Source organism: Vidua chalybeata, chromosome 3 (assembly GCF_026979565.1).
Source record: "Vidua chalybeata isolate OUT-0048 chromosome 3, bVidCha1 merged haplotype, whole genome shotgun sequence".
Lineage (NCBI taxonomy): Eukaryota > Metazoa > Chordata > Aves > Passeriformes > Viduidae > Vidua > Vidua chalybeata.
Genome location: NC_071532.1, coordinates 101219246 through 101291334, shown reverse-complemented (window position 1 = coordinate 101291334; position 72089 = coordinate 101219246). Strand labels below are relative to the sequence as shown.

The 72089-nt window shown below is 37.1% G+C and overlaps 1 long non-coding RNA gene across 1 annotated transcript; it reads left to right on the top strand.

The window, feature by feature from the left end:
• Window positions 1-38534: 38534 nt before the first annotated feature.
• On the top strand, window positions 38535-48024 carry LOC128784886 (uncharacterized). Its single transcript, XR_008429667.1, has 3 exons — window positions 38535-38736; window positions 45853-45954; window positions 47938-48024. It is a non-coding gene; the product is annotated as an uncharacterized LOC128784886 (long non-coding RNA).
• Window positions 48025-72089: the final 24065 nt, after the last annotated feature.

Below are 72089 nucleotides of genomic sequence, written 5' to 3'. Positions count from 1 at the left end.
AAACAAGTCTGTCAGTTCATGGATGTTTTATCTGTATTCCCTGCTAAAAAACCGTAAGACAGCTCCTACTTATTGCCAATACTTATAGAGAAATACCTCTGTGACCTTGTGGCTTAGTCTAGTTTTATGATTTTCAGCATCCTAAGGCTAGTGGTGGTCACACGCTATTTTTTTTTAAATTGTTCTACATTTTTAAGCTGCAGATTACTTTTGACCAAATGCACAGATGAAACTTTCTTATTTAGATGCCCAGACCAGAAAAAGACCTTAAACTAATCTGAATTTTTCCAGGCTTGCATATGAAAAAGAATGCTGATGATTTCCTAAGTTTCCAGAAAAGAGGAAGATCTAGACACAAATGTATATATCAATTTAATCTGGAGAACTTGCGTAGTGGAGCTATTGCTCCTGTTTCTTATTGAGAACAGACAAATGTCCTGTAAGGACATTGGTTGCAACATTATTTAGGTAGTCTCCTGGTGGGCAATATATATTCCTGATAGTTCAATATTGCTAAAAAAGAGCTATAACAAGGTCCATTATACAGATGAAAGCAATCATGACTAAGAAATTTAAGATGACGTCTGAGTAAATTTGTGGGAAATGCTGTATAGCTGCATTGGATGAAACAGTCGGAGCAACAAAACATTAGAGAGTACTGGGTCCCGTGATATGGAAATTATATTGTGCAACCTCATGAAGAGCTCATTGTGCAGTGTAACTGCAAAGCTGACAGAGGAAATTGAAGTTAGACAAGTACATCAAGACTTGGTGATCAACAAGGAGTGCAAACAAAGCTCTGATGGAATCACGGCTAAGTTGAACCTTAAGTCAGGCACAGGAAACTGAATAACTTTGAAATGTTCTTTCAAGCATACTTAGAAATTGACCTTCCAGTTAAAATAATCTCCCTCTTTTTTTTTTTTTTTCTTATAGAATTCGTTTGACCTGTATAAGAATTCAATAATTAATAAAAATTACAAATTTGTTTGAAGATTTTTTTTTAAAAGTCTTAGAACCTAGTTTTCAGGCAGAAGCATGTGCTCTCCATTACAAAGAAAACCCTTTAAATTTTTGCTACCTGAAGGATAAAATGATTTTTCTTGAAATGAAAGCTTGCTTGGTGGTATAGCAGAACAGAAATATTCTACTGTTTTCATGGAAGAAAAGTAATCCAAACAAGGCAAAAATCACAACTGATATTTTATTACAGAAAAAATAAAAGAAATTTAAATAATTCACTTCTATTTATTCAATTATAGAAAGCTATGAAAGCTCTTGGTAAATAAATTTATCAGAGAAATGTAATATCAGATTTAATCAGAATGTCTTAATTTCCAAGAAAAAGCCCCCCTGGGCCCAGCACACCAAATATGCAGCATGTTAGACACTGATATTTTAAAACTCCATTTATTTCAAAATCAAAAGTAGTGCCCAGCTCCAAATTTTTATGTGAATTAAAAAACCTAGAAAATTACTGGCACTGTGAAAGCTTCTGTTGCCATTCAAAAGAGCAGTGGTACATGTGGTTTGGTGCAGAGCACCCACTTCAGCCTCGAACATTTTCATCTGGTACAAAACCGTTGTCAGCCCATTGACGTCAGATCAGGAGTTTTGTTGTTCATTTTGCCAAAAGAAATGTCAGCTGTTTGCTGAAGCAAGGAAGTTGATAAAATTTATTTTGGTGGCATTAACAGTGAGGCTGTAAGTGAGCATAGCTTCAGCGTGGTGTGTTTTTGCAAAGCACGGCTTTGAACCACAATAGGACAATCAGGACTGAACTGGAGCATGATTTGACATGTACACAAGGAGAAAACAGATGCCTAACAGCTTACATATGGTGCAGAATTCTTTCAAGAAAATCAGAGTGTGGCTGTTGTTTGCAACTTTTCAGATTTAGAAAGTGAGTGTTTTAAATCAATTAGGAAAAAAAAAAAACACTTTCAGAATATTTTATGACTGAGATTTAATTTTCCACTTTAAAAATAAGACAAATGAAAGAGGCATTTGTTCATTTGATAGATTCATCACTCATGCTTTGAGAAGCAGGGAACTAAGACTGATAAATTTTATAGTTTATTCTTATATTTTCTCCCCTATAATAAAAGGTACTTAGCTGCCACATCTGAAAACAGAACATTTCAGTAATAAATTTATTTTTAGAAAATCTCACAGCATTAAGTTGTCCCATCTCTATTTGATAGCTGGAGAACACTGCATAATGTAAGTTTAAGAGCTTCCCACAAATGGAGCAGGAACTGAATATAAATTTCTCTTGCCACAGTTCTGTTCATGCCACAAGACCAAAACATCTAAAGTCCTTAGCCTTCATATTCCCTCTTCTTCAGTATTTTACTGACTTGCAAAAATGCCTGCTGAGCTCCACTGTGTAGTTTTACATGGTATCTATCAGGGATACATCCTGATCTCAGATTTCTTGCAGCTGTCACTCCTCTCCTGTGGGGTAAATGTTGTGGTCTCCCAGTAACAGGACCATCTCCCACACCTACACAGCCCATCCTACAGGTTTGCCTTCTGCATGATCCAAAAATAATTTTGATCAAGGTCCATCCTTGGCCATGGGCATCATTTGAGTCCCATGCAGTATCAACCTTCATATAGAAACAGATACTTCATTTTGGGGTTTTCTTTTTTGGGAGATATTAATTTCAAAGCTGTGTAGAAACTGGTAGTAGTAAGCTGATTGGCCATGTTGCTTTCTGAAAACCACAGTGTAAAGACCCTCAGATAGAAGAGAGCCCATGTGAAGTTAAAATAAACTTGTAGCAAGGGCACACATTGAGATTGAATGCTGGAGAAGAAGAAATCAGAAATTATAACAGTAGATTAATAATAGCTTTACTAACAGAAAACAGACTTGCTAAGCCTGATTTCAGTTTGGCATTATTGAGCCACTGTTACTAGGAATAATCCCTTTTCCTAAACAATTTTTACACTACACCAACTAACAAATCACTTACTCATCAACACTGAAAGCACTGTTTCCTTAGAAGTAATGTGATTTGCATACATACATCTTGCACACATTTTTGTTTGTTTAGCTAAATCTCTGTGGCCTGAGGATTCCCAACATATGATTTACCTCTTCGCTGATCACTGATTTATTACAATGGAAAGATGTCTACAGTGCCATTAATGCAGGACAATCCTGGCAAACCTCCTTCTGGACATATCAGAGTAACCAATATTATATCTATTATTACAGCCATGTGAGCAGCCTTTCTCAAGGCACACATCATGCTGATGTACCTCCCAGCAAACTGCAGGGAGAAGTTAATTTATGACATATTTAGAAAACCACTTCAGTTCTTGAACATCAGAAGATGTTCACTGGCTTACATATGGGATTTGGGTCTTTATTTATAAGTTAGAAGATTTCTCATAAACATAGCTACATAATCTTAATATGCTATGCTATAGTTCCCAGAATATGTGAAACTATGAATGAGAAGGAGACAGGAACTGGGTAGGCTAGACAACATCTTTAGTTTAGATGCATATTCCAGTTAAAATCAGTGAATCATTTTTTAAGTAACAGCTATTGGTACTATGCATTATTTATTACTGACCCCTTTGAAATCATCTCTCCAGAGTTTTATGCCATGTTAAATTATTTCCCTTTTTCAGAATCATCTAATAAGACATTAAAGATGTCTGGCTGGAAGCAAGGGCATGGAAAAGAGAACAGAACATATTTCATACGTTTTATGCAAAAACCAAAGCTCATTTTCTTTTCAGTGCATATCAGAAGCACAAAGTACATCTAGTTTCCCTGCATTTGATCATAATTTAGCCCTTACGGACTCTTTGCCTTATAAATTCATGTTTCTACAAATGCTTGTGGGAAAAGTCCTTATTCTTTCCATCTGCAGGCAAACGTTCTGCCATTTATATTAAGTTATTCCTATCAGGAAATTCTCATCTTGTACTACACAATCCATGTGAAGGCAATCCAATGTAAAATAAGGGAACATAGCAATAGCACCTTTGCTTTCAGTGAAGGAGAAACAATCCTCAGATTACTTTCCACAGTATACTGATGTCTTTACCTGTTGTCTTTCTAGTTCATTTTTACTGACAAGTGCTCAGCTATCAGGCTGCACCACTGCACCTCTTCACTTGCATTTAATTTTAACAAAATGTTCTTTATTTTCCTAAAAGCTTTAATTTGAAGTCTGATGTTTAAATTAATAGACTTTAAGATCAACAATCACTGGAAGCTTTACTAACAAGGCGTTCTAGTAAGTAAGAAATTTAACACATTTCTTAGTAAGTATTCTAATAATTAATTAATTATTATTAATTATTCTCATGGTTTAAAGGCTTGTTGATTGTCTCGTCAGGTTTTATCAGATTTTCCTAGTCCTGTATAGTTTTTGCCTTTAGCTGCCATTTCCCTCTCTTTCAGGCTTATAACAGAAGTAACTATTGAATTAATCTGTTAGGTGTACGTCACAATATGTGACCTACCAACTGTGGGCTTCTACATGTATTTATGAATTTGTGCACGTAAATACATACATGTATGCAGGGAAATCTGCACGTGTGTATTCAAAGTGTAGGGAAGAGACCAGCCTTATGTCAGTGCCAGCAGCTCCAAGAGTTAGAGACAAAAGGCCAAAGCATTGCCTCCAGGACTAAAAATTAATTAGGTGGGGATATGATTAAAACGAGTACCTCAATGATTGCAAATTGTATGACTACATGAATATAATATTTTTTCATTATATAGGTATAGACTACGGTATGTTCCCAAGAGTCTCTTGGATTTTTTTGGTGCTGACACATAATCTATTAGCATTGGTTTCAAACTGTTGAAGCTTTAGTCTTGTTTTGTTGTTCTGGAGAGGCCATGAAGAAAGCTCAATAATGCAGAAAATGTAGAACATATTGTCCTAAAATCTCCCTCATTATTAAAACTACAGAGAGAAACATAGGAAATCAGAGGCTGAAAACACAGCTGAAAGAACTGAAAGTTGAATTCAACCACCAGTGAATTGCACTCCCACACACATACAGCCCCAGACAATAGGTTGATTCAAGACAATGAATGCAGAAGAAAAAAGTCACTATTCTCCCTTTTCTCTTTGCAATGCTAATTCTTTTCCTCAAATTGAATGCCTTAGAAACAGATCCAGTGTTTAAATCCTTTCTTTCATAGTTGATAACATGAAATATGGTATGATATTCACTTTGATTCCATCTTGACTCTGAACAAAAACTTTTTCCTAAGAAACATGTACATGTTGGTGTCCTGAACATATCACCATACCAAGAGGAAACCTCCTGAGAGATAAGAAATACACCTTCCTGATGATACCACTAACATGTGAAGGATCTGTTACAAAGGAGTGTGGTGAGACACTAGCATTTATCATAAAAGATACCTAAAACCTTTTTATACACAAGGTAAAGGAGTCAGCTGTTGGTTCATTGTTTTTAAAAATGTATGTGCATAACAATTGAGGGCAGACAGTGCTACATTGGCAGTACAAGCAGCATCCAGTTTGGCCATGCAGTCTGATTTTTACCCTGCATCCATCAGCGCAAGGCATGCTAAATAATACACAATTTAAGCCACAGGTATTTTCTCAGTATACCTGCCAGATTGCTGCCTTTACATTTTGCCCTTATTTCTGACTAGCTGGGATCAAATTTTTATTCCTTCAGCCACCTGGAGTGTGGCCTATCTAACCATCAAAACTCCTTCTTGAGGCAACAGGGAGAGATGAGCACCCTGGCTGATGTCTCATCTCAGATCACCACATTAGGTGTGTAAAATATGTTGAGCAGTTTGCCTTTGGAGATGCTTATCTCTTCCCACTGACTAGAAAAGGAGCTTTGCTTGACAAAGCAGCCCTTTATCTGACAGAAGTTAGATGAAAGGAGTCTCAGGCATATGGGCCTAATTGGCCTCTCCCTGTTTATTATAAAGTGTCACATTGGCCAGGTCTCAGCCAATGTTCTTTGTCTGAAGCTCATCACACACATAGAGGTCCTTGTCCTCAGAGCTTGCATTAGGAGATTCCATCATGTGTGTGCAGTTCTGGTATGCAGAGAGTGATGTAAGCCTGGCTTGGCAGAATCTTCCTAGTTCTCCCCTTGGGAAGTTTAATTTAGTGTCATTTTACTTGGCTTCCTGACATAAAAGGGGACTCAAGAAAGACAGCAATACCTCTCAAGTAATTAAGCAAGAATTGCCTCCATTTTGATGAAGTGACAGCCTATTCTCTTCAGTTTCTCAGTTTAAGCATAAAACATGGGTACAATCTAGCAGCATGGGTACAATCTAGAAGCTCTAAATTAGAGAAGTGAAGGATAAATATGTAAAAATTTATGTAACTTACTCGTGTTTACATGTGTGTTTCCTTACTGTTATTATTTTTGAGATTATGAATGGGAACAGATTTGGAAACTGCTCAAATTAATAATGCAAGGACAAAATTTTAGTCCAGAAAGGGAAAATGATACAGTTTTCATGGAAAGTGATTATTGAGTGAACAATAATAAAAGCAAATGAAAATCAGCAATAAATTGATGCATTGTTGTGTTCCCCCTCCCCCAACTCAAAGAACAAATATAACATATGGTCTTTTCATAAATATTTCGGAAGTAAAGTGACTTCTGGAAAGGATTGTAGTCTGAGATATGTACAGTTATCAGCATTTACAGGATCCAATTTGAAACATCTGCTAACTCTTGAAAGAGTTATGTTGAAACAAAAAACAATCCTTATTTAGGAAGGTTGTATGCTCAGAGTTTTACATTCTCCCCTCTTTTCTGCAAGGGTAGCGGGAAAAGGAGAGAGCTGCACCAGCATTTTGCTTTCACATTTTCCAGGTCCAAGATTTAATGCTTTATGGTAAAGAAAATCAAGGTGACAGATGCAAAGAGACAGTAAATTACTGACACACTCTTCTTCAGTCATGCTTTGAAGTGCTAAAGAATTCAGACCAAATCTCAGGCATGAAAGCTTTGTGAGAGGCAAGCTGCAATTTACTAGGCCAGTGGAATGCCACAGATATATTTTAAAAGAATGTATTTTTTCAAATCTTGGGATTTGGGACAAGAGAGAAATTTTGAAAACAGTAAATGTTTTTGACCTCTGCAATGTTTATGGTTTTGGTTTTACTGTTGTTATCAGTATGCAGTTGCAATCCCTACAACTTGCACTTCTTCTAACCTTCCAGACAGACTATAAATATTTAACAGTTCTTGCAAGTTGATTTACATAGTACTTACTGGGTAAATAATTCCTCACTTTTGAAAAATGTGTGCACAAATATCATCCAGTGTAAATAATTAATCAAATATAATAACAGCAAAATAATAGTAGGAAGAAAATACTAGTTTTCAGAAGACATACTATCGTCTTTAGATAAATTTTTTGAAACACTTGTCTTTTACTTTCTATCATTATTTCCTTCTACCTTCCTTCCTGTATGCTTCCTCCAATGAATTTGTGATTGCTATCACCATAGCATCAATTTTCATCAGAATTATTTTTTTCTGAAATGTTTTGCACACTATAAGTAAAAATCAGATCCATTCAGGATATTTGCTGATGTTTCATATGTCAATCTGTTCATATTAAGTTCATATTAATTCTAATATGAACTTGGATCTTGCAATAGGATCACAGATGGAAGCAACTTCTTTCCTTTTTGGAGTGGCACTGAAGTCAGCGTAGATTGTTGCCAGTTCATGGTTCTGTACAATTTGATCCAGGTTGTGAAACCACCAGAAAATTTTTCAGAGGAGTCATCTAGCTCTGAGTCAAGCACAGAAATGCAAAATTAATTATTTACTTTTCCAAACAATATTAACACTTAGACAGAACTTCCAAAATGTCTGGGGCAGTCCATCTTGCAGGAGCTGCCACGTCCCTCTCTCTCCCACTATAAGCAGCATCATAGGAATACCTGTCTTTGCAGAGCTCCTGTTTGAAAGTCCAGCAAGTGGTGCCTGAGGTCTTCATCTGAACTGCAGAAGAATCATACAGTTTGATAGATAAGGGGAAAATAGAATAGTCATGAAAAGAAGATAATCAGCAGGAAAGGGAGAGTCACTAGAGCTCTGACAGGGCCCAGGCAATGTTCTGCTTAAAATGCCTTTCTAACAACCTTCTAACTGAATAGATGAGATAGACAACTTGTGTCCATCAAAGAAAGGACAAAGAGTAGCTCTCAAGACAGTAAAAACAGAATCTGACATATCTCAGCCACGTTGCTAGGTAAGAAAGAACACATTTTAAGGAAGTTATATAACTGCTTCTAGAGAAAAGATCACAGAAGTCTAAGCCAACTTAAATATTAATTCAGGAAGGAGCTTTCCAATAGCTCTGACAATGAGTGTGACTGTCTCTATATTTCAACATATAGTTTCTATGTTCATTAGTATTTTTTTCAGCTAGCTAATTATTTTCTTTTGCTCTTAGAAATCTATTTAGACTGTTTCCTGTGAAACTAGCTGAACAACTTGAATGAAGAAAAATATTTTTAAAATAGGACACTATCCTACACATCTTGGTAGAAGCTACTAAAAAATTAACAATTAGTTTTCCAAAATAAATTTCCAGGAATATGTAAAGGAATAGATTTCTCCTTTGTCTAGTTCACATCAGAGAATTTACCCTCATCTAAGTCAAGTTTCACATACTTCTCTTGAGGAAATGCATCAAATTCTGTGCTGTTCATGGGAAGTTCATAGGATAGAATCATTGAATATCCTGAATTGGAAGGGGCCCATAAGGATCACCAAAGTTCTTCTTTCATTTTGCTGTTTTCTATTTTCATGAAAAAAAGAATTAAACCCCCTTCTTTTTTTAGGCTTTTGTTTTCTTTCTGGTGCAAAACAAAGCAATTTGAAAAATCACATACAATTTTCTCTGTGATACCTTCTTTCCCATCTGATTATTACAATACTCCTAATAATGACCAAGTGAAAGTCATAACCTCACTGTTACCTCTGCTGGAAGGCGACACTTTCACAGCAGGACAGATCCATCTGACACAGTAGCGTGAATTGCAACTGCCCTACTATTTCTGTTCAGCAACTGACAGAACCAGAGGACACAGTCTTAAGCTCTGCCAAGGGAAATTTAGTTTGGATATTAGGAAAAAGTTTCTTACAGAAAGGGCGGTAAAGTACTGGAACTGTCTGCCCAGGGAGGTGGTGGAGTCGCCATTCCTGAATGTGTTTAAAAAAAGATTGGATGTTGCACTCAGTGCCGTGGTTTACTTGAGGTGTAAGGGGATGGGTTGGACTTGATGATCTTAAAGGTCTCTTCCAACCTAGTGGTTCTGTGTGATTCTGTGATTCATGTCTCTGCACAATTCTTCTGAATAGTGCATCTATTCCTTAAAGGATATCCTCTAACAACTGATGAAAATTTGCGAGTTTTATATTGTAAGAGGAAAGAGCGTTCGAACAACACTCAAAAGGTGTGTGATCTGGATCCACACTTTGCAATCAGAATTAAAACTCCCTTTCCTTCCTTCTTTCAGCGATTGCTATGGCCCAAGATAAGCTCTCTATCAGTTTCCTAAAAAATATTTTCAATAATGGGACATTGTGCTGTGCCTGCCATAGACCCACAAAATTTTCAGACAGAAAATTTTTCTGTGGAGTGGTGTTGGACAGCAAATATCTTAGGTACCAGTGTTCTACTAGTAAATTAAATAATGGCAGGTAACATTCTCATGCACTAACATTCAGTCATCCAAACTAGTAAATTGATAGAACAATCATTATTTTGATCCAGGTCAATTAGAAACAAATCAAAAAGCTCCTGAGCATTGGTAAGGACATAGTATAGGTAAACATATCACAGAAATGCATAGAGCTATTTCCAGGATTTCCAAGGCAGCCCAGAAATCTTTGTATCACACTTTCAAGCCTCCTTGAAAATCTTAGGAGGTTGTGTTTTGGTTTGGTTTTTTTTGTTTGTTTGTTTTTTTGGTGTTTTTGGTTGTTGTTGTTGCTTTGGTTGGTTGGTTCAGTTTTTTTGAAAGAATAATTTGGCGCAATAACATACCTCCTGGAGCTATGACACAGACATAGATTTACAAGTGCTATAAATTTCAGCCTCATCTTCTTAGCTTCCTGGTCTTGTGTTCTCAAAAAACTCTAGATACAGCCATGCCTAAACTTTGTACTTAAAATTTCTCTCCATAACAAGTCTTTCCATTTGCATCTGAACTTACATTAAAATGACCACACTCCTTATCTGCAGTATCAGCAGAAGGGAATAAGAAAATATGTTTACAGTTGACAATTAAAAGGGAAGGTTTCAAATCTCATTGCATTATAATGTCTTATGGCAATACCTGCATTCCACTAGCATGTGCTAAAAGCCAAGCCTAAATTGTTTCAGTGTATGGTTAGAGAATCTGAATTTTTCTGCTTAGAAGAAGGAAATCATATGGATTCAATCATAATCTGAAGCCAGGGTATTCATATCTGGGTTTGTATCAAAAACCTTTTCCTTATTTTTCATAGTATTTTTCACTACGTTGTTGCTATATAAAAGATCTAAACAAACAATAAGGAAACCAAGCAATAGTTGTAACTATGTACATATTACTCTAATATGAACAAAGTGATGACAGCTGAAAAAATGCGTTCCCATGGCCTTGCTTTTCATTTTTAGTAACATGGCACTTGTGCTCTTCATAGAAATATGGCACAGACAGCTATTGTCAGAGGGGCCTCCTTTCTAACCAGTGTTTTAAAGTGTACATATTAGGGGGTTTTCTGTTTTAATGAAATGTTTTCCCAAATATTACCTTATATGCTATGTTTTATGCTATGCCTTTGTAAAACATTTAGTTGCAAATCACTATAGAGAAAATGAAGCATTTCTATAATGTTAAAACCTCAGCACAGACACACCACTTAGTCTTTGAAGACTTGAGATCCAAAATGCGATGTTTTTGAAAAACTGATATTTCAGAGATAAGTGCTTAAGGCCTATAGACACACTAAATTTGTGGTGTTTTCACACCTGCAATGTTCTCACATGTCAGATAAGTCTTATCAAATAAGAGGTACTCGAGTGTAGCATGGATTGAGGTATCTGAGCAGTACAAGCTTTATCCTTATGCTTCCTCAGTGAAATACTAACACTTCTGAACTCAGCTTTTAATCAAGAATTTTGTCCTTGTTTTCAACAGAGTTTGAGCTTGAGTCACCCATTTTTACTCCCTTCGGAAAAAAAAAAAAAAAAGTGGAATAAAATGTTGATGAGGGAGAGGAAATTAGCTTGCTTAGCAAGGCGTGAGGTATTCTCTCCCCACACAGGAGTTTATTACAGGGTAGTGAACTAAGTCTGTGTGGAAGGTTCCAATGTGGTTCTGTAAGAGCTCCCATAAGGATGGTAATGTAACCCTGCACTGAATTGCACCATGTTTCAGATGAGCTGTGCTGCAGCTCCCAATGGGAAGGACCTCAATTACAAGGTCACACTGCAAAGCTGAGCCACCAAAAACTACACCAAACTCTGCGGCTCCCTGCCAGTCTTTAGAAATGAAAAAGAAAGCACACTTGTTTGATGTTCCAGAGATCATGATCCTGACCAATATAGGAATAAATTTATAACACATATAACAAATGCATGAATTTATAATGCTGTTTTAATTCAGCTAGTATATTCCACTTGAGTATCAGAGTTTTAAAGCTGACCATGATGAGAACAAAGACAATTCAAGAAAATAGACATATAAATTTAGCCCTGGTAAATAAACAAATTACTGGGCTTTCAGTTACTAATCAGTTTAACTGCACTTCTCTAATTCATTTGGCTGGATCAACTCTAGGGAATTGCCAAAGACTGAGAGAGGAAAATGTTATTTCACAGAGTGCCTTGTGATGTACCTAATAAATCCATTCCTGCAGCTTGACTGTTCACTGATGACAACAGGCCATGCCTTCGATGTCATGACCCCTGATGGGCTAAGGGGCATGACTCTCAAAGGGTTAATCTTTTCCACCTGTTGCTGACCACAGAGCAAGCTGTCTTGGCAGGTCTCCTACCAGGAGAATGCGGCCCCTGACCTTTGTGCGAGTGGGATGCTGAGTAGAGGCTCTCCCTAACAAGCACTGCAATCTGGCACACTCACCCCAGCTCTCCAGTGGCTGACTCCAGTGGTAAAACAAGCTGTGAACCAGCAATTTGTGAATTGAAAGGCAAGGGTAAAGATGGGGTAAAACCCCCAAATTATCTCAGTCAGCTCACTGTGAGGGTTACCATGAGCTGCATATACTCTGTTGCTGGTTTGGGCTCTTCCTTATGAAAATATTAGAACAATTCAATCTGAAACAGCAAATATAATAACTAGAAAAGTCAAGAGTATTGAAATTGAGATGGAATTTCAGTCAAAGGTAAGCTTTGGATGTCAAAGCTGTTGCTAAGTCAGTACAACTATTCTGTTCTATTAGATGCAAGCACAAAAAAGCAAAGGCATAAGACCATTCTCACAATGTAGCCACTATAAATATAGGGAATGTATTCTGAAGATTCAAGGCACATTTATGAAACCTAAACTCTTTTTCTTCCCTTGTGATTAATTTGAATCTGAATCCTACCCACCTGGGAAGGGAGTTCCTCAAACATCATGAATATTTTACTCATAGAGTAACTGATGCAAGAGCATCTCTGACATCTGCTAAGTTTTTCTGCTTATGCCCTTTGCTGCTTTTCTACTCAACTGCTTCACCTATTTGAGCTTTTTCTTCCTGTGAAGACATTTTTGTCAAGTTTTCTTGTTGGTCACAAGAATGATCTGCAGAAAAACCTCTGTAAAAGTCCTTTCATCAAACTGCCTACCTAGAGAAACATTGTACCTGTATTTATAGCACAAGCCTAGGACTTAAGTCTTCCAGACACTGCAGCTTGCAAGTGACCCTGACCAAAACACTCCAGCTACAGCCTTAAAAGTACTTTAGTGTTCTAAAACCTTCTCTATGTTGCCATGTGGTATAAGTCTCAGCTCTGAGGCAGAACTATATGTTTATGAATTGTGATACCAGTGGGGAATTTGAATCTTGAATTAGGAAGTTGTGAAATGCAAAGGGAATGATGTGCAAAATAACCTGTCTGATCAGATACAGGCCACCCTCTCTATGGTGAGAGAGGCCTAACTGCTGGAACTTTGCCCATGAATTAGTCTTCAAATACATAGGATTCAAAGGATTCCAATATGTAGGAAACAGCAGTAATATCACAGAAAAGTGCATATCCCCAACAAGCTGGATTCGAGCTCACAATATTTCAGGAATCAGGATGTGGAGCATTAAGAAACACATATTTGAAGATTGATACTCTCTCTACAGATCTTTGAACATTTTCTGTAGTAGTGATGTTGTTTAGGTTTTGCCTTTTTTCTAAGTTCCCTGTATTCTTCACACATATATTTATAACTCTGCCACCCATTATATTAGCAGCTAGTTTTCCCAGTACTTCTCCATGGCCTTTCCCTAAGCAGAAAGACAAAATAAATCCCAGAGCTCCAAGCTCTGGGAAGTACAAGGCCCCTATCCTATCTTGGTTCTTCCTGGGAACCAAGGCTGTGAACAACTCTTCGAGATACATTACATGGACAAAGTACAACTAGTGCTGAAGGGGAGGCTCCAGAGAAAGAGCTGGACCTGGGAGAGAATTGCATCACCATTCGTCCTCCTAATTGGTGCTTTTTATCAATTATGCTAATTTCCTAAAACCTATCAAAATGTACCCACCCCTGAGAGGGGTGGGCTTTTGTGGACACATTTCTATAACTGCTCCTAAAGACCTTCAAATTAAGATCCTATTTTATATTGTCTCCTTACTAAAATTATCTCAAATTTCATTTCCAGGAAAAAGGCAACAGTAGGGGACTGAATGTCCATCTGCTAGTGAGCTACCATACTGATGAGCCATGTACTGCAACCCAGAAGCTTACTTTCTCTGCAGCCTAAATGTAAGACACTTCACTGAATGTTATAGCTCAGTCTATATTACCTTTCTGACAGATGCCAAAAAAGGCGAGAGAAAAATTCTTAACCCACACATTGTTCATCTGCCCTGTCCTTCCCTCCCTCAGTACTTGTCTATATGAATAAATGCTGAATCCACAAATTGCTTATGGAAATCCCATCACCAATGGAACTTAGAAAAGAATATGCGGATACAAGACAATGAACCATTGGAGCTTTGTCGTTTACTGCCCACCTGCTGCCATTATGCCATGCTCTGCTTCCTTGCATGCACAGGACTTCTCTGATTCTGGCAGCCTGGCTGCTTATGGAAGCAGCACAGGTGTCCCCCAGTGGAGTTCTACCTGGGAATGTGATGGAAACAAGATCAGGATCAGACACAGAAAAACATGGGTATTGACAGTCAAGTGAGGAAATTAACTATTCAATTAATGTGTTAATATGACGAATTCCATATTTCAAAGTATGCTTTAGTCATAATAATATTCTTTGTTTCTTGTTCTTCATCCAGGCTTTCAAAGAGAGAATTAAAATTTATTTCCTTTTGTATCTTGTGGGGTTTTACTGTAAGACACTGATTCAAATTCCAAAACTGACCAATCAGTTAGACACATTAGGAAAAAAGTTCTTCTTGGAGAATATTAATTCCCATTTAGTTTGGCAAAGAAAATAACCTCCTATGAAAAATGCCCTTACACATTCCTTTAGAAGCCTTCAAATATGTCCTACTTCAGACAGCATTTCTTTACATCTGTTGAGAGTCCCATAAAACTTGATCATGTACATATTTCTATAGAAATCAAGTGACCATTCTTTCCATATGTCTGGTGTTCCAAGAAACAGAGAAAGCTTTATTTCTGGTTAGCTCTGTCAGGTTGGGCTTTTCTGCTTTAGGTTGGTGATCAATTGTGTCAACGTCTTGGTAAGTAGAGGTGGTGTTAAATAAGAGACTGGTCAGCTGTAAATTATCTGGAGCCCTACAGGACTTCCTGAAAGGCACATGAAGAAGTAATTTGGCTTCATGTTGTCCTGTGTGACTTCTGGGCATTCATCACTAATGGACCATGCAAAAGGGTTAAGGCTGTGATTTGCTGAAACCCACCTCAGAATGAACATTGGAGAGCTAGAGAGATGGAAGGGCAGAATAATGTGGAGAGGATTTGTTTCAGTTCTATTAAAGCCTGATTATTCTGCAGGGTACTTATTTTGCAGTGAGAAGAACAGAATAACAAAGTGCACTAGTGAGTAAAAGGAAAAGAAAGTTAGGCTTTTCAGTGATAAATGTTGTGGCTTTTGCTGTGATGACTACAGTCTAATAGAAAACACTAACGTAAGGAAGAGGCAGAGAAATCTACTTTCAAAGAGGACAAATTATGTCTTACAATTTAAATATACAAACATTTTCAACCCTTGACATTCAGATTTATGTATTTAGTTATGATTGCAAATCCACACTGGAGCTTTCCCACTTGTGTTACAACCATTTTAACAAAAAGTTAACTTCTCTGATGAATCCAGTTGCAGAGATACACAAGATAGCACTAATGCATGTTGGGAAGGCAAGTATCAGGTATAGTCACAGCTCTAACCTAAAAGCAGTGTAGTCATTTGCCTGCAACAGCTCCTAGCCTTATTTCTCTTGAAAATAAACAAAGATATACTCCTTCCACATGTGGGATGTTTCACTGCAGGAGGGATGGCTCTATGCTTTACAACCTATATATCACAATTTGGGAGTTGACTGTGTGGAGACTTTTCTGATAATCTCTCAACCCATAGTCTGTTTATATCCACTGAAAGTTCTGAAGTACATGCCCACAAAAATTTGAACATGATGATGAGTAGAGTAATTCTAAAACAAGTTTCTATGACAGAGTTTAAACCCCACCATAGCATATGGTGACCAAGCACTTCCAACATGCTATACACAGATGTTTCCAGCTCTTGCAAAGAAAGGGCATTTGGTTTATGAAAAACAAAGTTTTTCTGCATCATTTGCAAAATATAAATGTCAAAAATGTCTCTGAAATATAGAAATTCTATGTCACATAAAAAAAAAAGAATGTTTCTATGTCTGTCATTTCAAAGACTTGTAAAATTTTACATTCGAAGGAGAAAAACAAACTGTTACGCCTTGGGGAAAGAAATATTTATTTCAAAAAATATTTAGAATACTTCTTTGTAGTAAATACTTTCTCACATATACACACACTAAATCTATCTGTCCCAGCTCAAGTTTTTAGGAAATGCATGTTAGCCTAGGATGGGGAAATGTGAAATCAGGACACTCATGGTACCAAATACAAGACATGGATCAATTGCTAGCTTCACACTCAGGTTTGCAGATAATTAGCAGTTTGGTATGAAATGATGAACCTTCCCTCTGGAGGTTTCTAGATTATATAGATTTACAGAATATGGATTGCTCTTCAGTCCAATGACTCTGCAATGCTCTGTGTGCAGAAACTATGCCTGTGATGAAAAGACAAAGTGTTAAATAAAAGGATCTTGTTTTCATTATAAAATTCTGGTATACAGGCAAATACTTTTTCTAAAATTATCTACACTTTTCAAATTGCATTATAATACTACAAAAAACAAACAACAAAACAACAAAACAAACAAACCAGTCAATTTGATAGTTTCCTTCTTAAAAACCTCAAACAACTGTAATTGAGGCTAATTTCATCTCATGTCAGCCTTCTGACATTCTAATTCCACTAATTTCCTATATTGCAGAGAATAAACAGAATTTACTGTATATCTCCTCTGCAATTGTGTATATATTTTTTTACTTATCTGGTGATAAGACTTTTGGAAGACATTTTATGTACTATTGCTTCTGATAGGAAGAATTTATTGTTACTGGTATCTTGATTTTTACAGTACCCTTTAGGTAATGTAATGCAAGGTACATTAAAGTAGGTTATGGGGAAAAAAAAAAAAAACAAAAAAAAAAAACCCAAAAAACTAGTTCTGAACTGTGCTGTAATTACAGTGTTCTTATGGCCTTGCTTTTCTGAGACCAGCCAGAGGTATTTTTTTTCCTTGCCAGCTCAGCTCAAAGCCTACTGATTTTGGGTGTGCCTTGAAGTGTGAGGCAGCTTGTGGGCTACTGGGTTTGTCCTCACTTTTCTGCTGCCTGCAGCCAACATTCATACAGGGTGACAAGGACACAAAGTAAATATTTCATTTTTTTAATCTTGTGTTCTGTTGCCTTGCCTTATAGCACTGAGAACATTATGGCAACATCTGCTTGTGGTTTTTTTCTCCTCTGAACTGTCAGTTAATCTCATAAATCTCAGTCTACCTAGACACTGTCACCTTTTCTTCTCAGTCCCACTGATCTTTGTCATCATATTGTGTACTTCTAAGAGATAGACACGTCCAAAGCTGGCATACAAGGGATTCTTCAAAGCACCATGAACAACAGCAAACTATAACACATTTTACTGTGGAAAATGTAACAAGGGGGGCTGTGTCCTATGCCCAGGAGTCTGATGGTACACCTGAGGAAATCTCTTACTTCAAAATCAGAGGTAAACTGGTTGAGTTTTGCATTGCCTAATATAATGAGTCCTCACATGGTACTCACAGAATATCAAGAAAAGCTCATTTTCTGAGCATTTTTTATGCTGATTTTCAGTGCCCTTCTAACCAGAGATATGCCTGCAACACTGATCTTGGTATAACTGATACATCACTGTCTCTGACAGAATTAAAGGTTTATGGAGAACATCCACATAGTATCTGAGTACTTTCTGTCTATGAAAGATGAGATCACAGACCATCATTTCTCTTTCCCTTCTCTTGAGTTATTCACCTATTTCTGCATACCAACCTACTGAAAATACTACAAATGTAGCCAAGCTGAGAATTTAATTCTGCTGATGTTTTGGTGAGATAGAACAAGAAATGCTTCTCATTTGAGCTAAAAGGTAACAAAATAGTATTGGGATATTAGCCTGGCTGCAGAAGAGAAAGCAAATATTGACAACATGCTCAGTAAGAACAAAACAAGCAAACAAATAACCTCAAGCAAATAGAACTCAAAAGCCTTATGAAGTAATAAATCAATTGGAGGGATTTTGATATATTTATGGTAAGAGTATTTCTTTCTAGTAATTCAGAATACTTTTCAGCTACAGAATGACCAACACTTCAAGACCTACATGAAAATAAAGTAACACATATCTGGGATTTTTTGCAACAAAGCTTTAGATAGTTCGAAGAAATTAAGACGGACTTTGTAAATGCAATGTACATTTGTGCTTCTTTGGTATGAAATGCCACAGCTACCTGTGGCAGTTCAAATTTTTCTGAGTTAAAAAAAAATAACAAGTTCTGCTGACTTCTATCAGTCTCTCAGATTATGATATATTTTGCAAGTGTTATCAACGAAATCTGATTCAACATTCTGCTATCCAATATTTATTAAAGTTGCAGGCTGATCCTATCACTCTGTTTGGGTGAGTAATACTAATTCCTCTAAGAATTTCTACTGATATCTTGTAAATAGGATTTAAATCCCAGGGCTTGGTAAGAAGACTGATAATATGGTTGCCTATAAAAGAAGAATTAAAAACATTATCAACAGTGCAGCTGCATGTCATTCTGCTTTCCTTGCAATGGGAAATGAAGATGCAAATATGTTAGTTTCTTAAGGGATTATTGTTGCCTCACAATGTGCAGAACATGGACATTTAGAAACTGCTTGGAACATCAATGAGAGAGAATAGACAACAGAACCAAACCAGTTCATGCGCATATTTATGTCTAGCTTCCACCAAATGTTTTTCCATGTGCTACTGTACTACAATTTAAGAGGTGATCATCCATCTCATATAACATTCCTAAAGTAGATACAGACCAAGATCTCATCACAGATCAGGGAAAATGAAGGCTTAAAAGAGAAGATATCTTTAATAAAATCCATTCTTTAAAGATCTTCCTGATCATATGTGGTTCCAATGAAAACAAAAGCAGATTAATTATATTTGAAATATGACAAAAGAATTTTCAAAAACTCTAAATTGGAAATAAAAGAAGGAAATTCTGTTTCTCTAAATAAATTGCATATCTATTAGATACCTAATGGCCTAGGTACATATTACAAACCTATAGATGAGTTTTCAAAAATGTGGTAGATAGTTTATTCACTTCTAGTTTCTACCATGTGGGACTTATATCTAAGAGCCTGTGCCTTCAAAGCTGTCTATTTTCTATGCATTTGAAACAAAAGGAATTTAGCACGTCAGTCTTGCTTAAATTTAGAAGTTAAGTATCTCAAACCATCCCCCTGAATCCAATTTTCAATCTCTCTGTTCTTTTGTTCCTTTTCAAAACTAAAGCTGCTACTGTCCCTATCTTCTATCCACATACAATTTTTCAAAGGAATTGGGTTTTTTTTTGCATCTCCCAGCTCACCTGGGACATCTAGATATGATCAAAACATTCATGTCATGGGGTAAGCTTTTAACAGCTTCCTTCCATCCCCATAAAATCATTCTCCTTTTTTTTTTTTTTTTGTAAGCACTCCTTTCAGTGCCAAAATTTATAAATATGTAAGAGAGATGATTCAGTTAAGCAAACTTATACTACTCTGTGGTATAGGGCATTGAAAAAGGGGAAGGGGAGGGGGAAGAGGAGAGGGAAGGGGAGGGGGAAGGGGAGGGAAGGGGAAGGGGAAGGCGAAGGGGAAGACGAAGGGGAAGGGGAAGGCAAGGTGAGGTGAGGCAAGGAAAGGAATCCCCAAGCCTATCACCCCCTTTTTAACGTTGATCTTCCATATAACAGAAGGACAAGGAGAGTAACCACTTTGTATGGATTACTATCTACAAAATGCTTTGGGAAAACATTTCTGTCATTTGTAAACAAGGTGAATGAGCTACATTATCAATGTAATTGAGACAAAAGAAGACTGTACAACAGTTTTCTAATTAATGAAACATGAAACTCCAGAGCATTAGCAGCTGATCCAATTACAAAATATTAGCTACTGTGGAAGGGACTCATGAACAGCAAGGTCACAGCACAAACTCCTTGCAGATGTTAGATAAGTTGACACCTGCAAATCATTTGGAAGCAAGTATTTATCTAAATATCTTATTGTGCTACTAGTTTCTCTGTTTTCTTTCATGCTAAAGTTTTGCTCCCCTGGGAATTAGAAAGATTTAGAAGAAAGACAGTGTAACTTTTTTTTGCTATGTACAGTTCTAATTAGCATAATTTTTGTTTTATGTTCTTGTCTCAGCAGACAGGTCAATAAACAAATCCAAAAATATTAGCAGTGGATTTATTCCCCAGTCTGATTCTCATTTCTTCAGCAAAAGAACTTTCTCTAGCGTCTCTCACATTTCAATTTTATATTACAGCATGGGGTGTAAAATACTGATAAGCCCTTGAAAAATTCATAATTTGTCTACATTCATGCCAACCTCCTGTCCATATATTCATCTTTTGTTGATGTATTTTCAGAACTCTTCAGAGGCAGGAATAGTGAACAGAGACACAGAGGACAAGGTGTCTTCAGACAAATGTTGTTACAGGAGCCCTGGGAGATTCATGATTCCTAGGTAGGAATTGGCATACCAGGGCAATGCTACAAGCAGGATTCCTCTCTGAAGGGTTCATAGCCTGGTCTGGCACTACTCTGACACTATTCCTGCAAAAAGTCCTGGGTTTCTTGCAGTCACTTCCACCTCTGTGCTGTGCTTGATTGTGTGCTGTGGTCATGCTGAAACGTGTCCTTTGGTACAAGGACTTGAACCTAGTTTTCCCATTTTCAACTTTATTTCTTATGACAGAAAGATAAAATCAAGTCTGTTCTTCACCCAGAGGATGGTTGGGCACTGGAACAGGCTCCCCAGGGAAGTGGTCACAGCACCAAGCTTGACCGAATTCAAACCTATGTGTGTTCAAGCACATGGTGTGACTCTTTGGGTGCCCTGTGCAGAGCTAAGAGTTAGACTTGATGATCCTGGTGGGTCTCTTCCAACTCAGAACATTCTGTGTTCCTGTAACTCTGTATAAGAACCAAGCAAAGTCATCTTTTTCTGGCAGTAATGTTAATTGTACCTGTCCATCAGCAGGAAGTCTGTTTGAAGACATATAAGCCTGACCCCACTTGCTGCCATCAGCCTACTTCCTTTTCACCATGCAAGCTGGAATACTCCAAAGTGGCATTAGACACACAAAGGAAGGAAAAGCCAGCCTGGCAGTCAGTCTGCGTAACCAACCAGCAGAGGACTAAAGCTCTAAAGCAGATTCTATAGCTCACTGCAGTCAGCTGCTAAGACACTCATACAAAATATTATTAATCCAAGTGCTCTAAAATGAGCACTGACTGTGGCTGCTCTATATGGATTTATTTATTCTGTAGGGATAAATAAGCAGCAATAAATGAAAAAAAAAACCAACCCTTTCAGTTTAAAAATTCCCACTGTACTATCTGCTCCAATGCCTAATGCTAATATTGTTAGTAGTCGTGACTGTGTTTGATCTGGGCTATAATCTCACTTTTACAGAATTTAAAAAGTTCTAAATTTGTTCAGAGACAAACAGTGCCCAAATAAAACAGGCTTAACTTTCTATATGTGTTGAGCTTATCTGATATAACATCTTTTCCAGTTAAGATTTGAACATTTTGAAATTTGTGTTGCCATGACTGCAGCAAACATTCTAATTTTAGATTCTGTTAATCTCTCATCTTAAAATATAGCAAGGCAACTAATAACAGCACTACATATCCTTCTCTTCTGATGATTCAGCTATATTATTAAAGAATTAGAGTCCACTCAGATACACAAACGTGTTTTTAGACACGTTTCACTTCGTGAAATTTTATGCCAAGGAAAACCTAACACGAAACTAATTTTCTGCACTGTTTACTAACAAGACACAGACTTAGAGCTAATTTTAGAGGTAAAATTAATAGATACTATTAACATTCCATTTGTGAGTATCTCATTATGTAATGATAGATGTTCTAATCTGTTACATAGGCAATAAAATGGGTTTTAACTAAATACACTAAGAAGTATACATTTAATGAAGAACCAAGATTTTGATATTCCTGTCCACATTAAACATACATACATGAATGTACATAAACACTCTGCCACAGAAATTATTGCAAACAACCATCACAATTCACTTCATCAAAATGAAAACAAATGTTCAGAAAGAGAGAGCTTTCCTGTCCTTTGAAGCATTCTGCTCTAATACTTCATAATCTCAAAGCACAGTGATTCACAAAACATAGCAAAATTTACATGGAATTAATGTGGAAGTAGGTTATTATGTATTTGGAATGCAGACACTGACTGTGATATAGTATTCAAAAGCATATTTCCATTTTAGTTCCACCATGGCATGCTTAGAGTTTTACCATTTTGGTAGGTTTTGGATAGAAGTCCAAATCTTTATCCCATGACAATATCAGAAAACACCAAAATAACCACATAATTTAACTACTGAATTGCATTTTCCATAGTCCTCTGTTGAAAATCTTCTGATTTGTATAAATTTACACATATAAACAAATTTCTGCTTTCAGATTAACCTGTACTAACACTTTAGGCAGAATAAGTTGAGTACGTTTGATGTGGATCCCATGGTTGTCATCTTGCTCATTACTTTAATTGGCTTCATGGAGCAGTTTCAGAGCCCCTAAACTGGGATAATTTCAGCTGGAATTAACCCAGGAGATGCACTACAGAAGTGCAGTTTCACCTAGTAATGAAAATAAGATCCATAGGACCATATTTTGGGACCTTGGCATTGGCTATTTCACTATGAAAGCTTTCTCCTATGGGTCCAAAACATTTGATAGGATGTATCCTGTAAGGACTATGTGCATGCACATCTTTACAGAGTGAAACTCACATCAAAAACACACACAAACATATTTTAAGTATTGACAGGAAAATAAACTATACTGAAATGTGAAATTTGTCTGGGACATCCCAATCCCTCTACTTTGGAGGTGATTATGATATAACCTTGAATTATGTGTTAACATTCTCTCACTGGGACCTCTGCCTCATTACACATGACAGATGATGATTGCTTGTAGAAGAGATCTACGTACTACTTTATTTTATTCCCTCCTTTCAGTGTATGTATGCACATTTATTTTCTGTGCATTATTCAAATCCTGCTCTGAAGACAGATATATTATCTATTAGACTTTCTTACAGCACTCATCTTTGTAGGTTATATATATCCTAGTAAATAAAAGAAGCCAGGGTCTATTTTCTGAAGCTGAGAGCAAGTAGAATGGGACAACTGCATCCAGAAAACTGAACTTTCCTCCTGGCAGAGCAGAATCACCTCATCCTTAAAGTCTCTTGGAAACAGACTCAATCACATGCAACATTTGCTGTCCTGCAAGGGTGTCCAGGGCATTTGTGACAAGAGTTCTGTGTGTTCAGTCAAAACCATGACCAGGAGCATGCTAACAATTAAATGAGAGTGTGGCTGGTGTGCAAACATGAAAGTCTGTGTCTCGATCTTCCTTAATTTACTTGCATAAAAGACACAGTTACTGCACAGTCTGTGGCTTGTGTTTCTAGTTCCGAGCGAGCTGAAGGAGGGTACATGCTGATTTTACTGATGTGAACATTAGATGTGAACATCCACATTTTCCAGTAATGTTTAGTTAGTTCTCAGTCTGATATATCACATATAAGAGTTTTCAGAGATTTTTCTAAGATACTTAAGAAATGGGTATATGGTGTCAGACCAAAAATCCCTTTCAAAATAATATTCAAAATACATGAGTGTGCTCAGATTCACTTTGTGATGCTGCAGTATTTTTTCTTAGTTCTTTTCCTCCTGTTTCCTCCTATGTCTTTTGACTATCACAGAGAATCAAAATCTTACAGAGTGTACACTTTTTAGTGTATTAAGTGACATCTTCCAGAGTTCTTTTCTAAGCAGTGATGATTAATTTAGAATTTTTTATTTTAAGTGCATAATTAGAATACCTGTTTTCTTTTTCTTTTTGCTGTTTGCATAATTTCCCATCCATTGACATTTCCCCTGTGGTTTTGTTACCTTGTCATTCTGTGTTGCCTCTGCAGCTTGGTGCCAGTTTAGGCTGTGCTGTATTATTTTGCATCAACACTCATTTCATATATTCAGAATACAATGGCTCAAGCAGCAGCTGTGAGTACTCAACAGTTCTGCAAACAAGGCATAAAAGTCTAAAAATGTACATTTTAAAAAAGGAGGGCTGTGTAATTAATGAACAAAAAGGAAAAGTTCAGCTTAGGTAACTTGCTAGCCAAACTCTGTGGCAGGGATAAAAATTGGTAGGAATACTTCAAGTAAAGATCTACTGAAAATTGCTATTTCATTCAGACGTCTTCTGTTCCAACAAGTTAGGGCAGAGGTCTAAGAAACCCCTACCCATATTCCTGACATCTGTAGAAGCTGCATGGTCTAGTTTTGGATGGGATAGTTAATTTTCTTCATAGGAGGTTGCATGGGGTGATATTTTGGATTTGTGATGAAAACAGTCTTGAAAACAGAGGGGTGTTTATGTTATTGTTAAGTAGGGCTTACACAGCATCAAGGCCTTTTCTGTTCTTCAACCCATCCCACCAGAGAGGAGGCTGGGGGTGCACAAGGAGGTGGGAGGCAGACACAGCCAGGACAGTGACCCCAACTGACCATGGGGACACCCCAGACCATGTGATGTCATGCTTAGCATATAAAGTTGGGAAAAGAAGAAGGAAAGGAGGACATTTGCAGTGATGGTGATTGTCTTCCCAAGTCACTGCCAGGCATGATGCAGCCCTGCTTTCCTGGGCATGGCTGAACACCTTTCTGCTCATGAAAAATAATGAATCAATTCCTTTTTTTGGTTTGATGGTATGCAAAGATTTTGCTTTAACATTCAATTGTCTTAATCTCAAGCCATGAGTTTCCTCACTTTTACCCTTCAGATTCTCTCCCTTATCTCACTGCAGGGTAGTGAGTGAGTGGCTGCATGGGGCTGAGCTGCTGGCCAGGGTAAAATCATGATGCTGGAGGATCCTGGTTTGTTCTAAAATGGTGCAATCCTCTTAGCACAGAAGCAAAATGTTTCACATTTCTTTAAATTCGAATTCCAATAATCTGGCCTTCAATTCCATGTGAAGTTCTGGGATATCTGATTTAATATTTATCACAATTGCATTCTTGCGCAACTCATGAAATATGCACCAACTAGCACACTAACAACACAACATTCCTTATCTCAGAGGAGAAAGTCTAATCGGTAAATAAAAACAAATAAGGAGTGAGTTACTATTTGAATCTACACTAATCTCTAGATTAATTATTTCTACAGAAAAGTTATGGAAGCTGACATTACTGACAACATAGCTCTCTTCACTCATGTATCATGGAAAAGGTAGCATCTTCTATCTCACCTTAGAGACTGCTTGTAAAAACCCAACATGCACAAAAAAAAAAAAAAAATTGAAAATGTATGTTTCTCCTTTGTTCCTTAAGATACTGTAACTGGTTAGGTCCACTGCTTATGCCAACTCCATTTTTCCCTTTCCATGTCTGTGCCACATGGAGCAGTGCATCAACAGCTTTCCTCTCTTTTTCCATAAACATTTAAGACACAAATCTCTCCAGGAGTATTTTGGTGTGCGACATTGCATGGAACCTGCAAGAGCTGCCATATTTGTGAAGGTATGAGTCCTTCCTCTAATTTAGCAAAGACTTTTAAAGTGTTGGAGACACAGAACAAGGGACCACCTTAACAAATTTTCCAAGAGCTCAAGCAAGCAATGTTAATGGCAAAAGGTACAGAGTTATAAACACCTATTAATTTGTCTAAGTGCAAGAGAAGGAAATAAAATATTATCAAACATTAGAGGTATACAAAGGCTCTCATTCAAATTCTTGATGGGATACTGGCAAGGAGAGAAATTAGTTTAATAAAAATGTCATATATTATTTGAGACTTAAGTGGTAATATTTTTTCTTCTTTAACTGAAGAGATTAAATACTTGAAGAATTCAGAAATAATGCCAAATCTCTAAACTTTACATATAAAGTGTCTTCCCTAAGCATTTCCAAAGTATACAAGGAATAAGCACCTCTATTCTTAGCTAAATAAATGTCACTTCTGGGCTTCCATGTGGATAAAGCACTAAGAGCTATATCAAGCAGAGCACACAGGCTTTCTCCAGGAAATATCACACAGGGAAAGGAGAAGCAGACTTCCTCTGAAGTGCAAAACTTAAGGGAAATATCTCTTTATGATTCTTAAAACACAGCCTTTTTGTTGGGACTGTCCCATGGATACAGTGGAATTGAAACTTACAGATAACTGAGCTGTGGATATATCTACCTCTTTTAATTTTAGAAACCATATGAAACCATATTAAACCATTTTAACCATATTAAAACCATTTAATGTGCTGCTCCTTTAAGGTCAGCATCATAGTTCTTCAGGGGCTGCAAAGATCCAGTGGGATGTTTGGCTTATATAAATTTATGGCTGCTCAACTGGATTTGAAAACCTTCATAATTATAACCTCTAAGAAGATACTTCTTCAGGAAAAATAGTTGCATTATCTATGCTTAACTACCATTCTGGATTTGTCTTTAACTATTATAATGTTTGAATGATCGCTTGCAAAATTGGCCCAAGTCAGCACTCAGTGTGTATGAGTTATTGCAGGTGAGGGATCACTCACAACAGACAATCTGGACATGAACACGTGCTTTCAAAGGCCCAAATTGCTCAGTTATATGGAAGCTGCCAGTCTGGAGCTGTTGACCACAGGTCCAGAGAATGGCTCCAGTAATTATAATTGATTTGAATCAATGTAGTCCGACTCTCTCTGGAGTCATGCAGCACCATGCAAAGTGTGGAAAACCAGATGTTTTCTAGTCCTACAAAATGTCATTTGAAGTCAAGGTTGAGAGGGACAAGGAAGCAGGGAAATAAGGGAAACAGAGAACAGTGGAGTCATGATCTAGTACAGGGAATGGTTTATGGTCACACAGCCTGAGGAATGTTTGTCCTTAAACCCCACTGCCAGACTTTCCCCTGCTTGCATACCACACTGTTTTTACATATGATTTCCTGCAACATGAGTGTGCTCCAGGCAGGGCATGTAGCCAAAATGCTCACAGGGCTCTACTCCTGTGTCTCTTGTGGCTGTGGGGACCTTTGCAGGGACTCTGAGCAGGGCAGTGAGGTACTCTGCAACAACACTTGGGGGTACATAGGAATGCCTTCAGAATCCGAAGACAGCGTAGCATATCTACATGTCTGTCTCCTTTAAGAGCCTGAGACTGCAGTCATGGTGAGGAAAAGCTGAGTTTGTGAGACAACAGGTTCATCAATGTTCCCAGTGCTGGATCTGGGTACGGAGGTGTGGCTGTGCAGACTGGACTCACCTGGGTGCGCAGAGTCAAATCACATAGTCAGAGCTTTTCACCTACCTTCAGGGTACTTAGCACCATGAAGCCCTGATTTTGGCCTCAAGAGTGCAGTTAGCAATGACAATGGATGATGAATTTAGTCTCACACTTGCTCCCAAGTGTCTGGATTTCCTTGAACCCTTCCCAAGCTTGTGTTACTTTGACCAGCTTTGAAAGGGGATCACCAGGGAAGGTGAGACAGCTCCTGCAGTAAAAACTCCTTGTCAAGGAAGATGTGGATCTTCCAGGAGGAAGGTCATCAGAGATCTGGTTATCAGATATAAAGGAGCCAGAGGAAAGCAGTGTGTCATGCTTCATCTCTAGACCATTCTGCACTTCTCAAGTTTCTGACATTGAATATAAAACAACATTATACCATAATGTAAAAAGGGTGCAGGCTCCCATGAACTTTTGTGGTCATAGTTTTTTAATGTCTTATATATTCTGCAGCCAAGCAAAGGGACAGATTCAACACTGAAATGAGAACCATAGACAAATCCTGAGACTGCTTTTGTACTATACTTCCTTTCCTGTTACACAGAATAACATTTACAAATCAGCAAGACAAAGAGTTGATGTGATTACCATTGTAACAATACACTTCAGAGTGTCTGTGTTTCCCTCATCTTGTCTCTCTGGGATTGTCTTGACTGGAAAGTGCCTCTATTTCTTATAAATCATCAGTTGCTGCTGTCTTTTTCAGTATGGCTATTTATGGATAACTTCTTCCAAACAATCATCGAGTTTATGGAGACTGATTTTGACATAAAAATGCCATACAGATTTTCTAAGCATACTTTTTTTGTACTGGGCTTTGTAACTTAATATTTAATAAAGAATTCTGCGGATGAAATCATGCTTTTCTGTATGATATCCTGTTACGTATTTCAGTCTAAGTGTAATTAATAATTACTCTTTAGAAAATGAAAGTGTAGTAACTAAGGAGTTTCATTCAGCTGTTGTATTTTGGACAACTAATTTATGTGCCTCTGAGTGCAATTTCAAAAGATTCCAGTTTTTGAGTCAAAGACAGCTTAAAAAACTGTGCTGCACTTCATAGCTCCTGATCTGTGGTCACCCAACCCTTTGTAAAACCATGGTGTAAAATACATCACAGGTCAATCTGTGAAAAAAGGGGGAGTAGTTATATTTAACTGGATAATTTCACCTGTTCACTTGCTACATAACTTTATACATAGGAGTAGCAAATGTTGGTTCAGCTGGGACAGGAGTACAGCATGAAGGTTAGGAACTTACTAATCCAGGCTTCTTCCAAAATATGTGTCTTTTAAAGTGCTACAAAAGACTGTAGCCTCCTTCTCTCAATTCCCACATTTTTCAGATGATCATGATCAATATTATTGGAAGATTCAGACCACAGTTAAAATTTGAGTACTTTATAAGGGAAAGTTCACAGGTGGTTTGGGAAGCCTAGGAAGAAAGGGATAGTATCAAATCACCCAGCTGAAGCACCTGTAACACACCTGAATTTAAGGCCCTTAGTGAACACTGAAATAGATACATATATTCCTTGTGCTGTCAATCCAGAAAGCCAAGCAATAGCTACTATCCATGTTTAAAGAGACAAGATGTGAGGGCTGCAGAAACCTGTGTCTCTTTCACCTAGTTGGTCAGAGAAATAATACTTTCCTTAAGTTACTCTTTAAGCACCTTAAATTCTCATATAAATGATAGACTCTGTGTCCCCACTATAATCTTACTTCATTGTCTAAACTGGGTGCTGACAGTAAGACTGTCTCCTGTGAATACCGCTGAGGACATTACCTGGGAATAATACAGCAGCATCCTGAAATCACTTATGCTTCTCATTTTCTGTCAGATAAGTAACACCACTACTTGAGGAGTCTTTCACTCTTCATTTTGCTGCAGTTTTCTGTTCCCTTTTTCCCCAAAGGAATGGCATAAAAGGATTTCGTGTGGCAGAGTGCCTGGCCCCAGAGAGCAATATGCTGTATAGCTGATGTGACAGCCATGCTGTGTAAAATAAAGGAATAATCATTTTTCCTCTGGTCATCTGAAACATTCACTGAAAATACAGATAAAAGCCTACAGAACTGAGTTCTAATGAGCTCATGCAATGGAACTAAAAATAATATTATCACAACATATTTTTAAGCAGTCTAAATATTTTTTTTTTCTGAAGTGGAACATGTTGTTGAACCTATGTGCAAAATCATCCCCCATCATCTCTGTACACAGTCCATCACAGAAATCTATGAAATGCAATAGAGCTCTTTTTGGGCAATTTCACTGTCAGGGAAGAATGCAGGAAGGGTGGAACACCAGCTCTCTGATGGAGTAATTTTAGATTTTATTGTAATGCCTGACAGTGAATATTCCACATGTAGAGATTTCTAAAGCAAACTGTGAAAGGCCACAGCCTGCCCTGTAACCCTAAAAGGATGTTGAGCTTGGCAGTCTTCCAGGGCAGCAGGATGTGTGGCCTGGATTAGAACAGGAATATTCCTGACATTCATTGCTTTTTAATGATGTCATGCTTGCTAGCTATTGCAAGTCCTTTATGCTTTCCTCTGTAAAAGCTTTTCTAATACTACTGAAACTTCCTGATGAGAAGACATTTCAAAATAAGGCTCTAAGCTTCACATCCATGCAAAGATAAAAGTAGAGAGCTGCTAAAATACATAATTTATGGGAAGAGTAACTCAGCCTTAATGATTGTATTGTTATTATGTAGTGTGTCAAATACTGTAAAATGCAGTCAACAATATACGTTAAGTGGTTATTTTAACGTTCTTGATTTTATCAATAGAAAACTTTACATTTGTTTTGCTTTACTTTATATTGTATCTAAGCACACAAACCAATGTTGAAAAAAGTGAAAGTTTTATTTAATATTGCAATCATTTTTTTTTCAGGGAATATGTAACCATTAGATTACAAAATAAATTATGAATATTCAATTTTCTGAATGAAAAACATGATCACTTCTAACAGGATGTATGAATTCTGGGAATCAACACAATTATTTATTGTATTATAAATTATAATTGTGTTGATTAATTACAAATAGCTTTTAGCCAATTACAACCACCAGCTACACAGGAGAACAAAACAGAGGTGGAAACATGTCCCTGTCTGCTGCCTCCCTAAAGTCTGATCAAGCTCAGTTCTAGCTCAGTGTAATCAGGTAGCTCTTTCTTGGTAAGATGGGAGCCTTTTAATAAATCAATACATTAACTCTGCCTTTATTTCTCTGGAAACTTTAACAATATAAATCTCATGTATTTTTAAGTCTAATGTGACAGAAAGACACGCTTACTTTCTGCACACCAAATTCTCTCTTAAGTTTGACAAAATCAAAAGATTTAAAACAGTATCCACAAAAATACCATAGTAGCAAATACCAATTTTGTGTGAAAAATAGAAAGAGATTAAGGAAATATTTCTTGCTCAGAGCATATAAATGAGTCCAGGACAATCAAGAGCAGGATAACAACCTGCATCAGTGCAGGCCAGGAATATTGGCCCTGCTGAGAATGACACTTGCCACTCCAATAGCAAATGGCACTCTGGATATAGCCAACAATGTGCTCTATCATAAGGAAACTGCTTATTTGGCTACATCTGGAGGAGTGCAGTGGCTAGGTAATAAAGAGAAGGTAGTAGCCCCACTAGCCAGTGGTGCTGAGGCTGCTCTTGGAATGTGTGTTATGGGGCACCTAGTTCAAAAAGGTTGTTCAGAAATTACATGGTCCAGTAGAAAAATTACCACTACTATGATTGAGAACCTGTGAGAAAAATTTGAAGATGTATGACTCCTTTAGTCTGTCAAAAACGGAAACTGAGGCAACCTAACCCAAGACAATAATCTGGAGCTGCAAATGTGATGGAGCTGAACTTTTCTTGGTGGCAGGGGTTCATAAGGCACAAGATCTACATGCTGCAGTTTGGGAGGGTGGGGCTGTGCATCAGGAAAAACTTCACTTGGAGAGTATGGCAGCGAGGGAACAGATTACCCAGAGAGTAGCTTCTCTGTCTTTCGAGTTTTCCAAGACTCAGCTGGACAAATCCAGGGCTAACATGACCCAGCGTGGTGATTAATTCTGCTGTGAGAGAGAGGGAAGGAGGCTGGAGCAGACCTGCAGCGGCTGTTACACAGCTGGCTGGCTATCCCGGGGCTTGCATCCAGGGTCAGATCTGCAGTCCTTAACAGCATCGCCTTGGGCAATACCCAGGAACAGATGCTTTGGAGGACAACACACAAACCCTGATACAGATAATTATAGAACAATTTGCTTCAAGCTAAAAGTTTATTGTAAGAATAATGAATTTCTAAGAATTTATTGTAAATGCAATTTGTAAGAGGAATGCTAAGACTTTGAAAACGTTTTTAGCAGCCTCCTTTCATTTTAAACACACAAGCATTCCAGACCAAAGGTTTCCAGGAAAAACGGTCTTTAAACCTGAAAACCTGGTCTTAAACTCCCCACCAAGAGTAAAAGTTCTGATTCAGCTGATTCATGTTAAAGCAAAGGCAAAGGCTTCCATTACAATCCAGCCCTTAAGGAGCAGTTAGTAGCAATTAGAAAATTATTGCCACATCACAATCCTAGGACTATGCCCTGAGGGAAAAGCTTTTTACAGAAGACCACCGTTCCTCTGATCTTGCTGCCAAAAGGGGTAAGCGCGGCCTTCTTATTCACATGGGAGAAAATTGGTCTGGCCTATGGTTGGCAACCTTTTTTACTTAAGAGTCTAACACTTGCCTATCTGTCTAATCAGGTATTTAAAAATTCGTTCATGTAATGCCACTCCGGAAGACTATGATTTCAGGAAAGTTATTAGAACAACTTGAACTTTCCTTCATTTGTATTTCTCATTGCTTGTGGAGATTTAGGAAATTATTTAGTAAATATCTTAGCCAAATTCTATCACTGGTTCTAGATATACAGTTCTAAAAGCTCCACATGAAAGTAGACTTGGCAACTATGAGGGGTAACATAGACATTACTAATTGTAGCTCAGAGAAACACAGATATAAACCAAATTTCTCACATTTCAATATCCCATGGTCACAAATATCTTAGTCTGGTTCATTATAATCCAATATTTGTCATTTTCAAACCTTTCTAAATGATGAACACCATTCTGATTTGGTTTGGGGAGATAGGGGGCTGGTTCTATTATTTTATTAACATTTGTGGTGATCTAGTTGCAACTAAAGTGTATTAAATGTTAAACATTAAACATTTTAATCTTTAGCTGCTTCTGGAACAGAGAATAAAAATATCTTCGCAGTCCAAGGTGCCTTCATCCATCCCCCTTACTTGTATATCTAGAAGTATATCTGCACTTAAAATACTATTTCAAAACCAGATATGACTGAAATATTACAATTTTGTTCCACACAGCATTTTATCCTATTCACAAGTTGCTCAAGGTCTCACAGCTCAGATTTATAGGGGAACTTCTGACAAGTGCAGTGACACTAATTTTGCAAGCAGTGAAGCTGTGTCAGGAGTTTATTTCCAAAATAACATCTTGGCATATTTTCAGTTGAAAGAAATTGCAGTATTTATCTTGAACTGAACAGTCATTTAGGAAAAAGTTTCAATGACCAGTGCTGTCAGTACATTGATGAAATTAACCTCCATAGGCAGACTCCAGGTAACTCCTGCTTTTTGAGCCACTAACTCCATCCACATTGCTGAAGTGGAATGACATCTTTGGCCAAAGACAAGTATTCTTCTACAGTACTCCCAGTAAAACTTGAAGTAAGTGCATCACAACCAGATCTTAATAGGACAGAAGACATTATGAAAGCAAAGTTTGTGCTTTAGTGCAAGATTTAGCTGCTTTTGCCAACTCTTTTTGTATTTTGAATGGAGGAAGAAGGGCAGAGCAATTGAGAAATGAAAAATATATTTTATGGTAATGCAGAAAAAAAGCTCAATGAAGCTTTTCTGTACTTTAAAGTCACAAATACATTTTAAAGTTTCAATTACAAAATTGTGCTGGTAAAAGGAAGCTGGCACACGTGATGAGCAGAATTGGTATTTTTGCATGTTGTTTTGCTTTCTGGCTGTTTTCAGGGTCAGTAGGATGTATTGTCATGCACATGTCTCTAGCATCCATTCAAAGAAGAAAAATAAATGCTGCAAGTGGAAGTGGAGTGCTATTCTCTGCAATCCGAAGGACAAATGTTCACTAAGGCATTCTTCTCTTTATTGTTCTCATTACAAAACCACTAACAATTTGGCACAGGTGACTGTTTCCAGAGCTAGGATAGCTTAAGATTGGAGTAGAAAAAGTGGAAGATATAATTTTTAAAGGCTATTGGACCTGCATGGTTGAGTCAGTGTCTGTCTGTATTATATCTGGCACTAATATGTGATATTAATAATTCACCTTCATATCACCAAATTCACATCCTTTGTTTCCTCTCTGTGTTTCTAATGGAGTATTTTTCAATTATGCATATTCTTCTTATCCATATGAACAAATAGGTTTTGAATTTAAATGTATGAACTTAAAGGGAAATAGGCATTTATTCAGATATACATGTTTTTATCAGGAAACAGACTTGACTACAGTTGGGATTAGTTTAGGCCAGACAGCTGGTTTTATGCATATCTAACAGTGTGAGAACAGCAAAACCAGCTCCAGACTCAGTGGAACCTTAAAGCTTTCTACATCTTCACTTGTGCACCAAACCCCAGGAGCATTGCTATATGTAAGAGCCTGTGTCAGGCAGTTGTGAACAGTCTATACAGCTGATATTGCTATAGATTAATGCAAAACAGTTTCTTTCTTGTCATTCATTCATCACCTCTGCTCTTCTGCTCTCTCTTCATCCCAGTATGGGCATTTGGTACACAAGCCAATGCTGCTCTATAGCTGCTTCCTGTAGCCTGTGGCATTCATGTGCACATCTGGATATATATCTCTATATTTTGCACATTTGTTTTTCTCTTCTCTATCATCTATGTGTTTTCTGTGGGTAGATGAGAGGTAGAGACCTTGCATGTGGAAATCAGAAGTACATTCAGTAGCAGTAATGTAGCCATCTTTTCCATGGTCACACAGACACAGGATCCAAATATCTATCCTGCTTCATTTGCATCTGCCACCATGGAATTAAATTATTCAGTCAGATCTCAGAGTCAGCATCGGGGAAACAGTGGGAAAATAGTAATAAAGGAAGAAACCAATGCAACCTTCCACAGACCCCTTCCAGGATCCCCTTTGTAGACACAGCATCTCCAGAATCATTCAGTCACTGCCATCAGGGGGTACTGCTGACCTGGGATGGATCCTCATGGCAGAGGAATTCCGTTTTGCCAAATATTCTGAGAAATGTGACTCTCTTTTGAGGCTCCACAACCATTATCCATCACAATATGGATGTGGAAACTCGTGTCTGTATTCAGATCATGAAGCCACTTTTGTTTTGCAATTAAACAGTTTTTAAAGGAAAATAAATAAATAAATAAATAAATAAAAGGAAAAAAACCCAAATCTTTAAACACAGCTTGGCAATGAACTCATGACCTACAAGAATCTGTAGTCCATTAGCAATCAGTGACCCATCAAGTTCTCTGCTCTGCAGTCCTCATTATCTCACAGCTAATTGAACTCATGCAATATGACATTTATTTATTAATTTAGTTGAAAAGAAAAGGGCATTAAGACTATTTTACAATGTGACTAAGTCAGTTATTGTAAGACCCTCATCTTTCAAAGGCTGTAATTTAAAACCGAATAATATAATTATTTGTCATTTTCTTTATGATTCGGTATTCCTTAAAGAAAATATCATTGATTGCCTTTACATGTCTTATCAGAAGTTTTTCCACCTGTTCTGACATTTAAAGTCTTTCTCTGGGCACAGAGAAAGCACCTACCAAAGAAGATTCACTTAAAAGAAAAAGTGGACTACACAGGGAACTGTTCCATGTCCCTATGGTCTCCAGCTCAAACTTCCCGAATGTAAAGATTAACCTTAAAGCAACAGCTTAGCTTTTTGCCCTCTTCCCTTCCTGAAAAGGAAACTGTCACTTCCAACTATTTCAGAATGTTAATTCTATAAAACAGCCATGCTGCAATCCTGCAACAATGCACAGTTTATTCTGGGTGGCTCTGGAATTGCCTCTGACTCCTGCTCATTTCCCAATAATTACTGATAATTACACCACTCATAACAGAGTGAAACACAACAGACTCTTTCAAAGCTGTAGAAACAAAGTTTGTCCAGAAACTGACCTTCCCGTTTGGAGGTGAGAGGAAGTGTGCATGGAACTATATAGGCAAGATGAGTTGCTTTCTAACTTGTTGATAGAAATCAACAAGCATAGGCAGGAGGAAAACCAAGGCAGTAGTTTTAAGGAGCCCCAGGCAGCAGCTTATGTGCAGGCTTAGGTTTATTCAGTGGCTTCAGGAGCTGTCAATGTTTCGTCTCGCCTGTTATCTTAATATACTGCAACAATGGCAATGATAAACAACATACATTTAATATAAACCCTTCTTTGCTTGTTTATAGAAAGAGTTTCTTTGGTCAGCATATAAACATCTTTGAGATCTTTTTAAGGCTTATTGCAAGAGGAATAAAGGGGGGGGGGGGGAAGGCTGCTGGGGGAGCTGAGGAAAAGCTGCCAATAAAAAAACATTTTTTATGGCATTTCTACTTTTTCTGAAGACTGGTTTTAGAGCATGTTTGAGCAAGATACTCAAAATCACACCCTTCCTAAGTTTCTTCACTCGTCCTTATTTAAATGTCCTTGGCAGAAGTGAGGGTCTTGTAACTGCTTTCGAACTGCAGTGTAAGAGTTTTGGCAGAAGGAAGCCTTGGACTCGAGGTGCTGTGTTCACATCCATAGAAGAGCTGGGCACAAGGCAGCCTTGGAGCGATGACGCTGCACCCATGGCGGGGTGCGCGTGAAGCAGCAGCGGACCTTGCACTGTGACATTGGGGCACAGCTCTGGCACTGAGCCTTGCACTGTGACACTCGGGCACAGCTCTGGCACTGAGCCTTGCACTGTGAAATTGGGGCACAGCTCTGGCACTGAGCCTTGCACTGTGACACTCGGGCACAGCTCTGGCACTGAGCCTTGCACTGTGACATTGGGGCACAGCTCTGGCACTGAGCCTTGCACTGTGACACTCGGGCACAGCTCTGGCACTGAGCCTTGCACTGTGACATTGGGGCACAGCTCTGGCACTGAGCCTTGCAGTGTGACATTGGGGCACAGCTCTGGCACTGGGCCTTGCACTGTGACACTCGGGCACAGCTCTGGCACTGAGCCTTGCACTGTGACACTCGGGCACAGCTCTGGCACTGAGCCTTGCAGTGTGACATTGGGGCACAGCTCTGGCACTGGGCCTTGCAGTGTGATATTGGGGCACAGCTCTGGCACTGAGCCTTGCACTGTGACATTGGGGCACAGCTCTGGCACTGTGATTTCTTTCAGCAAGAGAAGTGACTGGCAGAGGGGCCTTGGATTGCAGACAGCAGACACGAAGCAGTGTTTATATGCATCATACACATGCACAAGTATTCTGTGTGATACTGCACTCCTGCAGTTCCCTCAAGCATTTAAAAAGCAAATCAAAACCCCTTTTTGTATGGAAGTTGTACAGATAGCTTTGAGATACTGCTTTACCACCTTTAAAGGGAATAGAGAGCAACCAACTGAATTCCTTAGCTTTTCAAAAATAGCCCCACAGCTGGTTAGATTCATTTGTTTCTTTTTGGCATTCCTTCCCTGGAGGCAGTAAGCATGATCAGCTGCTATCCACTGGAAGCACTATAGAAACAGATCTATTATAATTTTTTTTTTTTCATCAGTAAATACTGGCAATGTGTTACACTGCTGTTTGTCATACTGAGAGCAGATGGTTTATTATGAGATTACATTCTGGACCTCCAGAGATGCTGCATCCAACTTGCCAATCGCATCATTCCCTCAAATGCTATGGGTGATTTGATGAATACAGGATTCAGTACTGTCAATATACTTACAATTTTATCGTGTCCCACAATGGCTGAACAAAGTTTTAGTATTTCTGTGGAAGCCATGCTACACCTCAAACACAAGACATGGGCTTGAAGAAGAAATGATTGAATGGAGATTTTTGCTTTGTCTAATACAAAAGCTCAGAGATTACTGTGACAATCTTCTCTGGTTCTAAATGCACAATTGTGTTTTTTCTGATTCTAAGCATTCTATAAACCTGAGTGTGGATTTTTTAATATAGATATGTCTAGCTATTCCACTTGTAGGCCAAATGTGGAAATAAGAACTTCAGTGCTACTGAAGTACCCTCACATACCTGTGACATTCTTCCCTCTTCCCACCAACACACAGAGACAAAATTACTTTTAATGTAACTATTGTAAAAACTAAAAATCAGAGAGGGAAGGCTCTCACTCATAGTTCTACCTGATCACATAATTGTGCAGTAGGTATTAATTCAATTTTAGCCAAAATAATTCAATATCTGAAACAAGAAATATATAAGCCTGATTTTACTTAAGAGACTTAACATAATTGAAAAAAAAATTCTGACAATTATCAGAGCAGTAACCTTACGGAGGATCAAGACGGTGTGCCAGTCTAGTAGATTTTAGCTCAAATTTCACATCCAATTCGTGGTAGAAGACCAAATGAATCTGTAATTGATGCTGAGGTCTGTTACTTAGTGATCCCCTAAAGAAAGGGAAAATTACCACCAAGAATCACATTATATCTGTCAGCACTGTCCACCAAAAAGAACAACAAAACCATCAGAAATATATCAGTAAAAAATTAGCAAAGATATAGTGTTGGTCAAACCATGACAGATATCTTCCCACAAAGTATATTTACTGAGTATTACATGCATGGCATAGGTTTCCAAAAGTATCACTTATGAATCAGGAGCAGGAGCTAGACTTCTCCTACCTAATTTGAATAGATTCACACTTCTTGCATGGACAATAGGCATCTCAATCTGTCAGGTATTTGGGCTGAATTTTGTAGTAACACATTTTACCTGTAACTTGACTATATGAATCCACTTGTACATTCTCATGGTTCAGAATCTGAAATTCTGAAATCTGAAATCCTCTGACACTGTTAAACTTCATTTTAGGTGGCATCTAGCGCTTTCAGAGAAGAACTGGAAGATAACAACAGTGGCATAAGCAAGTTTAAGCATCGAAGGCATATTGGAGAAGAAGTCGGACATATTCCCCATGAAAGGTTCATGGAAATTTGAGCTGCTGGAGTCACTTGTGACCAGATGTGTTTGGGGACCAGAGTAAAAGGATGAAGTGATACAAGGTTAGACTGAAGGCTGCTTGAGAGGTCTCTATTACTTTGTTGTTGTGCTGGTTTCTTGTTTCTAATCTTTTCTATGTCTTCTGGCTTTAAGTTAGGAAGCTTAAATGAGAGAGGGACAACTTGTGTAACTGCATTCAAGGGGTTCTGAATTCAAGGTGAAACAGATAAACAGTGTATAAAGAAATAGCTGTGGTTTAAAATTTAAAACAGTGAAAAGCACACAGTTATGTGTAGAATATTAGCCATAATTAACTTCAGTACAGAAGTAATGATTTTGACATTCTTGTAAAACAACCTGACATGCTGTGGTTTTATGTTATAGTTTTAAAGATTTTTTTAATTGATTGCTTAAACTGGAAAAATGGATTTTTCAGTTTATATCAATTTTCCTCAAGATTGAGTTGCTATGCACAATGAGGACTTGATGAAAAATGTTTAAAATATACAAAACTTGCTATTTTTTCTAAGACTGGCTTCCACTTCACAGGGCCAAAAGAAAAGGGCTTCTCACTTTCAAGGTTGTCAAAAATGAAGGTCAGGAATGTAAGACACAAGAGGTCAACCTATTTAGGCAGACAGCAGTGAGCTGGACTGGCCTGTGTTTGGTAGTACCATGTTCACATGGACAACATACTTCTGATTGAACTGAAGAATATGGCGTTTTAGGAAGGAATAATTGGATGGATTTGCCATTGGTTATAATGAAAAAGGTTATACAGAAAAGTATCATTGTGTATGGATCAGTGCTATGGCTAAATGAGATTTTATTAATGGTACGCTTTTCCAGCATGAATTGACTCCTGGTTTTGATTGCTTGAAACAGCTTGAAAGAGAAGTGGAACATTTTAAGCTGGACTAACAGCAATATAATTATGTAAGATGATGCAAATAGCATAGTGCACTTGATTCCTTAGACAAGAAGCAAGCTATGTTTCCCACAATGAGTTTGGCAGTGGGGAAGTACAACTCTACAAAAGAGAAAGGGGCAGACATGAAGTCACTCTGGTGAAAATGGCACAGCAGCTACCCTGAAACCTCCCGCACAGCTGCTGAGGGAAATGCCCAGTCAGTGGGTGCCAGTGATGAGGCAAGCAGGCAGGATGTTTCTAGAGAAAGGGGGTCTCAGTATGGGGAACCATGTGACAGGGGAACACTTTCATGCAGCAGAGAAGCAGGAAATAGGATGTTTTGAGGGAAACAGAGGAAGGAAACTGACAGGCAGAGAAACAAGTGAATGGGAAGAAAGGAAGAAAGCAGATGAGGAAGAGATGAAATGAGGAAACAGTGTTATTAACTATTATAAGATCTGGTTTTTTGACAACTGAAAAAAGTGGGTGTTTTTTTGTTTTTCTTATTCTTACAGTTCCTTTTAAGTCATTGCTAAAATTACCACAGGAATGTAAAAATGGCAGTTTCCCAAGACATTCTTTTTAAAAATTAGTAATTGAATTTGAGAAACCATTGTGATACTCTTTTATTCAATATTATGAGGAGGGTTTCTGAAGTCATTTATGATAAATAAAGTAGGCTTATGCTTGTGCTTCATACAAAGGCATTATTTCCTTGCAATTACTGTTACTCTACACTAGACATAGAGACACATAGTTTTATGATAATGTCAGATATTCCAGATAACTAAATAGGATGTAAATTTTGGAGTGTGGCGGTGTTTGGTGGTTTTTTTTTTGTTTTTTTGTTTTTTTTTTTAATGCTATTTGTCACCAAAGAGTCATTAAAAAATTAGACCATAACCAGAAAAATGCACTGGGTTTAACTAGAAGCAGTTTAAAATTTCAAGAACCGCTTAGTCAATAACTTTTATTAAGGAATCTGAGGCAAGATCATATACACAGAGAGCAGTAATATCAACCTATTCGTTTTTCTTTGAAAAAGGAAAGAGTAACATTTTGACATCACTCACCTATCCAGGCCACAACATCCAGCCCATCTGTGCTGTGCAGTGACTCATAGAGTGTGTTCTCCTCTGGCTGAAATGCAATGGCTCAGATGCCATATCTACTTCACAGCTCCTCTGCCTCTTTCAGGCTGTGTGTTCATGTGTATATGAAAAACACACCAGGAAAAAATATGATACCATCATATTGAATCACTCTTGCTCTTTTCTCACACAGCTGAATATCCTGACACACTGCAAACTCAGCTGAAAGTGTGTCAGGGCACTGCAATCTGCTTCTCCTGAGTCACTGACATTTTGCCATGAACTCTATAACCACTGCAGCAGAGACTGGAAAAGGGTTTCCAGGCTGTTTCCTTACTTTTTCTGCTTTTCTTGATCACTTAGGATAACTTAGCTTGCTATTCTTATTAGGTATTGATTATGAAAGGGCAATCACACTGCCTTCACACATACGTCAGGCTTAAAAGCTTTAGTGTTTAATCTTCTAAGTCAGGAGTTTACTACAAATATTTACCCATAAAAATTTAATAAATGTGATAGTGAAGCACAAGATGGGACAAATTTTCTCTCAGTGGGGCTAGTATCACTTTATTATTGCAAAGGCGTGGCCAAGAACAAAATTATTCTCCATACTGCAAATTGGTTTTGATAGCCCAGAAACACATGCAAAGGGTAAGAGAAACCTTTATGTATCATAAATATCCTTCCTCTGTTCTGTGGTAATAATGCATCATAAAAATAGTTATGACTTGGCCATCTCAGCTTCCCTCCAGTTTTATTAGCTTTCTTTTAGCCATTAAATGTTAATACAACTTCAAGGTGGAGCTTAGAGCAACTGAGCTCAGCTTCGTGCACACAGCTCTGTATTTCAATTAGTGATGGGCTGTCTCAAAAGGTTCAGATTTCTGTTTAGGACACAGGACTACAAGAAACCTTGCTGTGAATCACCACCATCATAGGAAAACGTGTTGCTATAGTCTATTCATAAACACTTTATTTCTTAATTTTGAAATAAATTTAGAAATTCTCTCTCACTATTCCACCCTGAAAACATCCTAGAATTTTATTCTTCTGCTCATTCATCAGTTTTCTGCTCTTATCCTGCCTAATCATACTTTGTGCTTGCTGCTCAGTGCTGCTCAGTTTTTGTAGAATTAGCTAAGCCTTGGCTTTGAAAGTCTTCTTTCTTCACAGTTTAATCTACAAAAACATAAAATTCTGGAAATATTCACACTGGTCCATGGGAAAATATAGAAAAATATCTTCTTTTTGATGAGATGAACAAAAGATGCCCAGAGAGAGGAGATGTAGAGAGACAATATAAGGCGCAAGTATAGACTCATCCTGCTTCTCAAACATTTCTGTTTCTGGCAACCAGCATTTCAAGTTGGAAGCAACATACAGACCACTGTGATTAATAACCCCTTTGCTATGAATCCATTTAGTGTTTTGTGAATCCAGTGATTATTTAGCTTCCACAACATCCTGTAGCAATGAATTCCACAAAGTAATTAGGTACTCTAAGGAAAATTACTTCTTTTGGTTGTTTTAAATCTTCTGATCACCTCTATTCTTCTTTTTAAAATTGCAGTACTTCCCTAGAATACTCTTACATATCCTTTCCTATTTCATAGAAGCCAATCAAATGGACACTAACCTGTAGATAGTAGATAGAGCCCATCTATAGACAGACAGCAGGATAGACCCCATTACCAAGCATTTCTTTTCCAAGCAGATCGGTTTTAATCTTCCCTCCAATAGATAGCAAAGTAAGTTCAACCCACGTTGTCATCTTACATATGGGATCACTGTAACTACACATTGGACCCCGGAGAGATTATTGTAACCCCCATCAGCATGTAGTAGAGATTTATCCAGTTTCTTTCTTGTTCTTAGTATTTTTTTAATAATCCTAGCATTTTGTCAGTGTCACATGCTACTGAGCAGAAGTTTTCAGGGAACCATAGACATGCATTTATTAAGATTTCTTCCCTCCATAGCAATGGCTACCTTAGATTCCAATATTCTGCACATATAACTAAATGTCAGGGAAGGGCTACCATATGCCTTGCTTTGACTTTACTGGCAATTAATTTCACATACTTTTTTATTGTTCAGTCACTTAACATCATTAGATCATTCTGCAATTCTTCACTGTCAGGAATAATTGTGTTTCATTAGCAATATTTGTCACTTCATTATTTCACATAGTTTTCAGGTAATTTATGAAAATGTTGAATAGTTCATATCCTAGCAGGGATCCTGAGAGACTGACTTGATAATTTCCCTCCATTGATTTGTACTTTTTGTTTCCTAATTATTAATCACTTAATAATTGTTCAAGAACACCTTTCCTCTCTTCCCACAACAGCTTAAAATTTTTAAAGATTCTTCAGTGTGGTCAATGGCAAAGTCTTTTAGGAATTTTAAGAATTCTCTGTCAGGGTCTCCATATGTTCATTGACTTCCCTCTACAAAAATTCTTGTGAAGCTTTCTGGTTATATAGGAGTGAGATCCAGCATTCTTAAACACTATGTTTAAGACACTATGTTTTGTCTCAAAAGGCAAGACGGTTTTTAACTTTCTACCTAATACTAAAGAATTATTCTGTTTTACCAGGCAAGTTCCTTGGCTGCTCCACTTCTGCCACATTTGCAGGGCCAGAAGGGTGTGTCCCAGCTGGGTGTGCCCCTGCCGCATGAATGGTGCCTTTCACAAAGACTAGGTGATGCTTACTCACCCAGGGTGAAGAGAAACTGAGTATGGGCCATCCTGGGCCTTGGGAGGGACAGAGCCTGTGCTCCTGGGTCGTGCAGCAACCACTAGATGATGCCATGTCCTGGGCACAAGCGCACATCTGTCCTCTTATACTTTTAAACCCTCTCTGGATAAACATGTATACGAGAATCTTGGGTTGAAGAGAGTCAGAAAGCAGGAAAACAGTTAGTGCTAGTGCTAAGTAAAGACAGGAGAAAACTTGGGATTCCCAGTGACATTTTGATGCTCTCAGTCTTCCCTTATTTTTGAAATAAATTCAAGGTTTTTAGTGTCTTCTGTAAAATAAGTTTTCTGTCTCCTCAGTCATCAACCTCTGTTCTTTCTACCTACCAAGTATGAGAGATTAGTGCTTTCTGGATGAAATCATTCCAGGGCCTTATGCAAGGGTATTTACAGTTTCCTAATCAGTATTGGAAGCAGCCACCCTCCTACAAGCAAGACATTCCATGTAGCCTGGACATCTGCATTAACATACCTTTATGTCAATCAACCATCTTAGACTAAAAAACTGAGGGGAAAAAGAAAATCTGTGTTTTCATTTGAATTTCATTTCTTTCCCCATTTCCTAGAAAGTTTGTTTCTTTCTTTTTTCAGCTTATAAGGCTGAGAAGCTTTGTGTTATTTGGTTTAACTTCCTTTGCAACGACAAGCTGAATTAGAGTTCTGGCAAGAGTTTTGGACTTTATTCTTAAATTTCCTGTTCTCTAAGATGTATCTTTCATGATTTTTCCACTCCTTATAGAGTCTTACTATTCCTAAATGAGTTTTATTATTCCTAAATGAGTTTTATTATTCCTATGTGGTTTTTCTTTTCAGTTATAAATGGAGACTGCCCCATTTCTCTTATTTGTCCTTTCATATAGGAATCCTGACCTATTTTTCAGTTTATTCTTCAATATAATTTAATTGGAATGGTCTTGATGTCACTTCAGTCAAGTTATTTTCTTTACGTCTTCTACAACATCCTTAATTTAGAAAAGGAGATTCAAAAACAAATTTATTCCCTATACAGTCATGAAATCAGTAAGATGTAGGCCTATATGCTAATACATCCAGACATAACTGAATTCTACCAATATTAGTTACTCAATTTTTTTTAGTTAGTTGCATTGTTGAGAAATTGTTCATTTATAACTCATTTTATAGCTGAGAATTTTTTCTCACAATGACACAATTTCCAGCAGTATTCATCACTGTAACAAGTTTAAGATATTTCTATATCCATATCCAGTTTTGATTCTGGGATCTATAGTAAGTTCTTAATACCACATCTATAGAAGCTAATATAGAGCAACGAAAACAATTTTGATCTGAATTGAGTATTTGTGAGTTGTTCTTTAGCTATACTACTTCATTCTGATAGAACACCAATCCACTGCTTTTAACTTTATTTCTGTCCTTCCTGAAGAAATCACATTATTTTTTCTCAGAATAATTTCCTTCTCTATCAAAGGCCTGAGATAAGATTACCCATTAAGTTAAAATGTCATATTTTTGTTGTTGAGGCTTTTCTTTACATTTTGTATCTAATTTTCAAAAATATTTTAAAAAAGAATCAATAAAATTAAATGTTAAAATTAGGTTTAAACTGATTGGCAGAATATTCAGCTTATTTAACGAGAACTGCCTGAATGCAAATAGTGTTAGTTAGTCAGGTAGTTATATTGGCTCACTCAAGTGCAAGTACTTCTGGAAAGCACTTATTCCTGCTAAGAAAAACATCAAACATAACAAAGTTGAAGCTTTCTGGAGATGTTATTTTCTTTCTGCTAACTGTAGAAGGAACACAAGTGATTAGGATTAGATCACATCTGCATCTTTTAGAGAGAAATATAGATTGACAGTTTCTCCCTTTGTGTTTTTATATATTCACCAAAAGAAAGGTATTTTTAAGTCTTAAATTGTGGTTTAAGACTTTAATACACTATGATCTATCACAGGCTACTGATTGGAATCATATGTATGTTAGTATCATAATCAGTTTCTTCATTTTTCAGATAAAGCATAATTGTATCAGAATCAGAGAATCAGACGGACTAAAATTACAAAATAAAAAATCTTTTTTCTGGAGGTAAATCCAAATGTCTTTCTTTCACGAGTGTGTGACAGCCACTGTTTTCTCCATATGCATGTCCATCTTTTTCACTTTGATTCATCAGAAACTGATGGCAGTGAGGAACTTAACTAAGCAGTGATGACTGGTGGGGAGTGAGTGTGTTACAGGACCTGTGTTTTATTACAGAGGGTTTACAATAAAAGAAAAATCCTTTGTTTCAGGTACTTACAGCCTCTCTGTTTTTAACAGTTTGTTATCACATTGCTTCATACAAATAAGATTTTCTGACATAATTTTCTATTCTTTCATGTCCTTCTCCCTTTTTATGCCTTGCATCTTCATCTGCTGCTTTCTAATTGCTAGGGAAGGCAGACAAGATGCTCCATTGGGAACAGATGGCTTTCTGGAAATCTCCCAAAAAGAACTACTCCTGGAATAGATTTCATCTGCAGGCCCCACGCAGAGGTAATATATGATACCTACAAATAGATAGTGCTCCAAAGGCTTAGGAAGGAAAAAATATATCCTGCTGGAGTTCTTAAGCCTGTTATGACCACAATTGCCAACAGAAAAGCAAGCATAAAAATGGATCCTATATATAGCATTCATTTTTTGAAGTTAATTTTCTTTACTTCCATGTAATCTCTACAACAGGGATGACTATCCTAAAATGGTTTCTAAAGGGCTGTGTTTTACTTCTCAAGGGCGGATTAAATACAAAGTTTGAAATCAGCTATAATGCTATCCTACTTTACAAAATGGTGTGAAATGGCACACAATATATGGAATAAATGTTAAAGTCTTCACATGAGTAAGAATAAATAATATAGAAAAAAATATCTTGGATTACAGTGAGTGTGAAGAATTGTCTTTGTCAATGTTGCCTTGCTCTTCTGTGTTTTGCACCTTTACTTACTTCCATCATAGATACTATTTGTAGCATTTTATAAATTACATATTTATTTTGTTTGTTTTGGTTCAGTTTTCCTTAATCTAAAATAAAATTGATGATAACCATGTTGTATATGGTTGCTCTGTGTGTCTGGAAAATATTATTCTGAGATTATGGATGGGGCTATAAAGCTGGGAGATCAGAGATATACTGTTTATGGTAAAAAAATACAAACTGTGAATAATAAAGTGACAGCAGTACTCTGTATCCTCAATATTCTAATCTCAGCCTTGAAATAATGTGTGGGTTACTTATTGTTCACAAAGCAAAATGAATATTAGGAAACATCTTTTTTCATTATTTATGAAACAAAAATACTATGTTCTGGTTTTGTTTGGCTATAAATAAGAGTTAATGAAAAGGAATCATAAAAATTCAAATACTAGAATGCAACTACCAGAATTATAGGTTTTAAAAATTTGGACATGCTACCTTTTTGTGGAGGAAAAATGGCTTGACTGTCTTTTACCAAGTAAGGATTAACAATGTAATGATGACTTTTGGGCACTTGAAGGGATTCATGTTTATTATAAAGAGAAAAAGGAGCACAGAGTCCATGCTGAATAACTTCAGTCTGAATCTGAACTGTGCCATGGTGTTACCATTATTGTTTATCTACCATGCAGATTGTGTCATTCTGCTTACCCTACATGTGTACAAGTGGAGCCTTTCCACTCTTGGAATAAGTTAGTGAACACTGCAGTGCATAACTGAGAAGAAAATAAAGGCATTCTCAGTGAGATCTGATCACAATGAACCATGTAGAGCCATTACAGGTCACCAGCAGCTTTTACAGAGCCAAGACTGTTGCTGCAGAGATGAGGGAAGGGCTTGAAGACAGATGTTGAAATGCTCTTGCAAAAATGCTGAGGCAGAGAGTGTAGGAATGACTTTTCCATTGATGTCACTAAGTGAAAAAATTCTGTAAGTGCGGTTCCTTTCCTCTTCAGAGAAATGTACAGACTGCACTAAAAATTTAACTAAAGGATTTAAAATTCTCTTGAGATCTGAAATCCTCCTCTGAATGTTTTATTGACAAAATGTACTAGATCAGAATGTAAGGAGATCTATCATAAATAACAGAAGTATAATTCCCCATGGATCATTGGATCACACAAAGCCATCAGAGACATTAGAGATTCCCCACTAAGAGAAGGGCTCTCCATGTTCTTGGTCATTCCACTGCCTTTTCCAATGGTGGTAAGGTCTGGGGGTGGAAACTGTAAGTAATTTTCCACAGACAGCTTTCTCTACAAAATCAGTATCTGCTAAGACTTTGGTCAGAGAAATCCTCTTGATCAGCTGTGACTCTGTTAACCTTGGCTGTGTTTGAGTTACCAGCCTAGAGGTAAAAATCACTCTTCCTAGCAATTAATTTCTCCAACAAGATTATAATCTTGAAACTGAAGCAAGACTATGTTGCTGTGTTTACCAGATGCTTAACAATTTCTGTCAAGAAAAGTAGATTAATGTTGTTCCATTTCCTTTTATTATAGCTTCTGACATGGGAGGAAGTGGAATCTCTGCTCTTAACTCTTGGCCAGCAACCATAGCTGTGGGAGGAACACAGCCTTGAATACAATCATTAAAATTCAATGCAACAATTACAGTTAATGTGCATTAATTTTGGCATGTTAAGCTACTTAGTATATGCCAGATATATTCTTGTAACTGACAATAACAAGGACATCATCTTTAGCAATGTCACAGATTCTGTTAAGCAGAAACTGTGATCTAAGTAGCTTGTTAATAAACAGAATTGTGTAGTAATTTTGTCAGTGAGAGCGAATATTTTCTTGGTAATGCCATATTTTTAAAGTTTTTACACTTCAAATCTAGGTTACGAGTTCTGATTTCCAGCTACTCAGAGCTGCTAATTCTGAGTCCAAGCCACTGGCTGCTAAGGAAGTGCTAGAGATAGAAGTGATCAGAAGAAGATCTTAAAAGTTTTCTTGATTTTCAGCTTTTATGTGCCAAAAATTTTAAGTTCCTGTTCAATAATGACATTTCTATAATTTTGACATCTCAATTCAGAATTAGCCTAAAATATTAGTCTGAGATTCATGCTGAAAAACTCCAGAAGAGTTTTTGTTTTCTAATAACACCTGGTTCAGGCTTTGAATTGTGGGCATTTAATTAACAGTATTTATTTATATTCCTCTGTATTCACTATGAAAAGTACTTGATGTATTGCAATTGCTGGAATTACATTCTGGCATATAAATTCAGTCATTTAGAACATTTGAAAGTTTTTAGTGACCACTCTAACACACTGTAAGAGAAAAACAAATGCACCATCTAATTAATCACCCAATATTGATGGAATAACTAACAGGTAAATTGACAGGGAAAAATCAACCTTCCTGGAACCTGGTTACCTTCATTTATATGGTAGATTTCATCTATTCTCCATCTATTACAGTAGATAATTATTGAAACCTACAGCCTTGAAATTTAGTTTGCACTGTAGTTTACATCTACTGTGTAAAATTTGTAACTGAATATGCATATAGTTAATCAAACATGTTCTGTAATAAAACTGGTCAAACAGTTCTGTGCCTTTCAGAAAAGAAACAAAATGGAAAACTGCTTTTTTTTCCCCCACAGAATCACTCAAATGAGGATAAACATGATCTATTATGTTAACTTGTCGGATAAGAGTACTTCAACAATTATTTTCAAGTATGGATTTAAGTTAACTAAAGCCAGATTGTTCTTCACATACCTGAGAGGTGCACAGCATGCTTCCAACAATTCATACAATTCATGAATCAAGCCCATTCCTTGATTCATGGTGAATTTTTTTCCCTGTCATGGAACTATTTTTATTTCATTACAAAATGTAGGTTTTTCATATCAGATCATAGGGTAGATATCTGGTCACACAAAGATAGGGTACATTCAACTGAGTATGTTTGACCCAGATATTATCTCCACACCACAACATATGACTGACAATGTGAGACATATTATTCAAATTTTCTTTCATTTATTAAATTTTGCTAAATAAAGTGATAGTTCTGTCATGTGATGAGAGGCAGAGGTGATATCATGTACTTGAATTACTCTGTAAGAATCTATCTTAAGATACAGCATTGCAAGGTTATCTCATTATTTTATAGAAAATTAATCTTTGCTACTACATTAACCTTTTTCAAAATTGATCCAAGATTTGTCTTTTCCCATGTCCACTGGAAGTGTTATTCTCCTTGAGTATTCCTGGTATTTAGCAATCTCTTCAGTATTTACTCCTCAGTTACATTTGGGGCACTAGCAAATACCATTCTGGTTACTCTGTGCCAAGCAGCTATATTCCACTTGTAAGAGCTTTGCACTGAAATAACACTTTCATCTGCACAGTTGTTTATACTTTTCCTCTTTGATCTTCCTTTGTTTGTTTACATCTTTCTCTTATTTTAGAGCACATATTATACATTCCTTACTACCCCAGAGAAAAATGTTCTCTCCAATTTCAATTACCCATTATTTAAATCATGATGAATTATTTTGCTGTGAGAAATATTAATATAAATATCCTAATATAATTTAGCAATGTATATATTCTAGGTCTACAAATATAAGCCATACAAATAGCTAAGCTAACTTCAAGTAGACAACAGGACTCTGAATTTAGAAGAAATGTGAATAAAAGGGAAAGCTGTCAGCTTAAGTTTTTATGCTAAATCATTCTTACACATAATTATCCCTATATATATGCTCTACTCTCCAGTCAAATTTGGAAAGTATTCAAAAAAATTACCCCTGGAATACAATAAAATGCACAGGCTTTTTTGTTTCATCACTAGTCCATAACAAGCTAATGTAAGTCACCACCAAAGAAGATGAGGCTGACTGCTTGAATTCCTAAATGTTCTGCAGCAAGGTGATTTTCAGAATTTTCAAATTAATTCATGGTTTCTGCAAAGGACAGCTGAAATTGAAATATATTGTGTTTCTGGTAAGAATTCCACACAATCCTTTATCTCAGCACAGCGTGAAATGATTATTGTGGCTACAAAATACAGTATTTCCATATATTTTCTTCTAATCAAGTAAGCTATAGACTGCACTCTCCTATTATTTTGGGTTTCAGTTTTATTCCCTAAGAATTCAAACGTAAACACTCTAATGAACTGTCAGTTTTAAAACATGTTAACACTATTTATCAAGCATGATTTAAAAAATAATATAAAGAAAAACTGTATCACAACAGTTTTAAAAATTTAAATAAGATGTTCACAATACCAAAAGATGAAGTTTTACTAGATATTAATAGCTTTGTTCTCAGTCTCATGTGAGCAAGTGCACTGTTACTTCATTTGGCACTTTATAGCTATTGTCAACAAGAAGTCATTAGCAGTCTTTCATCTACAGAAAATTAAACAAGGTTGGATGAATGGAATAATATTTTTCATGAAAGTATATCAACTCATTTTCTATCTACAAACATAATTTATTGTTTTATAAACTATATTAATGTTTTAAAAATTCATATCCGGAAACGGAGTAAATCAATCCTTTTTGAAAAGGGAATGTGGTAAAAAGAAAATGGGCCTGTGAACTAGTTAAACACAAACTAGAAAAAATATCATTTTTAAAACATTGAAGAAACAAATTCATTGCAGTTAAATTGAAATTATTTGTCTTTCTTTTCTGGATCTAAATGTCATCACTACTTATGATCTGAGAAGTAATTTTTTTTCTGCTTTTATGTTTATAATTACAGACATGGTTAAAAAAGACTAGAAATTTTAAGAATATATATTTTTTAAAAAAGAACCTAAAAATTGAAATTGAAATGAAGCCAACAAACCAAAACAAACCAACCAACCATGACCAAAAAAAAAAAATACCAGTTAAAAAACCCTAATGAGAAGTGCAATGTCCTGGTCAATTTTTTTTATTCCCTGTGTCAGGAATCCCTCTTGTTAAAAGTATCACAGAATATTCTGAGTTAGAAGCCTCCCACTCTGATCATCAAAGTCCAGCTCCTGGCCCTGTGCAGATGTGCCCAAGAATCACATCATGTTCTTAGAGCAGCAAACCCTTCTTGAGCTCTGTCAGGCTGGTGCTGTGACCACTTCCCTAGGGAGCTGTTCCAGTGCCCAATCACCTTCTGAAGGAGTGAAGAACCATTTTCCAATATCCAGCCTAAACCTTCTCTGACACAGCTTCAGGCTATTCCCTCAGGTCCTGTCACTGTCACCAGCGAGCAGAGATCAGTGCCTGCCCCTCCTGTTCCCCTCACAAGGAAGCTGTACCTGCAGTGAGGTCTGCCCTCAGTCTCCTCCAGGCTGAGCAGACCAAGTGACCTCAGCCACTCCTCACACAGCTTCCCCTCAGGGCCCTTCACCATCTTTGTTGCCCTCCTTTGGACACTCTGCAATAGTTTAATGTCCTTTTTACATTGTGGCACCCAAAACTGCCCCAGCACTGGAGGTGAGGCTGCCCCAGTGCAGAGCAGAGCAGGACAATCCCCTCCCTTGCCTGACTGGCAATGCTGTCCCTGATGTCCCCAGGACAGGGATGGCCCTCCTGGCTGCCAGGGCACTGCTGGCTTGTGTTCAACTTTGTATCAGCAAGGACCCACAAGTGGCTTTATGTAGTGCTGCTCTCCAGCTCCTCATTCCCCAGTCCATCTGTACATCCGGGGTTGCCCATCCCAGGTGCAGTGTCCAGTATTTTCCTTTACTGACCTTCATGTGGTTGGTGATTGCCCAATCCTCTTATTTGTCAAGGTCTCTCTGCAGGGCATCCCTGGCTTCAACAGAATCAACAGCTCCTCCCAGTTTTGTATCATCCGTAAACTTGCTTAGTGGCCCTTCTGGCCCTGCATCCAGGTCATTTATGAAGATGTTGAAGAGCACAAGGCCAAATATGAACCCCACTATTGATAGGTGACCAGTCTGATGTCACCCCATGCACTGAAACCCTTTGTGCCTGACCCATGAACCAGTTTCTCACCTGTCACATGATGTGTTTATCCAGCTGTGGGCTGGACATTTTGTCCAGAAAGATCCTGTGGGAGACTATTGAAAGATTTGCTGAAATCCAAAAAGATTGCTTCCTTTGATCATCTGGATGGGCTACCTTGTCATAAAGGGAAGTCAGGTTTGATAAGCAGGACTTTCCTCTCATAAAGGCATGCTGGCTGTGACCAAAGACTGCATTGTCTTTCAGGTGTTTTTCTGTACCTTCCAGTATAATCTTTACTGTGATTTTACCAGGGAGAAAACTAAGATTGACAGGCCTGTCGTTTCCAGGGTCATTTTTTTCGCCCTTTTTGAAAACTTGAACAACTACTAAGATTAATAGAGTAATAAAGTAGGGGGAACATTTACAGCTGCAAAAATCTGGGTGAACATTGAAAGAAAACAGTATGTCTTTCTCTGTTTAAAAAAAAAAAAAAACAACAACTCCCCTTTTTAGTCCAAAAAAGAAAGACTTTTCAGTCATTAGGGGGCCCAACATCATACTTTCTCAGGGAAACCCCTACAAAGGCTAACTGACAGAAAAGGATAACTCTAAGGAGTCACTCAGAGATGCCTACAATGCTGACTGACTGTCTTTTAAGGATTTTGAGGCTTTAAGCTGTGCATTGATGGATCAGCAATGCCTAAACACCTGGGACTGAGCTCAACACTATTTGCAGTTTCTCATTCTCTGTGTCACTTCAGAAGTAGAGAGAATTTCTCTCTGACTTACCTGTATCTGAAATCAAATCAATTAGCATCTGTAAAGTACTCTGAGAACATCAGCCAATAAATTACACATGAAATAAAGTAACCACATTAAAACTGTCAAACATTTCATGTATCTGGAAGTCTCTTTGGAATTTGGTTAAATACATTGAAAGGAAGAATCTATATGGTAAAAATCTACAACTGAAATAAACAGAGAGCCTTTGTTACACAGCATTACCTAAATTTGGTTTACAGACATGTTCTGTTGTGGCTGATAATACGACATGAAGTGTGAATGGAAATGGAAATGAAGTGCTAAATGATGAGTTACACTACTCTAATTACACATCAGAAACAACATCCTTTATCTGGGCTGTTAGTGCCAAGAATATTACTTAATACAACAGGAAGGGTTGAAGGGAAATGGGGAAAAATGCAGCGTAAGTACAGCATTATTCCATAGCAAATGAAATGTGTAGACAGGGTATTCTTTTGTATCAGTTGTTCAGAGTACACATTTGCATTGTTTTCTAGGTTCTTTTATGATATTTTTGCAGAAAATGTTTGATGAAAGATTATGTTTCATTTATTCCATATTTCCCTTTAAATCATCAATAAAACCTTTAAACCAGATGGAAAGAAGAGGTTCCCAATACCATAGTTTCAAACTAAGTACTCAGATGCTGGTCTAGCTAAAGACTTAACCATATGTTTAATTTCAAATATGTGTGTCCCATTTTGAGATTGTGTGTCTAAAGTTCAGCATGTATCCACATGTTTATCTTCGTTGAACTAAGCAACGCTGAGGCACAATTCACACATAATACTTAGACCTCTAAACCACTTACATTAGTCCTAACCTATTTTAGGCTAATTAGTAGCAAATTAGACAAGTACAGGGAGAAAAATCACTGTCCCAGTCCTGCAGGACACACTATTGCTGATATAAACCAGGACACCATTGGCCTTCTTGGCCACCTGGGCACTGCTGGCTCAGCTGTTCAGCTGAACACTTCATGTTCAGCTGCTGTGGACTGACACCACCAGGTTCTTTTCCAAAAGATGTTGAGGAGGTCAGGTGTGCCAGCTAAACTGTGGATATCAGTCCAGCTGTTTCAAAGACCTTTCCATGGTGCTACCAATTACCACTTTGAAAATAAATCCTAAAAATTTAAAATATAATCTAATTCTAGGATCAGCACTTGCTCCATCAAGCCCACAGGAGGATCATGGAATGAAAAAATTGGTTAGTCACATAAACCACCAGGTATTAGAGGGAATACAGACAAGGAACAGATCTGGAGGAGTAAGTGCCTTTGTTACACTGCCACAGCTGAGGGTTGACCACTTTTCAAACCATGTTGTTTCTTTTGCTTTCCTTTTATCTGCGGCCGATAGCCAAGGCTTTTGAGGAACTCAAACCGGGAATGTGGCCAACTGCTACAAAGGTTGTTACACGGTTTCCGAATTATGTTCTTGAGTAAGGCAGATGTTGTTTAAAATACAGCATGCAAAACACTAAAAAAAGAATGACCAGTAAAGCGAGTAACTACAAGAGCACATTCCCCAGAATAGATTTTATACATCATGTCTGCTTGGCAGCTGGTCTCAGAGTGTTGGACTGAGGAAAAAGAAGAAAAAAGAAAATGGAAAAAATAAGAAAGAAAAAGGAGCAGTTAAAAAAGAATCTGAAGCTCTGAAAGGCCAAGATAAAATACTGGTTTTTGTCAAGAAAATGCCAGGAACTATTCTTCTTACTGTCCCATACTTTTCCAATTGCTCATTATTTAATTATAGTAATTTTATGGCATATATTGTTATATTTCCTTACAGGTAGAAAGAGAACACCAAGTCTTTATCTAAAATTGCATTTAATTTAAACCAAATCACAAAACAGGGAAGAACAAAACTAAGAACTTGCATTATTGAATGTAACATGAGCTGGATGAAAGCAGAAAATAATTTCTTGTTAATCTAGCTTTTCACAGAGGTGAAAAAACACATATAGTTGCTACTTCTGCTGAGGCATTTGTGCAGTTTCACAGTTGCCTTAGGGAGACTTAAAATCTCCTTCAAAAAATCTCTCCTCCAAAATCTTCCTTCAGCCAATGCTATTTACCCCAAGCTTTATAAATACTATCATAGCTGGAGGCAGCATTGTGAGGATTATGTCCTTTGAATTCCTGCAGTTTGTACTGAGATCAAGGAATCCAATATTTGCCTGACTTTCCACAGACAGAAATTTAATTTTTGGAGTTATTCTGAAGGCATTATGCCTCAATTAGCCTCAAAGCACTTGTAAGTAGTGTTTATGATGTACACACACATACAAAACTTTCACACAAACCCTGTATCTTACCAAGCAAAAGGAAAGCCTGAGAAATTACCTGCTCTATTTCCATCAGAATTGTCCTTGGTTAAACATGGTCACCATATTTTATATGCCCCTTATAGTTGTGCTGACCCAAGCAGCCTGCTTCCATCTCATATTCTGCCTTTGAAACAAGAAACCCCCATGCCTACAGACAAAATAGCCAAAATCAGGGCAGAAACAGTGCAGAAACACAGAATTCAGAGGCTGAGCAATTTTTTAACTTCTGCTCTGCAGATCCATGAGTTACTAAGAAAAAAAGAAACTCACTGCCCATAATCCCCATCTAGATCTTTTGAAGTTCCTGCAAAGAAGAAACTATCTGGAGAAAGAAAAGGAACGTTGCAGCAAGCTTCCTCTCATTATACTCTCCCATCTAAATAACCTGCCTTGCTGATAACCTGCAGATCTTTTTACAGATAACCTGTATCTTAAAAATAGGTAAACACAGTACTCCTGAGTCATGCTTCCAACTCCCTGCCTATCCCTAAATTTCTAACAGATAATAAAAAAGGAAATTGAAAAAAGAAAAAGCTTATTTTTTCCCAAAGAAAACCTTGTTCACAGAAACAAATAAAAATGTTGGAGATCCTCTAGTGACGTTTGTATATGTCATGTTATCACCTGGGGTTTAGTGGTTCACGGCAAAACACTCCATGTGTCACCTTCAACAGAATTGCTTTGAATTCTTCAGGGCCAGGAGGCAGACAAAATGTCCATCCAGACCTGGGTGTTGGGCATTACTCCCGTATCCAACAGTTTCACCATAATATTGAAAATCTATTAAATATTCTTATATTGCTTTAGATTTTATCTGCAAAATGTCTGGAGATTATGGCTCTGGGTATGCAAATATGCATTGTCATCAGAGACAGGTATGCAATATTTGGTTTATACAGTCATAAAAGCATTTACTGAAATAGAAAGGAAAAAAATGCTACTCTTCTTGCTAACATTTGGCTTGCTGCTAACAATGAACAATATAGAAAGATAACCTTGAAATGGACAATACCATCTACAGACCCCAAAGGCAATTAAGGATAAGAATTTGTCTCCTATGAAAGCAGTGACATGTCAGTATTTCTCCTTTTTTTTTTCCATCTTCAAAATGTTTTGGCAAATTGCACATTCCCTGCTGTATCTTCTGCTGTCATCTCTTTTTCCTTGAAATTCCATGCCAAACAGGCCATTGTAGTTCTGATGTACTGTATTTTTCAGTTTTTATTAATGTGCCTAATGAAGAGATAATGAAATTATTTCTTCCTGTTCCCTTTTCTTCTGAAAAGAATGTATCAGCTCAATAATTTTGTTCTTTTTTCACTCCAATATTATTTGTGCTCAACCTTGTCTTTCTTTCACACCAACTACTCTGCCGTGCTGATTTCTAAACTCAGCTTCAAAATTACAGTGCAAAATTATGATCCTTGAGACAAAAGGAAAGTATTTCAGTCAGTTTCTACAGTTTAGACAGCTGTAGGCATCTCTCCAGCATATTTTCTTTCAAGTTTTCAGGGGCAAGAGAACATCTTCACACAGTTCACTTGTACAGATGAGAATCCAAGAAAGGTTTCTGTAACTCCAATGTCAAACCCTGATGCTGCAAAAGCTTGTGTTTGTAAAATCAGTCTTTGATATAGATGTGGTAAAGTGAGATGGAAGTACAAGTCAGAATCACAGAATAACTGAGGTCAGAAGGGACTTCTGGAGGTTGCCTTGTCCAGTGTCCATGCTCAAAGCCAGCTGATCTCCTGCAAGGTACCCAGGGCTGTGCATGATTGGTTCTTTAATCTCCCAGATGCAGACTACACTGCCTTGCTGAGCAATCTGTTGCAGTATCTGACCACTTATAGGAAAAAGAGATTAAATAAAATTTTGTATATTTCAACAGCCTTGAAGTCTGCCTCCAGTCTTTATATCTTCCCATTAGGCATTTTATACACATTGATAAGATCCCCCTGAGCATTGTGCTTTCCAGGCTGAACAGTCCCAGCACTGTCTCCTCATATGACAGAGCTCCCTCCCTTCATCATCTTTGTGGTTCTGCAATGCTGTCTCAAATAAGTCCATGTGTGTCTTGTCATCAGGGGCCCAAAATTGCAAGAGCCCAGGTGTGTCTCACCAGTGTGGAGCAGAGGGGAAAGATTATCTGCCTTGACTTGCTCTCCTCATTCAGTTCACAGTACTATTGGCAGCCCAGAGTGCTGCAAGAGCACATAATTGGCTCACACTCATCTTGTGTACCAGAATCTCAAGGTCCTTCTTTGCAAACCTGCTTTCCAGCTAGATAGACCCTAGTCTAACACGGTGCATGGAGTTATTTGCATTTCCCTTTGCTGAATTCTCTGAGTTTCCTGTCAGCAGGTTTCTCAAGCGTGACAATGGTGTCTGATGGCAGCCTGCCCTTTTGGATATATCAAGCATTCCTACACATTTTATATCATCTACAAATGATAAGCTCTGTCCCATTGTCCAGCTCCATAATGAAGATGTTTAGCAACATTGTTCCCAGTATCCTGTCTCAGGGCAGTTGTTTGTCTGTGCGTATCGGTTCATACATATTTAAAATATATATTGAAACACAAAAAGGTGCAGAAAATACTGAAGACACAAGTCAACTCTATGTATCTCATTTTAGAAATCATTTTTTGTGGACTGTCCTGATAAGAAGGATGAGGACAAGATGCTCAGGAAATCTTCACCTCTGCCTTGGATAGATGTAAGAGGCAGGCATATTCCAGGGACAAGCTACCAATGGGATGATTTCTGCAAAGTCACAGTTATGTCATAAAATCATGACTTTGAGCAGAACACAGTGCCTTTGAAGTCAAGAAGAAGCATCTTCTCACCTTTTGAAAGCAGCACAACTGATGTTACAGCATAAGATTTTTCCTGGAAGCAATAACAGTCCTCATGTGGTTTCTCCGTGGGAAGGGAACTTCACTTCCCCAGCAGACAGCCCTATAGCACCAGTGCAGCTAAGTGTGGTTTTGCTATTTGCAGGTGGAACTAAACAACTGCATTCTAACTTGAATCCTTCTGTTCTCAAGGTAAGGATGTTTTAATCTTAAGAGTATTTACAATGGCAGAAGAGCAGAAGAGACTTTCTCAGCAACTGAATTTAATATTAAAATAATAAAGGTTAAGGGAAAAAAAAAAAAAGCCAAACATTGAAAAGAAGCTTTAGTTAACTCAGTCATCTTTACTTAGAGCCCTTCCAAACTGAGTCAGGTGGAAATTTAGAGCATGAAATAAATACATCTGTACATAGTTTCAAATACCATAATTGTTAGTTCAACATAGTAATTTCTGGAAGTCTCTCTAACATATCCATAATTTAAAGCATATCTGCTTATATGTGTTGTGTAGAGTGGAAGATGGAAAAGGAAAGGGTTAAACAGAGAGTATTGTATGCCACAAGCAAATGCAGAATAAAGAGAGAAAGTGTGGAAGGAGGTGCAGAAAGACAAGTCTGTGTCTGTCAAAACATGAGCATCAGAAATGATTAGAGTCCAAATTACAAGTCTGTCTGTCATGAAGCATGATAGATTTAAAATACAGGAGAAGGCAAATGACAGTTAAAGAACAAGCTGGAAAAACTGTTGCCAAAAAAGAAATATCACAGAAAAGTAGCCTGACACAGCCAATCAAATTAAGAGTGCTCTTCTTGATGGAAAATTGCTTATTGTAAATGAAGGTAAATAACTGTCTAGAGGAGCAACAGACAATGGAACTTAATGAACACTCCGAACATCACTATTTACTGTGTGAATCATTAACACTGAATCCATAGCCAACTAGATTGGGAAGAAGTTCAGAAATTGTCTCAAATGTTCTGTGCACCTGGACAAAAATTCATTTGACACAGCATAGTTCATTCATGTCTGAGAAAGACTTTTTCTGCTAATGCTCCTGAATATATCATAATTAGCTAATATTCTTTCAGTAAAACAAAATATAGGATAAATCTTTAAAAAGATGGGATATCCTAGAAGTTAATTTTCAGTGTGACTGGAAAGGATTCTTTCTACATATTCATATTTTATTTATGGCCTGCCTTATAAAACACTCAGCATGTCTTCCCTCCAGGTTTGTATGTAAAATAATACTGGCTTTACAAATAAGTTTGTGGAACAAATGCAGAAAAATGAGGCTGAATTTCAAAACTTTATTTCCAATTTAGACTTCCCAAACTGTCAGAATATTTGTTCCTTAAAACCTCAGCAGTTAAAATCAAAAGAAAGTAAAAGAATTGAAACTTTTGTTTAAAATAATGATTTAGATACTTCAGAGAGTGAATTGCCTGGAATGATTAAATAAGCAACACCTATTACTCAGAAAGCAAAAAGAAGAGAGGAAAAATGCAATATTAATTTAAGAAGATCTGTATAAAATTAAAACCCAACAAAAGCAAAAGCAAAAAAGACCCTATGCAAACAAAATCAACCTTAAATGACTTTTTTTGGTGGGAAAATCCATTATTTTCTAAATCTTAAATATTAATTTGGAAACTCTTGACATAAAAGGCACTTCAGCTAGCTCATAAATTTGAATTTGTGTTCCAGCTCAGAATCTAAAATTGGAGGTTTCCAGATCATAGCTTTTGCTTTGCACTCACCTCTAATTTGTGTTGAAGCATAAATAAGACTGAGTGGGAGAGTGGGGTCACAGGGAAGCGAACCCACTGGGTACATTGACAAGTTTTCTAGGATCCATTTTGCTCAGCAGTCAACAACTATCTTCTGTACATAAAGATTGCTGAGAAGAGGTAGCAAGGTGACTCCTTGGGAACATGATGAACCAGCTTTTAGGCAATGTGCTTAAGTGTGCCTTTTCTTGCAACCTCCCTCACCCCCAAATGTGACTGGGTGTCTAACTTTAACCCCAAAGGATGTTTTTCTATTCTATCTGAAACACCTGAAATGCTGAGTATCCTTCAGAGACAGAGCTTCCAGCATTCATAGCACTTTGCTAAGTCTTATCTGTGTTTGTAGCTGACAATCGTAGATAATAATATTTGCTGAGGTTATATCATAGAGTAAGCAGTAAGTTCCCAATTTGCCCTCAGCTAAACAAAGCTGAATAAGCCAGCCTTTTGCACTTGCTGAACACTAGAGCAATTTAAGAGATGCTCTATTAATCTTAGTAGTAATGGCTTTCCTCTGTCCCTGTAACCAGTTTTCCTCTAAAGCAGTGGAAGAGCTGGTATCTCTATCAGATGATTTTAAAGTTATACAGATAATTATCTCATATTTACACACAGTATAAAATGAAATACTTGTGCCTAGAATGGCTTCAATTTGCCAATCTCTAACACCTTGCACATAAGGAAATCCTTTAACAATGGAATGAAGTCCAAACTAAACAGAGCGGAATTGTTTTGAAGGATGGTTCATTTCCTACTTCTGGCTTTTTACTGTTGATTATTTAGGCACTCATTTCACTTTATAAATGGAAACTGAATCATAGTTTGCCACTGGAAAATGATTGGAAATCAGAGTCCATTTGAGTCACAGACACAGCTATTTCCTCTCTGAACAGGAAGACTATGCTCAAATCGTCCTTTCGGGAGCTCTGAATGATAAAAAATCTGTTTCTAGCCTCCTTCAAAAAGATCTGTGTAGTGTTTTCATACTTCACTTAAGAAAAAAAATCAGGATGTTCCTATTCAAACATGGATGCTAGAGCAGGAAAAAGGAAAGGTGAATATACATTCTCTACTTATCTAGACAGCATAAAGTCTGTTTGAAAAACTGGAATAAGACAGACCACTTAGCTTCTAGCTTCTCTCTTTATAAATTATTCATCTTTATTTATTTTCATATATATATATATACAAAAGAAGACTGGAAAAGGCAGGTCAATTATGGTAGACACCAGTGAGAGTATTTTTGTAAAAAATTTTATTGTAATGTGCAATTCCTTTCTACTCATCTAAAAATTCTGACAATTTCCAAACAATAAAAGCACTCCACCCTTTCCTTCTGGCATTAGCATATGTCCTTCTCTAAGAGCTGAAGAAAGTAGGAGAATTTCGAAGCTTGTCTTAAAAAACAGGTGCAGGATATTTGTGATAAATTCTAAAGACCAGAGACTGTAGAGGAATATTTAAATCTGGCAATCTCAGTGAGTCTGAGAGCAGAGGCAGTGGGGTTGGACTGGGAATACAGTGGTTCCTGATGGGATGGAGAATGCAGTTGCCAGCCATTTCACAAGTGCTACAGAGCTGCAGCTCAGACCATTCAAACCCCAGCCATGACAGTATCATATGCACAAAGAAATTGTTTTCTGTCATGAGGCACTTGATCAAATACCCATTTGTGTCCCAGCTGCCTACAATTGTCTGGACTCCTTTTGAGTGAAGAAACAGGGGCACCTCCTACAAAACAGTTTAGTTCCTCTTCAATTAGATATCCCTAATGGTTCAACCAAATCAAATTTTAAAACTACTTTGTTTTTTTGGTTTTTTTTTCCTGTACAGGGAATATAGGTGGACTGGCTTAGACATAAACATCCACACTGAAGACTGCTGAAGTTTTTGTCTACTTTAATGGCAAATACTTGTCAGAGTACTCCAGAATCCCTTTCACAAATATTGAATAGGGTGAAGTGCTCTCTCAGGTCCTTTCCTTCAAAGCAGCTTCCCAGGACATGTGGCCAGGCAGAGCTGGGCCTTGAAAAGGTGGGGACCAGCCCTGCTGTGTAATTGCTGAGCCAGGGGCTGGTGGCCAGAGTAGGGTCTTGTGAGCAAGGTGGAAGGAGCCCAAGGGAGGCTGGTGAGGGGTGGTGGATGAGAGGTATCTGCACAGGCTTCAAGATATGCAGGAAATCATGACCAGGAGAGAAAATTACAGCTGTATAAGGCCATAAGGCCATAGAAAGGAAGGGAATGAAGATCACCATTTTCAGTGCTTCACAGGAGAGAATACTTTGCAGATCCAAGTAATATCTGTATAAAGACACCCTGCCACAGCAGACTTGACCACTCATCTCATCCTGCTGCAACTGATCCCTCCAGTCTGGATGAGCAGAGAGGAGAGCCACAGTGAGAGCTGGTGTGCTGCTCATCAGTGTTCACCTGCCCCCAAACAGCTGTCCAGATTGCCATCACACTTTCCACACTTGCACACACCTTGGGTAGAAAAGCAAATCATTCTAGTTACCACATCTTTTTTATTCTATTCCCCACTTGGATTGTATTTCATTCACTTGGAATGCATTTCTGTAGAACAGGTATAAAGAAGCCTCTGTCAACAATTTCCACAACATTATTCTGAAAAACACCTCAAACTATGCACTCTGAACAGCCATTTGCCTGATTTCCTGACCTTTATTCTTCCAAGAAAGGCTGCACATTCCTGTATGGCCAGTAGAATACACTGCTTGGTGTAGAAACAATGGCTTTGATGTAAGACATACCAGAATGCTACAATAATTAATAAAAAAATTGCCTATACCTCAGGATAAGACAAGAAAAATAGCTAGGAAAAAAGTCTTTAACTAAAATGATGAATCCTCCAAAGGGAGCATTGTGGCCATTGATAAAACAGAATCAGACAATGGGATGTGCTACTGTAAACACAAGTTTGGTCCTCTGCATACTGTGCAGGTTTTTTCTCAAAGTTTCTTCTTAGTAGCTGGTGTGGGGTTTTATTTTGGATTTGTCATGAAACATATTGATAACACAGGGGTTTTTAATTATTGCTGAACAGGGCTCATGCAGCATCAAGGCCTTTTCTGCTCCTCACCCTACCCTACCACTGAGGAGGCTGGGGGTGCCCAAGGATTTGGGAAGGGACAATGACCCTAACAGATCCAATGGATATTCCATAACATGTGGTGTCAAGTTCAGCATGTAGAGCTGGGGGAAGGAGGGGGAAGGGGGCAAGTTCAGAGGGACAGCATTTGTCTTCCCAAGTCATTGTTAAACATGAAAGTTCTCTGCTTTCCTGGGGATGGTGAACACCTGCCTGTGGAAAGTGGTGAATGAACTCCTTGTTTTTCTTTGCTCCAGTGTGCTGTTTGTGCTCTACCTATAGCTGTCTTTATCTCTACCCATGAGTTTTCTCACTTTTACCCTTCAGATTCTCTCCTCCATCCCACCAAGGGAAGAATGACTGAGCATATGTGTGGGGCTGTTCTATCTACTGTGGTTAAACCACTGCAATTACTAATATCCTGTATTTCCATACCTTCAGCACTGTGTTCAGAGATCCTGAGTGACATGGGATACTTGTTATAACATGTGCAGAAGCACTCTCATCATCTCCTTCCTCCACACCTCCAGTTTAGAATTTGTCAAATATCAAGGGGATTAGTTTCAAACGTCAAAAGCAGATGTGAAGTTATGAGCAAAGCCTTTTTTTTTTTTTTAGCACATATATAAATCTGCATTTCAAAGACCTTAGGTAAAGAAATATGAATCAATTCAGACCATTCCTGTTTTGCAAAGCTATTTAATATTCTAGACTGCTGGTCTGCAGGCATCCAAATGGAATGCTAATTATCCACTTTCTTCCCCAGCTAAAAGCTTCATTGAGGCTGACAGAAGGAAAGGCACTAGACTGTTGAACAACAATACTATGCTTTCAGTGAGAAAGACAACTGTAAAATGTTTCATGCAGCCTAATTCTTCCAGCATCAGCTGATCCTTTTTCTAGTCCCTACTTGACACCAATTAATCTCTCCTCTACAGCCTACTATTCCCCAGGGCCTTAGCTGTTATTCCTTTACTTTATGCTGGATTTAAAATGAAGGTTGGGAAGAACACATTGAGTCTCAAACACAGCAGACTAATACATTAAAATTCCTCCTAATCTGATGAGATGTCTTTCATTCCAGTCTTTCCTTGCCCAGCAAAGGTATTTCCAAGATTGCTAGTTACCTGGAAGGTCTCCATCTTCTTTTCCTTAAAACAAATAACCCAATTAAAAAGCAGAGGGAAGTTCACCATGTAATGCTAAAGTTCACATGTGTCAAGCCAAAGAAATACCAAGGTAATATAAAGCATAATTTTTACTGTGCTTCCCCACCAAGAATATTTAGGCTAGATTTTTGGAAGGCCAGAATATTTTTGTTTGTCAGGAAGGATAATATTACATGATACATTTGGAAATAGTCATACTTTGGACTTCCCCTATCTATAATGTACATGCATTAAAAGTGTTATTATTGTCTAAGAAAACACGTTAAATCTTTTGACAATTTCAATTAATTTCCTTTGAACGCCAGTAATCAAAATATATTTTTTATGCTTTTTACTAACAGCTGTCAATATCAACATCCTGCAAGAACACTTTTATATATTAATGCCCTTGAATAACATACAGGTTAACATATATAGCATAGTCTATTCACAATGATTTTTTTTCTGTATAAAATGCTTTATTATTAAAATTTGTATTTGATGCTTTTGGAGATCAGTCCAAAGTAAAGTAAGCACAAAATTAAACTCAGCACAAATGAATAGCTCAAAGATATCTCTAATCACTGGAAAGGCAAGTTATCATAGCTCATCTTCTAGGTGATAAGTACATGAAGTAGACTCCAAGCCAGAGTATGGCTTGAGTATGGCTTGACCTACTGTCAGTGTTTCCTCTTCCTGGAAAAGTAAGGATTAATTTGAAATTACCCTTTTAGGCTGCAGCTTCAAGAATTGCAGCACAGATGCAACAGCTTATTCTGTGAAATAAGGAATCCAGGTTTCTGTCTTCATTTTTCGTCTTCTACCAGGTCCTGGCCACATGCTTCCATTTGGTTCCAATTCTCAGCTGAGAGAAGTCGCCAACCTATAAAAACCAAAAAGAAAACAAAAAAAAACAAAAAAAAAACAAAAAAAAAAAAAAACAAACAAACAAACAAACAAAAAAAACCAACCAAAACATGGATTATTTTCTACTAGACTGTGAAATAGAACTGTTTATGTAAGAGTTCAAAAAGTGCCTTGGCCAATACAAAGATGGACATAGGGTTATGATTCCTGGAGCTGGGAAGTAGGTAAGAAAATTTCTGAGATAGAGAAGGGAATGACAGACCCGGTCTTTTGGAAAGTACATTCCATTAGGAGTACACAAGAGTCCATGAAAACACAGGCTGAGATTGCACAGGGAAAAGTGGTTCTTCCCAGAGACTCAGGCAGTTCTCAGAAGTCCAGTGTCTCTTTTCATGTTTTATTTTTGTTTTCTTCTAAATTTGCATCTCTTCTGAATATGTCCAGGAGAAAAGATCTAGAGTGACACTGGCAGGAACCAGAGCACATCCTCCTTGTCCACCTCATTCTCACAGTTTCACAGCTCATTTCAATCTGGAGCATTTTTCTGCTTGAGTGCCTTCACTCTCCTCTTCTGAATCTTTCTGAACTCTCTGGTTTCATCAACTGTCTGAGTACCTAAGTACAGCAGAAGCATCCACTGATCAAAGTTTTTAAATAATCATTCCCATATACAGTCTACAATGCAACATAAGCATCCATAAGGCTCCTCCTACCAACATTCCCACTTTCTTTGCACTTTCAGACCCAAGGGCTTTTTTCATCATTTGCACAGATTCAGCTCTGTTGATTCTGAAAAATAAAAATATTATTTATACTTCATTTGTATGTGCTCAGTATGAAGAATTGGAACAACAGCTGAGAAACCGTGTTTTGTTTTGTGGCCAATATGGCACATGTAAAATTTGTGGAGCAGCAGCTGAAAACCTGTGTTTTTGGTTTTGGGACCAATTTGACATCTTTTAGCAATTTTTTTGGGCAGCAATTCAGAAGGCTCTGATACTTCCCCCTCCCCAGACACCAATCTGGTATCTTTCTATCTAAGTTTTTTGACACCTTTTGTCTGTGGAAATCAATAAACAAAGTCTGAAAATAATTTTCTTTGCAAAAATAAACCATTATGGAAATTTCTAGTATAATTTTTGGCCAATGTATGACTTTAAATACAGGGGTTTCATATTTCCTTGCCTATGTTATTTTACATTTATTATACTTTAAAATTTAATTAGTTTTTCTTTTGAAATATGAACCTTAAGATGGATATGTTCCAGACACATATTTAAGTGAATAATTAGCAAAATTTTACTACAGAATTTGAAGGGTTATTGCTGAGGCTATTGAATTTTTTTCATAAGGCCTCAGATATTTTTTATACATATTTGTTCCCTTTAATGTAGTTTTTATCAACTTGCTATTTATGAAAAGTGACAAACAGCTACCTTATGCCAGGAGTTCACTGTGAATTTAAAGCTAGCACCTATCGTGATAATCTTCTGAGCAGTTTTGGTCTCCCAGCCACATATAAGTGATGAACTGTATTGCAGCTTCCATATTTAAAAGCCTTTGTCCAGCAAGGAATCTAATTCTGGGGTAAGAGATATCACATGTACTTTTGCTAACCAGGGTCAGAGCTGAAAATAACTTTAATTTTACATGGATATCAAACAGTGCTTTATATAATGATAATAACACTTCATTTTATTTGATGCATCCTGTACTAAAACATAACTGAGAAGATTGTAGATATGATTTAAATATTTTGCTTTCCCTAGCTTTTAGTTATTGACATGTCCTGTTCTGCATTGCTGCTCTCTGTTCTGTTTAACTGAATATCCTTAATAAAAAAACTGAAAAACAAAAGAAAATAAAATTCTTTCCAGGATTGACACTTTGCTGGCAAACTTAATTTACTTCGATATAACATGTTTGTTAAAGTAGAATTTAGATTTCATTTTGGAAAGACAATGTCAAATACATTTTCCTGGAGAAAAAGATGGTTCCACCATCTCAAATATATGGCAGGAAGAGCAATTATACTGCAGGAAGAGCATGGACGACTATTACATTAATTTAGTTCCTACATTCATTTTTTGCTCACTGTGATTATACAGAATTCTTTATAAGATGTAAAGATGTGATTTCCTCAGTCCAAGAAGGCTGTCCAGAAGTATCTTTGGTAAGTACAACCACATGAGTCTCTTAATGTGGCACTATTTATAGATCTTGGATCCATACATGCCAATAAATGAAATGAAATATAAGGGATATCCTGATATGGTGTTGAATGTTGGCCTTATGAAAAATTAAATACCCCTTGAGAATGTGGTAAATGTATAAGATACAGAACAAAAATAGCAAATAGAGTATAATTGTACTCCTGCTTCTTCTATGAACATGTACAGGGTACACACTGGCTATTGTTCTTTTCCCTTTATAAGATAAAACTTCTATCAAGTTTGAACACATTTCATATTTCTGGTAAGACTCCTGAGCAAACTCCTGTGAAGCAGTGAACACTATAGCATCCCAGAATTTGTTACCTCTCTGACAATGTCTAAGTTTTCTGTGCTAACTCTGAGATAGGTGTCAGGATCTATATTCCAGATAAATTATTTATTTTTCCCTCCATAAAACCATTTCCTAGGCAAGATACATCAGCTGCTTTGAAAAAGGGGTTGTTTTTCTTTCCAGAGATTTTTCACATCAACAGATCAGCCCCTGACATCTCAGGTTAAGCTATCTCAGCATAATCACTGATACCACAGGGTTTGCAGGAAGCGAAAAGAGCACTGTGAAGGTTTCAGGTCAAATATTAATCTATCTGACAGGAGCATGTCTGGAAAGTTTCATCTTCAGCATTCCAGTGATGCCTAAATCCTTCCCACCTGTTGGAATGACACTGATTTCCAAATTATAGGGTAATTTACAATTTAAAATTTGCATTTAAAAGTCTGTTTGAAGAAGAGGTTTTATTTGTTTCCTGTAACTCTTGTAAACTTCCTAGTGAGCAAGGGCTAGAAACTGAATTTTTTTTTTAACTGTTTCTTAGTTTCTTTTTCCTGCTTCAGAGAAAAGCTAGGTCAGATGCAAACTTCTAAAGTCCATAAAAGATACCATTTCTCTGTTCTGTGGCTGGGAATGGATAACAGTAAAATTACTGTTTAATTCAATCTATGCACATGGCATTTTTCTACACTGGGGTAAAAAACCACAACAATAGCTTAACTTTTCCAAATAGCAGTTCCTTTTTAACAAAAAATGAGGCAGAATTAGGAATATTAATACTGTATTGCATAACAGATGCACTATGTCAAATGAGTAAAATATTTTTGCCTTGAGAAACTTTCCAGGCAAAGAATACTTTAAGAACTTTACCTGTTTTACTTTTGTAAAATTCAAGGTAAGATGATTTTATTTTTATTTTTATTTTTATTTTTATTTTTATTTTTATTTTTATTTTTATTTTTATTTATTTTTATTTTTATTTTTATTTTTATTTTTATTTTTATTTTTTCCTTGCTTCAGCACAAAAGGATAGGGTATGCTTAGCTTACAAAGTTAGGGTATGGTTAGTGTACAAAGCTGAAGTATGTTGTGGGAAGTGGAAAAGATAATTTTCCTGGAACACAGAAATCCAGAGCAGATGGAGCTCTCATGAATACAGATATTTCAATAATGGTTGAAAAATGGATAATCTACAATAGTTCCTACAATGCATAATGGAACAGGTCTTATTCCCATGCTCCATACTCACAGGTGTATGTGCAGTCCTCAGTATATCTCTTTCAGTCTGTTTTCTATATGATCTCATCATCTTACAAGAACATGCAAAAATATATCTCCAGAATATCAGCCAGTATAAATTCTAAAATGTGTGAAATCAATATATAGGAAAGTCTTTGCTAAATTTGATATATTTGCAAAATTCAATTTAGAATTATTTCTTATTTAATTAATTTTAAAATCTTTGAAATACCACAGTTTTTTTTTTATACATATCCTCAATTAATGTTCTTCATAATTCCCAAACTTCCTCTCATTTACTTGTAACTACATAGTACAAACTGATGATGAATTATTCAATAGTCATCACATAATGTGCTACTATTGACAAAAGAACTATTCTGATCTGCTACACCCATTTTATGTTAATGTAAATTTGTAAATTTCAGGAAAGTTAGAGAACTCATTTATACATGAGGTCTGATCTCTTTCATCTTCATTGATTAGGAGACACCAGCTAATACCCTCTTATTTGATATACATATAAACCTATATATTACTAAAAGGTCAGTTGAGTAGATGTGTCATCTGAGTTGTGTGCAAGGGAGATTATTTTACCCTTAAATGAAGGATAGAATCAATTGTGGAAATAATTTTCTACTCCATGATCACACTGAATTTATCCAAGATTTTTTATTAAACAGTAGAACAGTTTCCTAGTAGTCTAAAACAATCTTTAAGGCATTGCTCTGGAGGAAATTGTGGGATTCTTCAGAAGACCAATTTGAGTAAACCCAGCCTGTTTAGAAAACTGAGATATCCTAAAAGCGTACAGTAAGAATTTTCTCCACTAGCTTAAAATATAAACTGGAGACATCTACACCTGAGGTAATCATTCTCTTTGAGCTTGTCATTACAGTGATATAAGGGCAAGACTCAACTGGTCTAGTTTATACTGAAATTAAGTGCATTAAGTGTACTATTTTTTTTCCTCAGTAGCTATGAAGGGAGTGAGGATGACTAGCTGACACATAGATGTCTATATCCTAGGTAACTAAAACTAGTTGCTATGTCTCCCACACTACAGATCTCAAAGAATTACCCTTGTACTCAAGCAACAGAAAGAACTCAATTTACAGGTTATTTCTAAAATGAGGGGGAAAATGATATGTACACATATTACTTGAAACTACAATAGGAGAACAGTTAGAAGAATTGAATGTGAACAAAGCTGGACAGACAGAGAAAGAAGCACTGGTTAAAAATTTGGGATTAAATGAGATTTGTAACAAAATTTCTCAAGGTCCTATTCTATGCCTGATTTTATTCATTTTATATAAAAATCATTCGTGCACATTAACAGGGCCTCTCCAAGAAAACCACACTGTACTGCAGGTGGTTCTTCATGACACAGCAAGGAGGAAATCTGTGTCACATGGGCCTACTCAGTTATCTAAGGCACTTCCATCACTGAGAACAGGAGTGAAGTCCAGGAGTTGGACTTTGATGATCCTTGTGGGTCCATTCCAGCTCCAGATATTCTGAGTTAATGTCTATCCATTACCACTATCATTTCTATTAGTCACCCCATAAGGCTCAGAGAAGAGCAAGTAGGGGATGTAATTTTATCATCAAAAGTTACATTCTAGATTGAATTTTCTATAAAATAAGTTTTCATCATCTTGAAATAGCAGAAGGCAAGAAAGACCTGAATATCCTTATTCTGTCAAATAGTGTCATGTGACTCTAAGCAGGCAAAAATAATCCTAGTATGCTTCAGGCAAAGTGATAGAAATAGAGACGTGTTGATGTCATTATATAAGGTGCTAGAAAATTCTCCTCTGAAACACTGGATACAGTCCATGTTCAAAGACTGTGAATTTAAACTAGAATAAACTTGGAGAATAACCTCTAGACAGATCTGTAAAATAAAAATGGAGATAATATATATTAAATATCATAAATATCTGCAAGCAAACATGGTGCAAACCACCAGAGAGAAAAAAAGAGCTATTAAGTGAATAGATACTGTTGGCACAGGAGCAAAATGGTGTGAAGCAGTAATGAATACTTTTAAACTGCAGGTTAGGAGATTTCTAATACCAGGAACAGCTTTCAACCAGAAGCAGGAGGGTAAGAAATCTTAGTCAATTTTATAATGAGTCTTGCAGAATTTATAAACAGGCTTCAGTTGCCTATAACAACAGGGAGCAGGGCTTTATGACCCAATAAGTTTTCCCGGCCTTATGCCGAAAGATGCAGAAGGCACTGGTCAAAGAAATTCTGCTTGTTCATTTAAATGTGAAGTTTTTACAAAAGTTTTATAGGTATGAACACTGGTAACATGTTTACTTTCATGGTATTAAATGAATGCACTCATTGGTAACTGTTATTTTGAAAATCTCTTATTATACTTTAGCATTGTTTTTAATTGTACCAGTAAAATTAGTTGTTTTCATTTATAGTTAGGCTATCAGTGGCTTGGGTGTCAGGAGTGCCTCTTATTATTCATATATGTATTCATAATAAGACAAAAGAGAAAGCAGAGGTGCTTAGGTTAGTGGTTTGGTTGTTGTTTTTTTTTTGCTTGCCCTTTGGCTTTTCCTGTGTTGCAATTTGTTGAAACACAGGTTTTTTTATTCTCTGCATGATAATGTTCCACCTTTGTTCCTGAGAAAAGTAGAACTCGAGCCCTCCAAAGCTGGATAAGCTACATTTATAAGTATTAAACTTCTGCAGTATGCCATGTAATTGATTCTGTGTGTTTTGTTTAAGGTAGTTTTTGTCAATACTGTTTTGCTTATTTGTGTTTAATGAGGAATGAAGTTAATTTTTATAAAAATTAATAAAATCAGAAAACTTATTTATTATTTATATTTATTATTTATAGTTATTTATTACTATAGAAACTATTCTAGCGGTCTTTTCAAAAAGACATAAGGAAAAATCCTTTATTGCTACTGTCAGACAATAGGTCTGGTTACCTATGTTAAGAGTAATAGCCATGAAGTGTTATTAATAATTTCAATATGAATTAAAATAATAAAATAATAAGAATAAAATAGTAATTAGTGATATTTATTAGCACAGATTTATATTTCTTTA